The 70402-nt window shown below is 38.5% G+C and overlaps 6 protein-coding genes across 12 annotated transcripts in view; 4 read left to right on the top strand and 2 right to left on the bottom strand.

Moving 5' to 3' along the window:
* The window catches only part of LOC131781075 (uncharacterized), a 7316-nt gene extending 4605 nt beyond the window's left edge, over window positions 1–2711 (top strand). For all 4 annotated transcript variants that reach the window (XM_059097728.2, XM_066173753.1, XM_066173755.1 and 1 more), the window contains 2 exons: window positions 254–619; window positions 872–2711. In XM_059097728.2, coding sequence (XP_058953711.2) covers window positions 254–619; window positions 872–1455 — 950 coding nt within the window. In that variant the 3' untranslated portion in view covers window positions 1456–2711. The remainder of the gene's footprint in view (window positions 1–253; window positions 620–871) is intronic.
* A 5169-nt stretch (window positions 2712–7880) lies between these two features.
* LOC131781051 (myosin heavy chain, clone 203-like) lies at window positions 7881–21828 on the top strand. The gene is made up of 5 exons (XM_066173519.1): window positions 7881–7957; window positions 8120–8404; window positions 8961–9263; window positions 20689–21135; window positions 21374–21828. Exons 1-5 carry the CDS (start codon window positions 7930–7932, stop codon window positions 21826–21828), a joined length of 1518 nt encoding a protein of 505 aa, XP_066029616.1. The 5' UTR covers window positions 7881–7929.
* Window positions 21829–29936: 8108 nt separating this feature from the next.
* LOC131781064 (trichohyalin-like) lies at window positions 29937–37318 on the top strand. The gene is made up of 6 exons (XM_066173651.1): window positions 29937–30057; window positions 32888–32983; window positions 33188–33469; window positions 34024–34536; window positions 35277–35642; window positions 35893–37318. Exons 2-6 carry the CDS (start codon window positions 32959–32961, stop codon window positions 36480–36482), a joined length of 1776 nt encoding a protein of 591 aa, XP_066029748.1. The 5' UTR covers window positions 29937–30057; window positions 32888–32958; the 3' UTR covers window positions 36483–37318.
* A 453-nt stretch (window positions 37319–37771) lies between these two features.
* LOC131781063 (myosin heavy chain, clone 203-like) lies at window positions 37772–46867 on the bottom strand. 4 transcript variants are annotated; one of them, XM_059097708.2, is made up of 7 exons: window positions 46742–46854; window positions 46505–46656; window positions 45159–45259; window positions 44461–44742; window positions 43426–43983; window positions 42450–42956; window positions 37772–39896 (listed from the first exon to the last, which is right to left on the bottom strand). In XM_059097708.2, the coding sequence occupies exons 3-7, from the start codon at window positions 45184–45186 to the stop codon at window positions 39379–39381; spliced, it is 1893 nt and encodes a 630-aa protein (XP_058953691.1). In that variant the 5' UTR covers window positions 45187–45259; window positions 46505–46656; window positions 46742–46854; the 3' UTR covers window positions 37772–39378. The 4 variants fall into 4 exon arrangements, with proteins under 4 accessions (XP_058953691.1, XP_058953690.1, XP_058953692.1 ...); XM_059097707.2 differs by having other exon boundaries at window positions 46526–46656; XM_059097709.2 differs by having other exon boundaries at window positions 46536–46656.
* Window positions 46868–47571: 704 nt separating this feature from the next.
* Window positions 47572–70118, top strand: LOC131781066 (myosin-10). The gene is made up of 17 exons (XM_066173518.1): window positions 47572–47809; window positions 49070–49351; window positions 51076–51255; window positions 51467–51664; window positions 52293–52640; window positions 53282–53830; window positions 56629–56907; window positions 57687–58430; window positions 59093–59743; window positions 60145–60639; window positions 64863–64965; window positions 65487–65550; window positions 67118–67152; window positions 67958–68018; window positions 68420–68476; window positions 69308–69367; window positions 69753–70118. Exons 2-17 carry the CDS (start codon window positions 49087–49089, stop codon window positions 69810–69812), a joined length of 4149 nt encoding a protein of 1382 aa, XP_066029615.1. The 5' UTR covers window positions 47572–47809; window positions 49070–49086; the 3' UTR covers window positions 69813–70118.
* On the bottom strand, window positions 61238–63897 carry LOC131781065 (CDGSH iron-sulfur domain-containing protein 3, mitochondrial-like). The gene is made up of 3 exons (XM_059097710.2): window positions 63701–63897; window positions 62484–62594; window positions 61238–61576 (listed from the first exon to the last, which is right to left on the bottom strand). The coding sequence occupies exons 1-3, from the start codon at window positions 63863–63865 to the stop codon at window positions 61412–61414; spliced, it is 441 nt and encodes a 146-aa protein (XP_058953693.2). The 5' UTR covers window positions 63866–63897; the 3' UTR covers window positions 61238–61411.
* Window positions 70119–70402: the final 284 nt, after the last annotated feature.

Raw genomic sequence — 70402 nt, 5'->3', positions numbered from 1 at the left:
GATGTTGATCGAATACCGGCCTAATTTTCCTTGTTTCGAAAACATAACTGAATTTATCATCGTTAGAAGTGATGATTTATATGTCGTCATAGTGACTGAGCCTACTGGCATCGCGGTTTTACTCACGAAAGTTTTACCTTTTCATTTTTCAATTAATACCGAGGTCAAACTCAACTTTTGTTGGGAGAATGTTTTATGTTATGCAATCTCTGCAGCACGTTTGCTAAACGATTTCTTTGACTCAAATTTGTAGGATATGAAAAGGAACTCAACGATGTGGAAGGAGAAAGAGATTCACTGAAAACCAAATCTGGTCAACCAGACCAAACGAACAAAAGACAACTGGAGAAGAAAAGAAAGTTAAAAACAAATAATAAACAAGTTAAAGGGGAAAGAAACGAAGCCATTGAACCAAACAAAGCAATGGTGGAGCAGATTCAAAAGCTTGAAGCCGAGAAAAAGGAGCTCGAAATGACGTTAAATGGTCAAACCGATCTGAAGACTGAAAATAGAGAGCTGTTGACTCAAATAGAAAGGCTGGAAAAAAAAGCAAACAACTCTGAGTTTGAGTGCAAGCGGCTACAAGAGGAGCTCAAGACGTACATAAATTACCAAAGTCGTAAGTACACGAAAGAACTTTTTAAAAGATAGTATTGACTTTCCATCTTTGGCCAATCTGTTTTAGTATAAAGTGGTACAGCCTTGCGCTATCTCTATTTACGTATCTGTCATATTAGCTTAGTTTTTCTTTAACCCCTTCTTTTCGTTAAGCACATTTTTCGCTTATGTTGAATTATATACATATGGTAAGGGAAGACAAGGCATTTTTTTTTCTTTTAACGTTATTTATCTCACTTTCGTTTCCACTTAGGCGTTTTCTTACCAGCTGGAAAGGAATTTGCCGGCATATGCACTGGTGTCATCTGCTTCCTAAAACAAAGATTGAGAGATGCGCCCTGCGCTGAATTGATTGCTTCCAGATCTTCCGATGGCCCTGGAGATGGGGCTGACGTATTAAACCATAAGATGGGCACCGTCAGTGGGACAGAAGAAAAGAAAAATTCGTGGTGGTCTATTGATCTGGGCTCAAGCCATCGGCTTGTGATCACACACTACGCTTTAAGGCACGGCAAAAGAGAAAAAGAGTCACTGCTAACCCAGTGGCAACTGAAGGGATCAAATGATGGGAAGCACTGGGAAAACATTGAAACTATTCACGACAAGAAAGATCCACAGTTCAAAGACCCTACTCCATTTTGTACAGGCAAATGGTCTGTCAAAGGAGAAATAGGGCCTTTTCGTTTTTTTCGAATTTTCCAGACAGGTGTTAATTCCTCTGGCAAATATGGAATATACCTATCTGGAATTGAGTTGTACGGAGTACTTCTGAACATGTGTGAGCTAGGAGCTATGGAGGCTTTATCCTATAAAGTTTTCATCAAGCAGCCGAAATAAAAAGTAAACTCTCAGAAAGCAAGGTCTTTGTACGACCCCCCATTAAAAGTGTCTTTGAGGGGCCACATTACTTTTTCTCTTTTTTCTCTTATATTTTTATTCAGAGTGTGATGTTTCCTTCGTTTTGCTACATTCAGACTATTGCAATTCGCTGTTGGTTTTAAATGAAATGTAAGTTAAAAAAGTAAGAAGATTGATTATTTTTTCAAGGGTATGGCAAATCAATATTTTATAAGCAGTTACAAGAAATTGTAGACATTGAAAAGCAATATAATGATAATGAACATTGAAAAGTAAGATAATCAGTTAGTTGTTAATGATGCAAGAGTATTTTTGTAAATGATCTTCTAACACAACCTAAGCGACAGAGTGTTGATCTTAGCTTGCCCGAGTTTATAATGAAGAATTCGTTTAAATAGGAAGTTTCTAGTTTCTAGAATTCTTCAAAACCCCGTAATAGGGAAGAACTATCAACGTTTTTTTTAATAGTAATAAGGACTGTAGCCTTTAGAGTGCTTTGTAGATTGTCAGGTTTTTTTAAAATTATTTTCTACGAGATATTTTTGCCAGTAAGTAACTGGTTTAAACACGTCGCGTGAGTGTTTATACCAGAGTTATTCCCTAGTATAAACCTTACATTAAATACGATAAAAGTCGATAACTCTTTAGATAAAGACATTTGTTTGTTCATGAATTTGAGCAAGAGAACACCGAAAAGTGAACATTGCACGCAGTAAACGGTTAGCTGTTCGTAAAAATTTTGTGCCACGCGTTCCAAAAGTTTTTGAAGTGTACTAAAAACACAGGCCTCCATTTGGCGCGAAAATATGTACAGATAAGCATATGATCTGTTCCGAGAAGCAAACCCTTTCCAAGAGCTATAGCTTATTGCATTCTCCCAAGAATTATTAACGTTTTATATTGGCTATTAGGGGTGTAGTTTTTAAAAGTGCTGAGTAGATTGTGTACCAAATTTTCAGTAGCATTAGTATTAATTAAAAACAATTTCTTTCTTTCGAACATAAGAAACTAAAAAGTGTTGTGCGACTCAGGTTCTGATCAGTAGCCACCACATATAACTATAAATGGCGTTCTCTTACGGATACTGCAGTCTGATTGGCTATGCTCCTCACTATTCTGTTTTAGAATAAATCTGCTAGCGCTTTATCAAAACTGCTGCAATCTGATTGGTTACGCTTCAGCTGTTTAACCCTAACCTTTAGGAGAGTAGAGTGGATTACCATTGTGTGATTGAAACAAAATAAAATGAACACATAAACCTGTTTGTTGAAAAGTTTTGGACGACTGGTAGATTTGTACCAAAACAATTAGAACAAGAGCTTTAGATTTCTTTATGTCGGATAAGAGATTCGACTTCGCCCTCATCAACTACATCACGGGATAGAAATCTCGGGTTCCGTCACAATGTAGTTGTTAGATACACGTAGATGGTGAGTTGATTGGGTAGCACGTGGCGTGAACTATATATGTTATAATTAGACGAGATCATGAGCCTGTCCGCTTTTAAGTCCTAAACGACTAAGGATATGATAAAACGTCATCTATGTGCCTGTCCTCCAAAAATTATACGTATGAACCAATCAAACTGCCCTGATAGAGCCTCGTTTTTGCGGATTCGCGGGGAAAGTATTTCATTACTTGCACTCAGATTCATACCAGCTAAAACTAAGTCCTTTATACTGATAAAAAAAAAGTGATGGAAAGCGTAAATAATCAAGGTAAGTTTCAATTTTCAATCAATTTCTGAAGACATTTTTGATACAGTACGTTATCTCAAAGCTATTGGTGGGATCGTATTTGTATCAGTTATCTAATATGAAGTATCATCACAACATCTGAATAAGGTTGAAAGAAACTTTTTCCCTCAAAACATCATTGTTACATTCCCAGCCATCGTAATTGTTTGTAGACTAGAACAGATTAAACAACATTAAAGTAAGCGTCTATTTTATCAAATGTAAGTCTGAAGTGGTTTTTCTTTTCTTCACAAGTCGAAAAGACACGAAAAAGACGCGACTCGCGCTCTTTTCCTCGCTATACGCGTGTGTCTACTCGAGCTCTTTTCGCCTCGCGCGCGTTTTCTCAACCAACTGTTTGGCAAACGTGATAATGCCTCTTTTGTCTTGAAGGTTGGAATCCTTTTTAATTTTAGTTTGATATGAGAAAAAATGGCCCATAATCAATTCTCTATGCTAAACTGGATTGCTGCGAGCTCAAGCCCTGTTCACAAGGAATGTTTCAGACCATTAAAATAATCATTAGCACTGTGGGCTTCTTCTCCTGTGTGCATCGTCAAAGTCTTATCTTCTATAAGTCTCCCTAAGTTCTAATATTTACTTTCAACCGCATACGATCCTTTAAATTCCCTGATGAAAAGTTTGCTCCCTAAGCATGGATCTCAATATATTTTTAAAACCTGAAGATGCACTTTCCGCTCAGCCAATATTCAACACCAATAATGTAAAATCATGTAAATAATCAAAAGTGTGAATAATCTAAGGTAGACTGAAGAAATGGCCTGTGAGCGAGTTGAAAAGGCTAAATTGAAGGAGCTAAATTAATTCTTATTCTCCTAACAGCTGTTTCATGCGTCAGCTGTGCGTTTATGGGGATATGAAGCACGCTGGAAGTTAGAGTACCAAAGGCGCGCAAGAGTTTGTTGAGGCGTTGCCGAGTTTAATTCTAGCTTATTAGGTACCTCCTTTTTTCGATGAGCGCACAGCTGACTAATGAGTAAGTTATTTTATGACTTTTTCCGGGGTGTTAGCATAAAGATGTTCTATAAAGATCAGTTCATCGTCAGCGCATACACACGTCATCATTTTTGACAACAGGATTTTTATGATAAAGTAAATTATACACGCATTTTGATAGGTTCTTACTTATGATCTTTTGGAGGACAGACGCATAAAAATCGTCACCATTAACAATAATTTGGCTTTTTTTTTTAATCATAAGTAGATTCCATATTGACGCGGGTCTGTACAGTAAATTATATATATATATATAGATTAAAACATAGATCCATTTCTGCAACGAATATGTAATCCTAAACTATCAATGGGATCACATTGCAGTCACACACCTGGCCTGAAATTTAATCGAACATCTGAATAAGCTAATTGTTCAGATAATGCAAAATGGCCGCGGTAAACTTTCTACAGTGGGCGATATACATTTTCAACGCAGTTGATGAAACCCACATTTTCCAAGTTTCTAGATAATTTGAGCATGGGATCTTAGGGCTATGCGCCGACTCAGCTAAACAGTTATTGGATGAGGTTTTTGTGATATCCAGAATAATCGAGGTCGGGGTAGAGGCTACCGAGACCTTGATTATTCTGGATATCACAAAAACCGAATCTAATAATTGTTTTATTATACATTGGACGAAAAAACAATGGTCACTTCAGTAAGTGGAACTGATAATTTATTTCTAGGCGTGTAAAAGTATATAAATCAGCAGGCAACACAAAGCGCGCGAACTTGACATGATTACCCGTACAAATCATTCACCGCGGTCATACATGACATGATTACCGTGACCTTAAGTGTCTTTGACATGATTATTGTATAATCTGCAGCTAGATGACGTCCCGGGCGCTGATTTCGAAAACTCACTGCACGCTTTCGGCTAATCAGAAAAGAGATAGTGAGTCGAATGTATAACAATATCCAATAGCGGGCGGCCAATTTACGTTATCATCTCAGTTGATGATGCCAAATTACCCTGTTATACTCTCCCACCGACGCAGCTCCGCAGTTTCTTTAGAAACTTACCTCTCTTTGACATAATGTCATGTCGAGTTCAAAGTCTACGTCGTTTCTAAGCCCCCTCGTCCGAGTAATGCCTCCTTTTGCAGGTTGGTTAAGAAATGCATAACAAAACAATTATTCAATTCGATCGGCTTTCGCACGATAACATGAATCATCAAACCTTGTGTCTGTGTTATCTGCCGAAGCATCAGACCTCGGCATTGATAATTCATGATATCATGCTCGACCTCATCCAATAATTGCTTATTTTTCTCTTGAAGTTGAATGAACGTCAGTAAGAACTTTAACACACTTGTCAGTGATTGATGGGATAGTAAAAAGGCTGACTGTGTCAGTGTAATTACACACTTGAGGGGGAATGTTATCGAGTAGTCCCGAACATTTTTCACGAAAAAACGAAGCGAATTGTCTGAATTAACTGAGCAGTGAAGTAAGCAAGTCTTCGCTAGGATACGAACTTACGAACTAGTGTCTTTGTTTCAAAAACTACTCATTGAGTTCCATCCACTCGAAGGTGTGTGATAACAGGAAGATCGTAAATTTCGAGAACGAAGTTGCTCAATTGTAAAAATGCATATATTAAAATGCAAATTATCTCTTTAAATATACCAAAATCTGCCAGGGTTTAGAATAGGTCCTTGAATTCTGTCTTCTCGACTTCAGACCGGCTACAAGAGCATTCTGCGATGAGGGCATCATGTGAGTTTCATTATCTCTAAGAGTGGTGCCCTAAACGTTCTAAAAAAGTTACTTTGTGGTGTGCAATCAGTCAGGATCAATTTCAGCGGAAAGCCTTGCCTTAAGAATAGTCAGTATATGGTTTGAACCTAGGGATGACTGTCAATCATGTAGTCTGATCATCCGAGGGAGAGTAGTCTTGAAAAAAATTGTTGTCGATAATGTAAAAGTTACTGACGTTTGGACAACTTCAGGGAGGGGAAAAGTTATAGCGAGGTTAAGAGGGGCCTTAGAATTTCCAGGGTATCATTCTGTCATTTACAATCAGTATGAAGAGAACCTTATCATCCGTTTAAAACATCCGTGTCTCAAAACAGGGAAGTAGAGACTTAATTCAAGAAAATTTATGTGTTCGAGATCGGAGAGGACCCTAGACACCCTACGCACTTCGTGTCAACAAAAGTCAGTTCTTATTACACGATTTTATTTTCCAAACTAGAATTCAATTCTGTGGAAATACGCCAGCAATGGTATTCAACGCCAACTTACATAATACGACAGTGTGTTCAGCTATTAATTCTACTCGTGATGCTTCTTGACCCGGATTAAAGAATGTCAACAAACAGAATATCAGTGCACAGCAACTGTACACGTAATAGAGATACTGCGACTAATAGGCAAAGCTGAGCCAAGAGCTGCCTTTCGTTGCCGAATTTTCTTTGCTATACCTTATCAAATAATACTTTGAGAAATGTAACTTGATGCCAGGGGAAGACAAATGCTGCGATTTAATTGATTGGTCATGCAGACATAATTGGTAAAATAATAAAAAAAACCATAGCAACCACATTCAATAAACTTCGTCCCCAATTATCATCGCAGTTTTGATTCCTTCGTTTCAAGTAAGATGTAGGAAGGCGGGAATGTTTCATAGAATGAAAATTGCGAGAAAGTGAAAAATAAAATAATGGGGCTCTGGAATGTGGAAAAAATTGAAGCAATTTATTATTATCTGAAGATGATGCTTAACATCACACAATGCTCAGACACCATTAATCATTCGCAACCATCGAAGCAGGCAAATTTGAATGATTCGAAAACTTATGTAATATTTAGCCATAACTTGTGCATTTGAAGACAAAAAAAAACACAAAAACAGAACAACCAATCAGATTTTTCAGTTGTTTGAAGTAACCAATCTAATGAAAGGCAAAGAAGATCAAAGAGGCCATCGTGGGGGAAATTTTGCAACTCTTTACAAACAGCCTCAATGCTGGATCAATAAAGTATTTGTGCTGGAAAAAAAAAAAACCTGTATTTGGGCGATTGAACTTTTTGATTTCAAAATGGATGCACTAAGAGTGATAATTGAACTTCGTATCTTGAAACTTAAATCTGAAATTATACTTGTGATTTCAAATCGAACTCACTCTGCGTGTTTGTTCGACTTTGAAATCATGCGTATGATCTAAGACTTGATAATATACTTGAAAAACGTCCAGCATGCTTATTGACCGAGAACACGTCAATTAATCCCAAACAGTGCAGAAAGTTTCGGTGGCCCCAAAGAGGACACGCTACCTACTTTTAAATAAGATTTATCGCGCGATGAAATCAAAGTATTTCACGTTAAATGGAAATTATTTGCTTCAACCAGATAAACAATGCGTAAATCTCTGCTCTTTGCAGCAACACATATTAATTCATCTATACCAAAACGCTTCTTCGGGTTTCAAGGAAAAGACCATTGAACTGGGAGCTAATCATATATAGTACTTTCTTCATAACGGGATGGATGTTAAAGCTATTGCTATAGCAAGTTAATTCACCTTTCCAGCCTGTTAGCCCTTAGTAATAGAATTGGAATAAAAACCTGGTTGGCCTTACTTAAACAGGATCTGTCCTTCGGTCATGCACTCTTTCTTCTATAAAGTTTTTTGTTTTCTTCAGTTTATTTAGCCGAGTCGGGAGGTGGAAATAACCGATTCTCTTGGACGGATGGGGGATTCGGACGACAGCAATAAAGGTTCTTAATTAAATTAATTTTCCTAAAACGGTATTAGGTTTACTCATTATCCCTTCCAAGTCGTTACTTGTTACTGATAAACAGGATATCCAGAGTTTGCTGTCTGTTCATAATTTTCGAGTCAAAATTTTTGTTCAAATAGGATGTTTACTTATTTTTCAGCCACCTCTAGTGGTCTACAGTTTGAGCAGGTTCTTATCAATGCAAAGCAGAAGGAGTTAATATGTGAGGAAGTAGGTAAACACTGGAAAAAACTGGGTTCAGCCTTAGGGCTCTCATCAGCTTTTCTGAATAATACTGAGACTGATCACAACGGTGATTGCTGTGAAAGGGTACAAAAAGTGCTTGAAAAGTGGCAACAAGAAAACGGAAGTGGAGCAACAATGGAAGTTCTTAAAAATGCTCTGGTTAAGATAGGGAGGACAGATGTTGCCGAAAAACTGCTTGGTATGTAATCTCATTTTGTAAAGGAAACTCGGTCTATACCAAGTCTATCTACTTTCATAACGAAAAAAATCAATACCTTAGTAGAAAAAGACCTTGAAGCGAAAGACTTCATGGTATGTTAAGGAAGTTTCTTTCTAAATAGAGCTCGCGCAGTGAGCAGCTTCGACTATATCGTTGTTACACAAAGAGAGAGGTAATCAGTTATACGTAAGCCTCACTAAAAGAAAACCAAGATTTAAATGAATATATAAGTTTTGCTGACGGGAAGCAATAGCTTGTGAGGTCCACAGGCGTATCAACGCACAGTTTTTGCGAGGTTGAAGCATCACCGCGAAGGCCGCTTAGCAACACTTTAAACTCGAGTCAGATCTCCTCAAAATAATTGAAAACATTGAACTATTTCGCCACTGCAATTGCAATAGCCAGCATTTGAATAGGTAGTGGTGGGGGAATCTTACTGGAATCTAGCGCAATGTTAACAGCTTGAGAGCATTATGAAGAGCCCGCAACCTTACTACCCTGTACATACGTAAATTTTTTTCCTCTTTGTGCTTAGAAATAAGAAAAGTGGAGACAAGTTCACGTTACGATCAGGCACTATTTCAGACGTTACAAAGTGCAGTGGAACAGTTGGGGAAGGACCTAAAGGAAAGAATCCAACGCATGGAGGAAAAATTTTCAGAGCTACAAAAGTGCCTCTCAATTAGAAATGTAAATCAGAAAAATCTGGTGCAGGAAATGATTCCCGTTGGAGAAGATGATGATTCTCGTCAGCCAGCCGGGCTGGCTGACAGCACCCAGAAAGGAAATGGACAGAGATATAAGGATAGGCAAACATGCGAGGGTTCAACTATGGATGGTAAGTTGATACTGCATGAAATTGTGTGAGCCACTATCCGCCATAGAAGGGACCGCGGTAGGGGAGAGGCCTGAGGGCCCTCAGCCCCATTAAAAAAGTAATAAAAATTCATAAAGGGGTAAGTTTCTAAAGAAACTGTGGTGCTGCGTCGGTGGGAGAGTATAGCAGGTAATTTAGTGTTAACAACTGGGTTGAAAACGTAAATTAGCCACCGTAAAGAGTAAAAAAGCTGACGTTTCGAGCGTTAGCCCTTCGTCAGAGCGATTAGAGGAATTGTGGGTTGTGTGTGGATTTATATGTAGAAGGTGGAGCTACGCCATTGGTGGGAATATTGTGACGAGAAAACAGGAATAAATTAGTTGAATGAAAAGCGCTCGTTGATTCCGTGGGGATTAAGGGTGCCGATTTGAAATATAAATTTTTGTTCTAGTGTTTTACGGCTTTCCGAACTGCCTAGATGTAAGGAAAGGCCGCAAACTGCCATATGCTGTTTAGAATGATAAGGAAGATTAAAGTGTCTAGCGACTGGCTTGGATGCGTCCTTGTCATTTATTTCCACATCGCGAAGATGTTCTCGGAATCGGTCACCCAGTCGTCTTCCTGTCTCGCCGATGTATAACTTATTGCAATAAGTGCAAGTCATGCAATAAATAACATTGGCGGAGGTACACGTAAAGTGATCAATGATCTTAATGGATCTTTTGGGTCCCGATATTTTCTCTACGTTATGAATGAAAGGACAAGTTTTGCATCGTGAGCGAGCGCATTTAAAAGTTCCAGATTGGTCATTGGTTAGAAATGAACTCCTGACTAAAAAGTTGCCTATGTTTTTGTCACGTTTGAATGAAATAAGTGGGGGTTGCGAAAAGATAGTGCCAGTCTCTGAATCGTTTTGGAGTAATTTAAAATTTTTAAGAATGATAGATTTAACTGCGTGGTTGTGAGGGTGAAATGTAAGAGTAAATGGAATGCGATCCGTGTTCTCCTTCTCGGCCGTTTGTAGTGCTGCCTGTCGATCGATTTGTTGGGCACGGTGGTAGCCCGCTTGAACGACAGAAACAGGATAGCCGCGTTTATCGAAAAACTGGCACATTGCCTCTGATTTTTCGGAAAAATCAGAGTCGTCACTACATAAACGACGAAGTCTGAGAAACTGTGAAAAAGGTATGGAGTTCTTGACGTGTGATGGATGTGAGGATGAATACAACAAGTAACTATGTGAATCTGTAGGTTTGTAGTAAACACTAGTACATAAGCCGTTGCCTTCAATTGAAATTTTGATGTCTAGAAAAGCCAAAGAATTGTCGGAAATTTCCCAGGTATATTTAAGAGCCGGATGAAAGGAATTAACGGCGGTTATAAATTGAGTGAGCTCCTCTTTGGTAGAGGAGGTAGCGCCGATGCAATCGTCAATATAGCGGCCGTAGAGTTGAGGTTTTGGGCCGTGGTATTGGCTAAAAAATTGATGTTCGATAAAACCTACAAAAAGATTGACGTAGCTGGGTCCCGTTTCAGTACCCATGGCCACGCCATTAGTTTGTTGGTAGTAGTTACCACCGAATGAAAAGCAATTGAGTGGCAGTTTGCGGCCTTTCCTTACATCTAGGCAGTTCGGAAAGCCGTAAAACACTAGAACAAAAATTTATATTTCAAATCGGCACCCTTAATCCCCACGGAATCAACGAGCGCTTTTCATTCAACTAATTTATTCCTGTTTTCTCGTCACAATATTCCCACCAATGGCGTAGCTCCACCTTCTACATATAAATCCACACACAACCCACAATTCCTCTCTGACGAAGAGCTAACGCTCGAAACGTCAGCTTTTTTACTCTTTACGGTGGCTAATTTACGTTTTCAACCCAGTTGTTAACACTAAATTACCTAATAAAAATTCAAATTGGCAAAACATCATACATTTTTCAGAAATACTTCTTTTGTTAGTGCGCGTAACGGAGAAAAGCTGCAATCGAAATTGACAAGGTAAACGTGTGTTAAACTGACAGTCAAAAACTTCACAAATGCCCGTCCTTTAACTAGCTTTTACGGTGAACGGACCACCTAGAAAAACAGGCAACCTTTTTCTAAAGGTGCAATAAATTTTTGCCTCGAGTTATCAACATAGTTTAAACTGGCGCTGTACCCGTGTCCCTGTGACCGTGGGCTAAAATGATCTGGCTAGTATTTTTCTTCTTTTCACTACATCCTTGATCAAAATACACTGGTGTATATCATTTGAACGAAAAGGAATTGTGTGGAAGAATACCCAATTAGAATAGCTTCCAAGTCTTAAAATCGACGAAGACAACAGTCGATATGGACCGTACTTTAAAATCATCAAGGTACACATTTGTAGACCTCGAAAACGAAGAGCAAACGTGTAGAAGAAACTTGAATTGAAATAAACTGGCTTCAAAGACTAAAAATCGAAGATGAAAACAGGCCCAGCGATATACATGGACAAAAATGTTTTATAGCGCCGCGTGAGCGATGAAACATTTCCATATCTACCGCTGGGACAGATGCCAGTTTGAACTATGTTGATAACTCCAGGCAAATATTTCTTTTGTATCGCCACCCAGATGTTTGAGCATGTGACAATAGGATGATTTGGGATAGGGGCAAACCTAGAGGGGGAAGCTCATGATTTTCATTCCCAGTTTTCTGCGTCTTGGAACTTGGAACATCTGGGAAGAAGATGCAGATTTTGGCGACCAAAGAGAAAAACGAACGGCTTGCGGGAGCTCCAGTAATTATTGGGCGTGTAAAAAAATGTTTGCGTCTTTTTCTGAGTGGTCCACTCACCGTAAAAGCTTGTGAAAGGACGGACATTTATGAAATTCTTATCTTCAATTTGATTTTCGCGTTTCGATTTGGCTACCACATGGCTATACGTTACACCTATTTGGCAGCTGGTTTACCATGTTTTAGGGTTTTTAAGATTTGATATAATTTGACCCTTGAAAGCGATTTTATTCTTTTTGCAAGTTGATTGTGCGTATCTGTTGAAGCTACACATATTTGGCACCTTATCTACCATGTTTTGAGGTTTTTACAGATTTAATTTGATTTGGCCTTTCTTTCTGTCACCCAGTCAACTTGCGAGCCATATCGCTTCTGGGGCGTGAATCTTAAGTCAGAATTCTAACGCGCAGTTAAATTTTAGTTCTTGCTTAAGCACAGAAAATCATTTTCCGAAACCTTTTGTTACTGTTCGGCCCTAAATTTAAATTACTCTTAAATAAAGAACTTGAACATGTTGAAAGCTCATTTTGTTTTTGTTGTTATTACACATATGGTTTTTTACTTTTAGCTCCAAATTTTAGTGCTCTGGCGAACGCTCTTAAGATTTAAAATTAACTGGTCATTTAAGAGTACATCACGCGCTCTTGGAAGAAGATTGCAAAGATTTAATGTTCTCACCACTTTATTGAATAATGAAAACATACTTCTGAGCGATCGTATCAATCTGGAAATTACTGTGAAAGAGTTTTAAGTAGTATTACTACAGCCTACATTATAATTGTTGGTTTCAACTATACATGGTGTGCATTTGAGTAACCTGCGTGGCAGAGATTTTTTGGTTGCTTATTTTTCATTCTCTGTTAGGCATCCCTCACAAAAGGAGAGGCTAGGATTTCGTGAACCGATTACGTGGCTCGTGCGAAAATCGACTCAGTATTATGAATTGCAACCTTCTTTCATCAAACAGCGCACTAAAACTTATAATAACACATTCGCCATGATGGCAAAATCATGTTCGAATCGAACCCAAGATGCATAACGCATCTAGCATGCATGACGTAATAACAAATCCTAAACAACTCCCCCTTGCGGTTTCGCAACTTGCTCAGGCGCTACCCAACAAAACCGTCAGCCATGCACACTAGTCACTACGACCTCGTATGTAAAATATCTTATTTATCACAAAAAAAATTCCCAAGGAAGGTCGAGTTAACACCTCAACAGCGTCTGCTTTAATTTGAAACACATGTTAAATCTTGTTCTCTAATTATGTGAAAGGTTTGTCTTTTGTTTCGTTTTGGTGTGGTCTAAGAAGGGTGAATATAGAGCGAAAAGTCTATGTCAATTTTCGTAGGACAACCTCACAAAGGTGGAGTTTATGGAATTATTTGCCGCCGGCGTTTTAAGTTGGAAATTTTGAAAGTTCTGCTGGAAGAAGATATTTTCAAAGCTTTTCCGACATCATAATTCAAATCAAACAGCTACTTAACCTAGAGAGGGAAATGATATTGCACGTCAATATTTCGCTTTGCGAGCTTACTTTGATAATAACATAAATGAAAAAAATTCTCAGTTCTGATTGGCTCTGGAGAGAAGAGGTGAGTGGTAAGAAAGCGGGTTCTGGTACACTTTAAAATCAACCTTGAATTCAACTCATGAATTTAATCTTGAAATCAAGGTTGACTCGAAATCAACCTTGATTTAAAAAAAAACCAGGTTTTGCACATTTTGAAATCAACCCCTTGATTTTATAAAGCAACTTGAATTATGCACACGTGAATAATTTCACGCCCTCTTTAGAGTTTTCACAATTTCTCACTCGTGAGTGACGTTGAGACGGTGTTAATCGTTGTTGTGAATATTTTCAAACATCAATGTTAGATCTTCTCGCAAGGAAGTCGTGGTGTGCCTTGAATTGTTCTTCCGTCAAAATTGTGCCTCTGTAAATGAGAAGTTATCTCATTAATAAGTCGCGCTTCCAAGCTCACGATTGTCGATGTTAAGCTGATCATCTGAGAGGATTAAGATGTAACATTTATCATTCCCTGAGCCTGACGCTTTCCTATTATTTGCGAGCTGAGCTCCTCCTTCGTATTCAACAATCTCCATCACTTCCATGAAGATCATCTCTCTACTACTTTTGAGGTCGATGAATAGACCGAATCTGTCTCTGGCATAAAAGTCTGTTGCATTCATCGCGCTGTTTTCCTTACTAAATCTTCTGAAGACCTCCTCCCACATATCTCTTGTCTTCATTCCTTGACTGTAAACCTTCTTCGCGACTCCACTGACTATCACCTTCACCTCAGTGATGTCAGGACTAAATGTCTTCTCACTGTCTCTAACACCAGCGACATGTGGCTCTTCAAGAAGAAGAGGAAGTCCCTGCATTGACCTCCTTGAAACATTGATTCTCTCATTGGTGGTCGTGTCTGATACCTTAGCTATTGAGATTGTCTTGAGATGAGTCACATGCTCGTACATGAATCTCTTCCCATTTTTGTAGCTGGAAAAAGGCCTCATCAGCAAGTTCTTGATTGTGAATGACCTCATACTCAAGCTGAATGGTAGTTAATTCATCAGCGAATTGACAGGTGCAAGCTTGAGCTCGAAAAGAAGCTCATCACAAAGAGCTCTTGGGAAGAAGGCTCCATGATCCTTCAGAATCTCATAATCCAATGGAATCCAAAATTTGTTGTCGTAAACATAATTGAGCTTATCCTCCTTGTCCACTCCTGATTTCCTCTTATCTTCAGCATTGCATCTGCTCTTGGAAAGATACACAGACTGAATACAATAACTTTCTCTGAACATGCTTGCTCTCTCATTGCCAGTCAAGAAGAAGTCGAAAGAAAAGCTTGAATAGATCTAACCATCAATGTTCAGCACGAATTTTCCTTCGAATCTCACACAGTCAACCTGTCAACAACAGCTCTTGCGACATTGTTCACGATATAATTGTTTGCGTGATCCCTGACTGTCAAGTCAAAGATGAGTGAAAGGGATCCTGGGACAAGGAAAACTCCGAAGAAGGCATTTCTCTAAGAAAGAGAGTGAGAAAAATCTTCAGGAAGTATGGATTCACAGTCTCAGCTGTTGTCCTGGCAGTTGGAACAACGATTGGAGTGATTGTGAGCGCATTGGAAAATGACCTGAAGTCTGTTGTCAAAGGAGTTGGAAATGGTTTTAAGACTCTTGGAAAAAGATGGCGGGAACTCTCCTAAGTCTCACCGGTTCAATAGTCGGCTTCATTTTCAAGGGTGCTGGATCAGTGATCATCTTCCTCGGTCGAAATACGCTGTTACTGATAATGGGAGTCGTCATATTCATGGTCAAGCGCCTTCAGAAGGACAAGTGATGAATCAAGAAGGCCGAGACCAGACCTGCAGAAATCAACCCGACCTTTGCGTTATCATGACTAGTCTTGCTGTCGCTTCGCGTATCATCTCACCTTGGTAGTGTCTTCACCTGAACTTCAGTTGAAGCCGTATTAATTTTATGTGAGGGGTTAGAGGTCAGTCTGTTGATTTTTAGTGAGCTCCCATTCATATGCCGTACTTCGACTAATTTTATCTCCAAATTCACTGATTTCTTGACTCCCAGTTTCATGTAAGAACTTGCCTCCTTCTGAGTGTTCAGAAAAAGATTTTAGGGCATGAGCCAAGTGCCTGGTGAGACTGCAAGATCAGGCCTGACTTTTGAAGGCTGAAACCTCTGAATGCTCTTCGAAATGTCAGGCTTTCTGATCGCATTCTAAACCAATAGAAGGAACTCATGCTGAGCTTCCTTAGCGCTTTCTGATAAACCCAATACTGATGATCTGACACTGACTTGAGAACCAATAATGCAGTAAACGAATGCCTCAATTGACTGATTCAGTCTCGCCATCCCAGCTTGTGTCAGACCTTCTCATTTTTCTGCCGTGAAGAAGTCAAACTGATTTTCAACTTTCGCTTTGTCATTTCTTGTGAAGAAGATCAGTTAGCCTACGATGGCTTTTCCACCCTCATCGCTGAACTTGTTATAGCCAGGATAAGAGTTTGAGGTTGCTGATGGTCCAAGATTTGTGACATAAATGAAAATAGATCCGAGACAGTGGTTATCACCTTGTTTGAAGCGAAAGTCTGTACCTGATGAAATTTCAAATTCTGCACATATTCGTTTGAACAATGACGTGTCATAATTATTCATCTGATTGAATTTTGGGTCACCTGGAAGAGCCGATCCACTCTGAATTAAACCCATCTCAAAGAGAATTCTTCTGACGGTGAAGTAGATGTGAAACATCAGAAACGACTTGATCTGTTCTGGAACCCTATCAAAAATTTCACGAGATATTCCACAGCCTGTTGTTGTGCATCATACTGCGAAGTTGAGCTGTTGAGGCTAGTAGCTCATATTCGGCCCCGCAAGCCATCTCTTTGATTCTGCGCTTAAAGAGTGCTAATTTTTTCTCTTGTGAATATTCCTCTGAATTTTGCACTTAAGTATTGGGATGGGGTAACAAAGATCTTAATCTCTTCATTGAGGTGGCTGACAGGATTCTCGTTAAATGGAACTGCTGGCACCTCCTTCTTTCCTCTTCGGTTAAGAGTGAGCTCAAGGGGAAAACCTCCAATTCCAAGTGCTTTCCTTATGTCATCATTCTAATATCTTCTGTCTGATCTTGAGACACTCGACTGAACCCGATAGTACAGTGGACAAGCTAGTTGATGAATGATTTAAACATTCTGATTAAGTTGATGGTTTGCAAACGTCGTTTAATTCCGAGAAGATCAACCAGATCATTGTCAAGAAGGATATGCTTCTTTTGAGGATTGTGGATTTCCAAAACTCTTCCGGAGTATTCATTTTAACCTTCACTCCTTCACTCCTTCCTTCAAGACACATTGAAGGGGTGGCACTCTTCAATGTGTCTTCAAAAGCTTGACCAAGGCTTTTGAGTGAATAATAACCTTCTGGAATTCTCTTTACAGTTGTAGTGCCCTGGGAATCGAATACAGACATTTCTCCAGTTCGCTTCAATTTAAACCAAGTGCTGTAAAGGGAAAAACTCACGAGCCTGATATGTTGCTATTTTTCGCTGCTGAGAGGTTATTTGAAGTGAATCGTGTGATCATTTGAATCTGCAATAATTTTCAACACAACCACTGTTATTAGTTTTTATTAGACAGATTTTGTTTAAAAAACGTTTTATTAAAAATGGAAGATATTTTTTCATTAGCAAAAGTATTCCATGGACGCCAAGCCGCGGAGCTGAAGGACCAGGAGTCGGAGTGGCAGGTCCCGAAAAGATTGATTTGAAGACAAAGAAATCATTCGAATGGCGCTTCATTGCAGCACAAAAAGGTCTTCGCAGATGGCGAAAAAAGCAGCACTACTGCCTGATAAAGAACATGAGCAAGCTGCTATCTAGTCAAACCTCCAAGGATAACAAAGGGAAAGAATATTTCCTCAGGTGACTGAACCACTTCTCAAGCAAAGAAAAGCTTACACCCCGTGAAGAGTATTGCTCATAAAATGAGGCAGTCCGGATCGAGATGCCAGATAGGGGAAGTGTGCTTAAATTCAAGAATCATAGCCGCTCAATGAGAGTACCTTTTGTGGTTGGTGCCGACTTTTAGACTTGTACTAAACCCATAAGTGATTGTGAGCCAGACAATGATAAGAGTTTCACTAGGATAAACCATGTGGGTTTATCACATCGTCTGCTTCGATGATAAGCTTTATTCGCAAGAGCCAGTCATCTATAGGGCATAGAGTGAGTATGACAATGTTTCTCAAATCTTCTGCTCGAGGACAACATCAAGAGTATTCATAGGGAATTCAACTTCAAAAAGAAGACGATCTTAAGCGATGAAGACAGGCGTGATTTCAAACAAGCAACACACTACTGGCTCTGCAAGGGTTTACTTAATGATGAAAAAGTGAGAGACCGCTGGCATTTTACAAGGAAGTATCGTGGAGCAGCTCACTTTATGTGCAGTCTACAATCCCAGAAGCCGAAGCTCACTCCTGTCATATTTCACACCTTGGCTGGTTACGACTCTCATCTATTCGTTAAGAATCTCGGTAAGGCTGAAGGAAGAATCAAATGCATTCCCTATAATGAGGAAAATTACATAAGCTTCAGCGAAGATGTTGATGTTGGAGCTCTTATCAACAAAGATGGTAAAGAAGTTGACATCGAGAATGAGCTTCGCTTTATTGACGGTTTCAAGTTCATGGCTTCTTCTATCGAAAAATTGGTCAATAATTTGAGTCTTGCTAAGCTGAAGGAAACTGAGAAGGTATTCAAGGACAAAATCGAGTTGGTCTCAATAAAGGGTGTGTACCTATATGATTACATGGATTGTATCACCAAGTTCGATGAAAGAGAACTACCGTTAAAAGGTAAGTTCCACTCTAAGCTGAATGACTGTGATACATCTGATGAAGGTTATAAACACGCAAAGAATGTCTGGAATGAGTTCAGAAAACTATGACCATTATCTAAATTAAGACGCTCTCCTGCTTGCAGATGTGTTTGAAGGGTTCAGACTGTCTTGAGAATTATGAGCTCGACCCTGCCTGGTATTTGATCGCTCCTGGATTGGCCTGGGATGCTGCATTGAAGGTGATAAACGTTGAGCTTGAGTTATTGAAAGATCCAGAAATGCTGATGATTGAAAAAGGAATTCGGGGAGGAATCTCAATGATCTCAAATCGCTTTGCACGGGCAAATGAAACAAAGCCAACGAAATACATCATTGAGCTAAACACGACGCTGCCCGCGAATGCAAAGAATGAATTTCAAGCTGATGAACAACTCCTTTTTTCGGAAATACTATGGAAAACATCAGGAATAGAGTAGATGTGAGATTAGTCAATAACCGAAAGAAAACACCGAAACTTTCACCCGAAGGCAACTTCAAGCAATTTACCATATTCGATGAAAATCTCATTGCCATCCACATGAAGCGAACTAAGCTGGTGTTTCATAAACCGGTGCATTGTAGAATGAGCATCCTCGATATCAGCAGGGCACTGATGTATGAATTCCACTATAACTACATCAAGAAGAAGTATGGAGATCGTGCAAAGCTTCTATTCACAGACACTGACAGTCTTGCTTATGAGATTGCAACTGAAAACTTCAACAAGGATATGAGAGAAGATGTTGGAGATAAGTTCGTCACAAGTAGGTAGTAACCTGAAGATCACGTGTCAGGGATCTCATGGAAATCTGAAGAGTGTGAAATTATTCACCTGTGAATAATTCAAATTGCCTTTTAAAGACAAGGTTGATTTCAAAATGTGCAAAAACTTTTTTTTTTAAATTAAGGTTGATTTTAAGCCTACCTTGATTTCAAGGTTAAATTCATGAGTTGCCTTTGAAATCAAGGTTGATCTGAAAATGTGCTACAAACCGCTTTTTTAAATATTGGGTGACTTTATCGACGTTACGTGGCAACATAAGAAGCGCTTTCGTTGGTTTGCTCAGTCCAGCGAAGGTGCCACTGGTTGCTAATAAAGAGAAGGTTTATACAAGCTAAACTGGGTTAGTACTAACTAATTTTCCGTCTGTGCATGAGGTTTGTCGTATACAGTCGACTCTCGCCCTACGGACACCTCGCTATTATGGACACCCCGCCATTGCAGACGAGAGCCAGGCGTCTGAATTAAACTCCCGCAATTACGGAAATGCGGGCACTTTCATGCACTCATGCACTCATGCACACCCCCCCCCCCAAACCCGGCGCGACATTTTACTATTTTGCATTATTTTTCTTTTTCTTGTTATAGCGGACAGTTAAGCACTTCGTCCAAAATCTTGACTCACATAATATAAAGCGAAATATGATAAATTTCCATTGGATCTTCTTCCGGTTTGTGAGGCCACGTTAGAAACTCATTGTTTTCGTAGTTACATCTTCATGTTTAGAGACAAAACATTTTTTTCCCTCGTACCCGCTTTTAGTATACGGACTCTCGCTATAACGGACACTAAATCTTTCCCCGAGGGCGTCGACTATATTCTAGTTTTAGTCTGTTTTGATACGTTCCGAGGTCAATTTGGCCGTCAGTCTACTTACGCAGAATTTTAACCAATTAAATAACAATCAATCACGTTAACAAAATAATAAACAGCTAAACACACAGACAATTATTCAACAAACCTCGCACATAGACGGTAAATCTGTGGATAATTATCCAATAACTTGTATTGAGCTTCTCTTTGTTAGCTATTGATGAAGTCCCTGTAAATACAAGCCACGCGAAGTGCTTCGATATTGCTGCGTGACGCCATACTGGCAGAGATCATTCGACGCCGGCTTACAATAGAAAACAGTGGAAAAATAAATTTTGATATCTTCAAATATATTGATAGACAGTTAATACCAGCCATTTCCTCGGTCGCCTTTATTAGTACCATACTTTTAGTTGTTGTCTTCGCTGTCATCTAAGGCAGCTTGGCTGCGTGTTTTTTTTTCATATTCGGATGAAAGTTGGGCTGAAAATTAGCGCATTCTTTTTCAAAAATCGTCTCATGCCATCTCCTTGATTCGACAAATATTTTTGGTCGGGTTGTCGGAGAAATACGAATATTTCAAGTTTTTGTGGCCAGATCCTTATTGGTATCATAATGATTTTAACTGAGTAACCTTAAAGAAACTAATATGGAAATTATTTTATACAGAATGCCAGATATGTTCGCGTTTGGAAAAGGAACTAAATGATATAAAAACAGAGCATGAAGAAGATAAGAAGAAATGGGAAGAAAAGAAGCAAGGAAGAAAAACGGAAATCATGCAACTCAAGAATGAAAAAGATGCCTTGCAGGAATCCTACAATGGACAACTAACGAAGAAAAAAGAATTAGAAAAAGTAATAACTCTGATCACGACAACGAAGACACAAGCTGAAGCAAACTTGGAGGAGCAGATCAAAATTCTAAAAGCCGAGACAGAAAAATTAATGAAACTCATAGAAGATCAAACCGCTCCAGAAGAGCCCAGGAAGTTAAAGGCTAAAATTTATGAGCTGTCGACTCAAAAAGAAAAGTTACGCAAAAGAGTAGAAAACAGTGAGATGGAGTGCAACAGGCTACAAGAGGAGCTTGAGAAGTACATCAACTCCAGAAGACGTAAGTATAAAGGCACAAAGATAATAGTACCTTGACATCCGTTGCTAATTTGTTTTTTATAAGGATGTTTAGTTAGCTTAAACGACGATACTTGAAAAAAAAAAACAATACTTGATAAAACGGTGGTCATTACTTCTTTATCTATAATTTATTCAAGTTTGGGAAACTGACGGGTGGAGGGGGTAGGTAGGGATGTTCCCTTTTCAATTGTGTTCTGAGGTACCGTCCGTCCGTTTAGGTGTTTTCTCGCCAACGGGAAAGCAATTTGGTAGAAACTGCCGTGGTGTCATATGCTTCTTGAAGAGAGAACCCTCGGCTAAGCTGGTGGCTAATAGATCCACCGATCTACTGGGAAACGTGAATGATATATTTAACCATGAGACGGGCAACATCAGTGGAACAGACGATAAGGAAAATTCATGGTGGTCCATTGATCTAGGCTTACGCTATCGGCTTATAATCACAAACTGCTCCTTGAGGGACGGTAATGTGTATGGAAGTTATGCACCTATAAATTGGAAACTAGAGGGATCTAATGATGGAAAGAAATGGGATAGTCTTGAAACTATTGACATGAAGGATCCACAGTGTATGTGCAGAGACACATCTATACATCAGACGAGAATTTGGTCTGTTGTGGGGGAAATAGCGCCTTTTCGTTTTTTTCGATGGATTATATCTATCTGGAATTGAGCTGTATGGAATACTTCTAAACATTTGAGAGCTGACAACTAGGGAGGCTTTTAACCTTTAAAGTTTTCATCAAGCGTCTGAGATAAAAAAAAGTAACCCCTCAAATCAAGGTCTGTGTGTGAGTTACCTTTAAAAGTGCCTGTGAGGGGTCACATAACTTTTTCTTTGTAATCTCTTATATCTTCACTTAGAGTGTGATTTTTCTTTCGTTTTACCACAATTAGAACATTGCAATTTGCTGTTTGATTTTAAGTGAATGCAAGACAATAAAAAAATTAAGATGCCATATTCTTTGATCATTTTTTCAAGGGTATGGCAAATCAATATTCTATAGGCAGTTACATGAAATTGTAGATATTGAAAATTAGGAGAACGGATTAATTTTTTAGTTGTCTATGCTGCAAAAATATCGTTGTAAATGATCATCTAACACAACCTAAGCGATAGAGTGTTGATCTTAGTTTGCCCGAGTTTGTAATGAAGAATTCGTTTATTTAGGAAATTGCTAGGTTATTGAAATCTTCAAAACCAAGTAGTAGGGAAGAATTATCAGCGTTTTCAAAATAGTGATGACTGTAGCTTTTAGAGTGAGTTGTAGATTGTCAGCTTTTTCTTTATTATCATCCACCAAATATTTGTGCTGGAAAATGGTAACACATGAAAACCGGGTATAAAAGTTGCTCTAAAGGGGAAACGTTGCTCATAGGGTCGTAAGCAGCCAAACTTGTAACTTTCGAACATAAGAAACTAAAAATGTTGTGCGACTCAGGTTCTGATCAGTAGCCACCACATATAACTATAACTGGCGTTCTCTCGCTGAAGTCACTGAAGTCTGATTGGCTATGCTCCTCGCTATTCCGTTTTAGAATAAATCAACTAGCGCTCTATCAAAACTACTGCAATCTGATTGGCTACACCAGTAGCTCTTTATTCCGTGATAGATAGTGAGTAAAGTGAGTGGATTATCGATGTGATTGGAAACAAAATAAAATGAAAACATGAGCGTGTCTTGTTGAAAACTTTTGGACGACTGGAAGATTGGTACCAAAACAGTTAGAATAGGAGCTTTAGATTTCTTCACATAGGATAAGATATTCGTCCTCATCAACTGCATCACGGATTAGGAATCTCGAGCTCCACCACATTCTAATTTTCAGATATATGTAAATAGTGAGTTGAGTGGGTAGCACGTGGAGTGACGTCTTTTTATCATTATTCAACAAAAACATGGACCTGTCTGCTTTTAAGTCTTAAACGACCAATGATATGATAAAAAAACAATCGAACTGCCCTAATTGAGCCTCGTTTTTCTGGATTCCCGGGGAAAGTATTTCGTTACTTGCAATCAGATTCACACTAACTGTAACTAAGTCCACCATACTGATAAAAAAATGATGGAGAGCGTAAACAATCAAGGTAAGTTTCAAGAAACTTAATCGATTTCTGAAGAAATCTTTATATTTCTGCACAGTACAAGTTATCTCAAGCTTTTATTGGTGGGATCGTATTGGAGTCAGTTATCCAATATGAAGTATCATCAAAATATCTGAATAAGGTTGAGAGAGGTTGTTCCCCTCAAAATATCATTGTTAAATTCCCAGCTACTGTAATTGTAGGTGGAGCAGCACAGATTAAAAACATTAAAGTAAGAGTCTATTTATCAAATGCAAGTCTTCGTGGTTTTTTTTTTCTTCACAAGTAGAAAAGACACGAAAAAGACGCGAGACACGCTCTTTTCCGCGCTTTACGCGTGTGTCTACTCGAGCTCTTTTCGTCTCGCGCGCGTTGTGATAGTCCCAGCAACCAACTGTTTGGCAAACGTAATAATGCCTCTTGTCTTGTATTTATTGTTTTTCCGTCCATTTGTAAGCCAAAAGAGTGTGATAATAGCTGTTTTTTCAACATCAGAAGGTTTCGATTCTTTTTAATTTTAGTTTGATATGAGAAAAATGGCCTTTGTTTACTCTCCATACTAAACTGGATTGCTGCGAGCTTAAGCCCTGTCCAGAAGGCATGTTGCAAACCACAAAAATAATCCTCAGCGATGTGGGCTTCTTTTCCCGCGTGCATCGTCTCCTTAAATTCTTATATTTACAATCAACCGCATACGATCCTTAAAATTCTCTGACAAAAATTTTGCTCTTCAAGCATGGATCGCAATATATTTAAAAACGTGAAGTTGCGCTTTCCGCTTAGCCAATATTCAATACCAATTGAAATGCATATGTAAATAATTAAAGGTGTGAATAATCCAAGGTAGACCGGAGAAATGGCCAGTGAGCGGGTTAAAAAGGCTAAGTTGAAGAAGCTAAATTAATTCTTATTCTCCTAGCAGTTTTTTCATGCGTCAACTGTGCATTCATGGGGATATGAAGCACGCGGGAAGTTGAAGCACCAAAGGCGTGTAAAAGTTTGTTGAGGCGTAGCCGAGAGTAAATTTAGCTTCTTAGGCACTTCTTTTTCTGATGAGCGCTCAACTGACTCAGGAATCAGTTATTTTATGACATTTCCGGGTGTTAGCATAAAGACGTACTATAAAGAGTAGTTAATCGTCCGCGCACACACACGTCATCATTTTTCACAATTTGAATTTTTATGATGAAGTAAATTATACAGGCATTTTGACAGGTTCTTACCTATAATCTTTTGGAGGACAGACGCATAGAACTAGTCACCATTAACAATAATTTGGCTTTTTTTTAATCATGAAATAAATAGGTTCCGTGTTGCCGCGGGTCTGTACAGTAAATATATAGATTAAGACATGGATCAATGTCTGCAACATGTCATCTCAAGCTATCAAACTACATCAGGCCCGAAATGCAAGCCGAACATCTGAATAGGCTAATTGTTCAGATATATAACGTAAATTGACCACCGTAAACTTTCTTACGGTGGGCGATACACATTACCAACGCAGTTGATAAAACCAAATTTTCCTTGTTTCTACATAGTTTGTGCATGGGGTCTTGGGGCTATGCACCGACTCAGCTCGATCTTGTGAATGACACAGGACATTCAGTATACTGAGCGTGGGTGGGAGGGTATCCTTTCTCTCACTTTCAAGGGTTTATAATCACAGGTAAGACTCAATCGCACAACTTTATCATTCTTAAGTGTCTTCTCGCTGTTAGGTCACGTGATAATTCTTGTTATTATACAGAAGACTTACCATAAAAACTCCGATTGGTCGAGAGCATTCAGTCAATAAACAATTATTGGATGAGGTTTTTGTGATATCCAGAACAATCAAGGCCGAGGTAGAGATATCAGCCAAAGCCAAAGGCTGAGGCTGATAACCCTAACCTTGTTTATTCTGGATATCAGAAAAAACGAATTTAATAATTGTTTTATTATACATTGAAAGAGAAATAAAAGGTCACTACAGCAAGTGGAACTGATAATTTATTTGTAAACGTGTAAAAGTATACAAATCAGTAAGCAACATAAAGCGCGCAAAGTTGACATGATTACCCGTAGAGATCATACACTGCAATCTTACATGACATTATTACCCGTGACCTCGAGTGTCCTTGACTTGATTACTGTATAATCTGCAGCTAGATGACGTTCCAGGCGCTGATTTCGGAAATTCGGCCAATCACTGGTTTCAGCCAATCGCTGATTTCGAAATTTCGGCCAATCAGAAAATAGATAGTGAGTTAAGCGCGCGGCCAGAACGATCATGCTACATAGCTGAGTTGTAGAAAACTGTGAAGAAACGTCGCAATCTATGGTGGGGTATTGCGTGGCCGGAGCGCCAAATGATGTTTGCTACAAGAGTAATACACATATACCGGGTATTTCTATACACTACTTTCCGAAGGATGTAGCTGCATGGCAAAATGGACGCGTTTCGATCGTCGACTTCGAGGAGAGTTTACTCTTCAATGTCGTCAGCCTTATGCCCCGTACCGGCTTCGAAGACGCCTGTAACGAACACATAGCACTTGTCAAATCAGGGGAAGATGACCAGTGAAGAATGCTGATTAAGGAGCCTGTTTTCACACCGTACACGATTGTTCAACATTCTTTTCGAGAACCCCTTATTGTTGTTTATTTCACGCGCTTGAGATGTACTGATACTCCCTGTTTTTCCACATGACTACATTTGCACTTTTCTTGTCGGATGAAAACCCTACCAATTGTAGTTTCCATCGTATTTAACTGACAGAAATACATCATTTGTAATAAAGTTAAAGCCCTTTCCTGATATCAATGATGTAATCTCACTCGTTTTCCGTTCGGTTTGACCGGCTCGACGATCGCGACGATGGCCTCTTCCTTTGCAATCTCTGAGGAAAGAAGCAACTTGCAGTGAAACTATTCGATGACTTCTGATTAAAAAATCCTCGTGCCTCGTGACACAGCTGATTCTTTCGCCAAAAGTTTGCTTTTGGTTTAGAAAGGGAATTTCTCTACAGCAGCAAAACTCTAGAGCACTGACCGATAGGAACCTTCGCCGCACATAGTGCGAAGAAATAAAATGTCATGGCAACAGAAACGAACACAGCTATTCATTCTCTGGATAGATTTCGCCATAGAAAACAAAACACAAACGCAACAAGCTAAACATTCGGTAACAGGAACTTTTTGTTTTAATCTTGACCTCAGTGAACACCGCAGGGGAGAAATCGTCTTTGTCAGTGTTCGTTGAAATCTTCGTTTGAGGCACGCGGTTCTCCTTCATAGGGCTGAACCGTACTCGCAACTTTCATTTCTTATCTACTGCTTGAGTACGATATATTACAACTCTCGGTAGAGCTTACTGAAGGTAGGCATACATCGCTATCAGACATTATTTCAGGAGTATTTCAACGCTGACTGATACAAAATTACAAGAGTTGTGAGAGATTTGTAAGTGTCAACTGAGAGTTTTCACAGTTTTCTACGTCATCGCCCGCTAATTTGTTACTAGTCCACGGGACGCTCAAAAGACAAAATAAGAGCACTTTAGGGCCCGAAAAAACCGAGTTTTAAGTTTTTTGAATTTTTTTTTCAGTCGGAGTTGGTTTTTTACATATGATAAGCTAGATGTTGACGCAAAAAAAAAAAAAATTTGTGTCATGCGTATCAAGAAAAGTGGGTCGACATAGATAACAATAGGCTTTGTTATAATGACCCCATATGGCCATTTTTGGACAATGGCACAACAGCTTCAGATCACATGAGGGATTTTTCGAAGTTTCCGATTAGCATACGAACGGGAAATTTAAACGCTCGGAAAGGCTGAAGGAAAGACAGCCAAAAGAAAATTTGAGGGGAGAAAATAGCAGCGAGAAAGTCGGAGGAGGAAACCTTCACTTTCTCGCTCTACGGACTATCGAATAACGACTTCGCCGCTCCCAGAGTAATCTTTCATAATATGAGAGCAGTTCAAATCTCGCGCGGGCTACGCAAGTCAGACTTAATTCTTTGTGTGCACAATAAGTATTATAATAAAGTTCGGGTATAGCGCGCGCTGTCATTGGTTGAAAGAACGTGCTCTATGAGAGTATAGAGGAAAAGCTGAAAAGAGGTATAGAGCTGAAGCTGTCACGCCATCTGCCGAATTGTACTGTTAGACCTTTTCCGGGACTTCTTTTTAGCTTTTTTTTCGATGATTGAAAGTGAAATTTTGGAACAAGCGAGCCGTGGGTTATTGAATTTTCCAAACCCGGGGAGAAGGGGAGAATTATCAAACTGTTAATAATCGTGATAAGGGGCGTAGTTTTCTAAAGTGTTATTTGGATTGTCAGCCTATTTTTCAAAAACATCCGTATTAGTATTTCTGACGAGCTTTCAGTGGACAGACTTGAAATGGGGGAAAAAAGATCACTTGATTGAGTGAAGCGTTTTGTGTTCATCTGTTAATTGACGCACGCAAAAAATGACGAGGTAGTAGGACACCGAAGTCGACTCAGAGAGAAAGACTTTTGACAATGTGCTAAACACAATTAGAGACTGAAGCATTTTTTCTCTAATTCGAGTTCTGAGGAAGGATAACTCATGAGGACCAGGTATAAAAGTAACTATAAAGAGGAAAAGTTGATATTAGAGTCATATAGCCAAACGTTGTCGAATATTAGAATGTAAATGGGGTTGTGCAGCTCATGTTTTATCAAAACGCAGCAATCTGATTGGCCACGCTACTCGCTCTCTATTCGGCGTTAATTAAGTAGTGAGTAACCTACCAGTGTGCGTTTGGAAACAAAATGAAATAAAAGTATTAGCCTGTTTTGTTAAATTTGGACGACTAGTAGATTTAATATAAAAAGATAAGATTATTTGCTCTCGATTTCCAAACGTGACAGGTGATTCACGCTTCGCACTCATCAAACTTTCCCACTAGAGGAATCTCAAGCTCATGATCCAACTATTAACCCTTTCATTCGTCCTTACTTGAGGGAAGGGAGAAGGGAGTTTGAACCTCACCCGGGTGATGGTGAGGAATTTTAACCGGAAGTATCAAGTCTTTCAGAGGGATGCAAATGTTATATCTTTGAATATAAAAGTTTCAAAGGTAAGTAGTTTATTTTCGCGAGCGGATGGCTCAGAAGAGAGAGTCTACAATATCTAAGTTCTAAGGCTCGGTCCTGAGATGTAGAATTTTTCTTTTTACCGGAAAAACTGGGCGGGAATTTGAACAAACCAGTCTTTTGCCCGGAGGTTTGCCTAGGGGAGGATGCTAAAGCTTCGACTCGATCGACGTATTAACTCCAACTTAGACTCCAATGTCTAAAAAATTGAGTCTTGAGTGCCAAAATATTCCAAGGTGTGAATAATTCAAGGAGAACCGGAGAAATGGCCCGTGAGCGGGTTAAAAAGGCCCATTTGAAAAGAAGTTTTATTGATTCTTATACTCCTAACAGTTTTTCATGTGTCAGCTGTGCCTTCATCGGGATATGAAGCAACCGGGAAGTTTGAAGAGCACCAAAGGTGCGTAAGAGTTTGTTGAGGCGTAACCAAGGTAATTCTAGCTTCTTGAGTACTTCTTTTTCTGATGAGCGCACACCTGACTCATGAATCAGTTATATTACCGGTTGTTAGCATAAAGATGTACTATAAAGAGTAGTTTATCGTCAGCGCACACACACCCGTCAACCACCCCCTTAGTACAGATTTCTCTATCTCTCCAGCCTTCCGCTGCCATTACAATCAAGGATGGCGGCCGTAATTTTCGTTAACAAAATACTGAGCACTTGCTCGCCAAAATTACTCCTTCTCTGTAGGCAAGCAATAATTTGTCTTTTTTTAATCATATAAAACAAATGGATTCCATGTTGCCATGGGTCTGTACAGTAAATACATAGATTCAGTAAGACATAGATCAATTTCTGCACCGAACATGTCATTCCAAACAACTATCAATAGGATCACATTACTGTCACACACTTAGCCTGAAATGTAATCCGAACATTTGAATAAGCTAATTGTTCAGATAATGCAAATTGACCACCGAAAACTTTTTACGGTTGGCGATATACATTACCAACGCAGTTGATAAAGCCAAATTTTCTTAGTGTCTAGATAGTTTGTGCATGAGACCTTGGGGCTATGCCTAGTTTCTAATCCCCTTCGTCCGAGTAGTGTTTCCAAACTTTGGCAACTCAGAGAGTAATATTTCCTTATGCAGATTGTTTAAATGATGTATAATAAAACAATTATTGAATTCGGGTTTTGCGTGATATCTGAAAAAGCCAAACTCATACCTCGGCTTTGATAATTCATGATATCATGCTCAACCTCATCCAATAATTGTTTATTATTCTCTGGAAGTTGAATGAACGCCAGTAAGAACTTGAACACACTTGTCTGTGTTTGATGGTATGGTAAAAAGGCTGACTGTGTCAGTGTAATTACACACTTAAGAGAGAATGTTATTAAGTAGTCCTGAATATTTTGCATAAAAAAGTGAAGCGAGTTGTCTGCATTTTTAACTCAGCAGAGAAGTAGGCAAGTCTTCACCAGGATATGAACTTATAGACTAGTTTCTTTGTCAAAATTTCTCATTTCGAGAACGATGTTGCTGAATCACAGAAATGTACTGATTCAAATGCAAATTATCTTTTAAATATACCAAAATCTGCCAATTGGTCCTTGAGTTCCTTCTTCTCGACTCCAGACCGGCTACAACAGTATTCTGTGGCAAGGGCATCATGTGAGTTTCATTATCTCGAAAAGCAGTGCCGTAAGCGTTCTCGAAAAGTTTCTTTTGTGGAGCGCAATTAGTCAGGTTCAATTTCAACGGTAAGCCTTACTTTAAGAATAGAAAGTATATGGTTTGAACCTAGGAATAACTGTCGATCGTGTAGTCCGATCGTTTGAGAGAGAGTAGTCTTGAAAAGGACCGTTGTTGATAACTTAAAAGTCATTGACGTTTGGACAACCTCAGGCAGGAGAAAAAGTCATAAGAAGCAAGTTATAGCGAGCTTAAGAGGGGCCTCGACATTTTGTCATTTACAATCAGCATGAAGAGAACCTTATCAATCGTTTAAAACATCCATGTCTCAAGACAGGAAAGTAGAGACTTCATCCAAGAAAATTTATATGTTAGAGATCGGAGGGAGCCCCAAACGACCTATCAAATTCATGTTTACAGAAGTCGGTCCTTGTTACAAGATTTTATTTTTCAAACTAGTAATTAATTCTGTGGAAATGCGCCAGCAATGCATTCAACCACAACATCAGTTAAATGATACGACAGTGCGTTTCATTCCCTTCGTCATGCTTTGTGGCCCGAATTAACGAGTGTCAACAAATAAAAGATTAGTGCATAGCGACTGCAACCAACGGGCGAAGCTAAGCCAAGAGCTGCTTTTCGTTGCCGAATTTTCTTCCTCATCAAATAATACTTTGAGAAGGGTAACTTGACACTAAAAGAAGATAAATGCTACGATTTAATTGATTGTTCATGTAGACGTAATTAGTAAAATATGCGGAAATCTTTAATAATGAAAAGAAACCATAGCAACCATGTTAATGAACGTGGTTCTCAATTATCATGGCAGGTTTGATTCCTTTATTTTAGGTGGGATGTAGGGAGGCGAGAATGTTTTATGGAATGAGATATTGCGAGAAACTGAGAAATTAAAAATAATGGGGTTCTGGAATGTTGAAGAAATTGAGGCAATTTATATTATCTAGAGATGATACTTGACATCGCTCAGAGAGCCCAGACATCTTAATCATTCGCAACCATCGAGGCAGGCAAATTTGAATGATTCGTTAACTTGTATAATATTTAGCCATAACTTGTGCATTTGAAGAATTCCAAACTTTGGACTGAATAGGCAGGTGAAATTGAAAGAAATCCACACAAAAACAAAAGAACCAATCAGATTTTTTAGCTGTTTAAAGAAACCAATCAAATGAAAGGCAAAGTAGGTCAAAGAAGTCATCGTGTGGTAATTGAACTTTGTATTGTGAAATTTTTATCTGAAATCATACTTTTGATTTCAAATCGAACTCACTCTGCGTGTTCGTTGGACTTTGAAATCACACATATGTAATTTCAGACCTAATAATATACTTGCAAAACTTTCAGAATGCTCATTGGCCGAGAACTTGTCAATTAACCCCAAACATTTCAGAAAGTCGAAATTGAGTGAAGAAAGTTAATGTTGGGTGCAGAAAGATGAATTTGAAATGACTGAGGATGAGTTGCGATAGCACAACAAAAAAAAATGGCCGACAGGTTAGGAGAAAATGAACATTGTTTCAATTCAGAGTGTGAGGGAGAATTCTAAAAGCAAAAACACCCAATAAAGGAAAACAACTCGCCTAAAGTCTGACTTCCAAAAGCAGATATCAAATTATGAACGGGAGGTCCTGAATAAAATTCCTGAGAAGTTTTACGCAACAGTTCGTACCGAGAAAGACGGGGAAGATTATGAGCGTAATAATTTTCGTGGGATGTTAACTGTTATCGACCGATACCTATCAGAGAAAGACTAAAAACTCCCAACTATTCTCTCGAGAGATTTTAAAAGTTTAAAGCAAATTCTTGAGGAAAAAAGCCTGACTACTTCGGCAATAAGGCAAAGGCAAGCGGCCAAACTGGTAAGCCCGGACACAATATATAAACAGTACGGCTTGAGCAAACAAGGTTAGCAAGTAGATTATCATATAGCGCTCGGAGTGAACGTTTTTTTTTTTCAAATTTGCCGATTTTCGAGAACAAAAAGACACGGCTTATCCGTGGAAGTGGCTTATACGAAAAAGTTTTAAAGAATCGTTTTCTAATTAATGTTATTTATTGGTTTTATCATGGAAAATAAAGACTGTCTAAAATAAATTAAAAATGAAAAGAATTTGAATGTAAATATTTTAAGCATGGATTTGACTACTGAAGGTATTTAGGAGCCAAGATTTATTTCCTCTTCACTTATTGATGCTGAAACCATAGCAACCATTACACTCCATTTGGGGGCAGGTTTAATTTCTGATACAGTTTAGTCAATGTAAAAGAATGGCTGTTTGATCTTTTGGACAACTAGGTGATTTTTGAAAGAAATCAATTCATGAATCGATATGTAGGCCTTATCACTCTTACCCTATAAAAAAATACTTTCAGATACATTCATCCTGCCCATGGAAAAGTAGTTACTTCAGAAACAATTACCGAAACGTCAGGGAATGAAATCAGCGTCATTGTGAATCAAACATTTTCATTGTTCTACTTTAACCAGATAAAAAATGCGTAAAACTGTGCTCCTCACAGCAACACATATTCATACAGTTTCATTAGTGCTTTTTTCGGGTTTCAAAGACACGGCTATTGAACTGAGAGCTAGTCATGGTACTTTTTTTCGTAATGAGATGGACATCAGAGCTATTGCTGTGGCCCATGGCTATTTATTTCGCCTTACTTGCCTATTAGCCTTTAGAGATAGAACGGAATAAAAGCCTGATTGCTCTTTCCTTAAACGGGATCTATCTTGCGATCAGGCGTTCTTTTTTTTTGCTATATTGCTTGACCACCTGCTCTATAACTGCCACACCATCGCACGCCTCAGAAAAAAAAGAACGCTTGATTGCAGGTGACTGATTTTATATTGGTGACTTTTGTCTTCTTTAGCTACTTCAGCCAAGACAAGATCTGGAAATTGCCTCAGTTTGACAAAATTCTCGACCGACTTACATGAAGAGATGGCAAATTCAACCAGAAATGAAGGTTCTTAAAGTTCTAATTTCATAACTTAAACGCTGTCAGTTAAACTGACTATCCCCTCCAAGTCGTTACCTGTAATCGATATAGTATTATGTGGAATCCTGAGAAGTCATTTCCACGGCTCCTAGCGAGCTTTTGTCGCTATCTGTCTTTTAAACCTCTTATGTGACAATTTTGTTTTCAATGAGATAGATGCTTATTTTGCAGACACCTCCAATATCACACAATGGCGACAGGTTCGTGTCACTGAAAACCACATATTGTTAATATGCGATGACGTGGGTAGATTCTGGATAGACCTAGGAACTATCTTGATGCTGCCACCAGCTGAGGTTGTTAATATTGAGGACGAATTCAGATATAACCGTGACAGGGCGTGGAAAGTGATGAAAAGGTGGCTACAAATGAAGGGAAGAGAAGCAACTATGGGAATTCTCGCAGATGCTCTTGAGCAGATGAGGATGAGAAATGCCGTCGAAAAGCTGATTGGTATGCGATTTCTTATTTGAAGAGAGTACACTCAGTACCGAGTCTATTTATTTCCTTAAAAAAATACCTGAAACCCATGTGGGAAAAGATTTTCAAATGACCAACTTCTCAGTCATACCAGGGGGATTATATTTTCTAACGCAGTTCGCGACGAAGGCAAGTTTTGTTACATTTACAATAGTTACACCAAGGAAGGAGAACCTAATTATACTCAAGCCCTACTTTATATAACAAAGATATCAACAACTGGACCATTAGCCGATGTAAAGCAATAGTTTAGCCAGTCAGCGTTTCACTGCACAGTTTTTGCGAAGTTGAAGTACTACAGCGGGCCGGGCCTTGAGGCCTGAATGTAGAGAAAACACTAGGACAAATTGAACTACTTTTACCAATGCAATTGCATACACGTAGAAGAAACTCGTCCAGAAATCTTATCTTAGCCTTGTGTTAAGTTACAATTGTGAAAACCTTTTATTTTATCATTTAAGGCAGAGCCTATTGTGACCTCTTTACCTTTGGTTAACTTGTGCAAATTCTTTTCACTGTCTAACTAGAAAAAGTAAAAGTGGAGGCTGGATTGAAGTCCGTTCGAGCTGCAAGCGGGAAGTTACGAAAGGACGTTGAACGTTTTAGAGAAGAAATACAGAACGGGCAACGGATGCGTGACGAAACACGGAAAGAATGCGAAGAATTAAATTGCGAAATGCAAACAGCAACGGGAGAGGAAGGCCGAAAAAACATGGAAACTAGGATGCAACGCCTCGAGACAACAATTGAAAGGCTGGAAAGGCAAGATCCACTACAAAAATTGACTCGATTGCTAGAAATTTGCGGCAGGATTGACGAGGGTGTATGGGATGTACAGGAGAGCGTCAGAAAAGTCTCTGAAAATCAAAACGCGGCGGTTGGAAGGTCATCATTCGAAGCCGATAGGAATACATCAGATGAACCTATTGAGAGGCAACAAGAGGAAACTACATCGGAAGATCCCATTCAGAGAGACACAATACGGAGGGATTCGCAGAACCAAAGAGAAAGTGGTCCCATCATAAAACCTTTGCTTGACGGTAAGCTTATATTGCACAATTCTTTGTCAGCCAAATTTGTAATGTTCTGTCCGAGAGACGTCGATGGAGTCAGAGAAACTAAAACAAGTTAATTTAAAATTAAAAAAATTCGTTTTAATCTTAAAATATATCTCTCAAAATTACTATGCACATGTTCAGTGTGCACGAAATACCGAAATACAACATTTTCTGAACACCCTTCCTAAGAGTTCAACTGAAATTTGACGATAAATGAATCACTTGGCGATACTATGGTTCGATAATCCTTTTTTTAGTTCATTTAAAATTTTAGCTCGACGTTCAATGGAATATATGCCAAGTATTTATGCAATCATTGATTGGGTTTAAAAACGTCGTCATTGTCGTCTTCATCTTTGGGTATCAAGTTATCCTTCTTTATTTTTTTTTCCAGACTGTTCAACAAGTATACTTGTGAATGTTATTTTCTTACAGATATTGATCGAATACCGGCAAAATTTCTCTTGTTTCCACCACGCAACTAAATTTATTCACCGCGCTATTAAAATGTCCTCTACATCACATACATTACAAGTGAGGATTTCTGTGTCGTCATGGTAACTGGGCCTACTGGCGTCGTGGTTTTACTTTCCACGAAAGTTTAATCTCTTAATTTTGAAATCAATACCGATGTCGAACTCATCTTTTTCAGGAGAATTTTTTATGTTCAGCAATCCCTGCAATAGGTTTTCTAGACGATTTTCTTTGATTCAAATTTGTAGGATATGAAATAGAACTCAATGATGTGGAAAAAGAAAGAGATTCACTGAAAACCAAATCTGGTCAACCAGACCAAACGAACAAAAGTCAACTGGAGCGGAAAAGAAAGTTAAAAACAAATAATAAACAAGTTAAAGTGGAGAGAAACGAAGCCATTGAACCAAATAAAGTAATGGTGGAACAGATTCAAAAGCTTGAAGCGGAGAAGAAGGAGCTCGAAATGACGTTAAATGGTCAAACCGATCTTATGGCTGAAAATGAAAAGCTGTCGACTCAAATAGAAAGGCTGACAAAAAAAGCAAACAACTCTGAGTTTGAGTGCAAGCGGCTACAAGAGGAGCTCAAGACGTACATAAATTACCAAAGTCGTAAGTACACGAAAGAACTTTTTAAAGATAATATTGACTTTCTGTCTTTAGCTAATCCGTCTCAGTCTAAAGTGGTACAGCCTTGCGCTATCTCTATCTACGTATCTGCCATATTAGTTTAGTTTTTCCTTAACCCCTTCTTTTATGTTAAGCACATTCTTCGCTGATGTTGAATTATATACATATGGGGAGGGAAGACAAGGCATTTTTTTCTTTTAATGTCATCTATCTTACTTTCGTTTCCACTTAGACGTTTTCTTACCAGCTGGAAAGGAATTTGCCGGCATATGCACTGGTGTCATCTGCTTCCTAAAACAAAGATTAAAAGATGCACCTTGCGCTGAATTGATTGCTTCCAGATCTTCCGATGGCCTTGGAGATGGGGCTGACGTATTAAACCATAAGACAGGCACCGTCAGTGGGACAGAAGAAAAGAAAAATTCGTGGTGGTCTATTGATCTGGGCTCAAGCCATCGGCTTGTGATCACACACTACGCTTTGAGGCACGGCAAAAGAGAAAAAGAGTCACTGCTAACCCAATGGCAGCTAAAGGGATCCAATGATGGGAAGCAATGGGAAAACATTGAAACTATTCGCGACAAGAAGGATCCACAGTTCAAAGATCCTCCTCTATTTTGTACAGGCAAATGGTCTGTCAAAGGGGAAATAGGGCCTTTTCGTTATTTTCGAATTTTCCAGACAGGTGTTAATTCCTCTGGCAAATATGGAATATACCTATCTGGGATTGAGCTGTATGGAGTACTTCTAAACATGTGTGAACTAACAGAAACAGAGGCTTTATCATATAAAGTTTTCATCAAGCAGCCGAATGAAAAGTGAACTCTCAACCCCCCATTAAAAGTGTCTTTGAGGGGCCACATAACTTTTTCTTTGTAATCTCTTATATTTTCATGTAGAGTGTGATGTTTCCTTAGTTTTGCAACGTTTAGAATATTGAAGTTCGCTGTTGGTTTTAGATGAAATGCAAGTTAAAAAAAATTAAAATGCCATCTTTGATGATTTTTTCAAGAGTATGGCAAATCAATATTTTATGAGCAGTTACATGAAATTGTAGACATTGAAAAGTAAGAGAGTGGAAGAATCTGTTACTTGTCTATATGCTGCAGGAGTATCTTTGTAAATGATCATCTAACACAACCTAAGCGATACAGTGTTGATCTTAGTTTGCCGAGTTTGTAACGAATAATTCTTCGTTTATATATATTATATATACTGAATTCTTCAAAACTGGGTAGTAAGAGAGAATCATCAGCGTTTTCAAAGAAGTGATAATAACTGTAGCTTTTAGAGTGCTTTTTAGATTGCCAGCTTTTTTTATTATTATCCATCAAATGTTTTTTTCTCGTGGGTGACTGGTTTAAACACGTCGCGTGATTGTTACACCAGGGTTATAACTGGGGAATATCTACTGATATTCCCTAAGAAATATTCCCTAATAAAAACCTTACGTTAAAAGTCGATAATTTCAATTCAAGATGAGAGAGCATTTTGCTGTCGTTCTAGAAGAAAAAACCTAGTTGTTTGTTCGTAAATTAGAACAAGAGAACACCGAAGGGTGAACAGTGTACGCAGTAAATGGTTAGCTGTTCGTAAACATTGTAGTGTCGTGTGACACTAGCGTCACATTGTGTCATGCATGTGATTTAAGCAAGGGAATTCCAGGATTAAAGAGAGAGTAAACCATTTGCTCGTCGTGGCCGTTTACTATTAATTGCTTTCGTGTTCGCTCTCCACATTACAAACACTTTGTTCCATGCGTGGCACCATTCGCCCCCACAATCTAATTTTCAGATATATGTAGATAGTGAATTAAGTGGGTTGCACGTGGCGTGACCTATTTATATTATTATAGAACAAAAACATGTTCCAATTAGCAATTAATTTTTTTAACTACTAGTGATTTGATAAAACGTTATTTATGCGCCTGTCTTCCAAAATCCCAATAATGAACCAATCAAACTGTCCTAATTGAGCCTCGTTTTCCGGATTCGCAGGGAAAGTATTCCGTGACTTGCACTCAAATTCACTCAAAATGAAACTAAGTCCGCTAAACTGATAAAAAGATGATGGAAAGCGTAAACAGTCCAGGTAAGTTTCGAGACGCTGAATCAATTTCTGAAGACAACTTTAATTTCTACACGTACAAGTTATCTCAAGCTGTTAGTGGGATCGCATTGGTGTCAATTATCTAACATGAAATATCTTCAAAACATCTGAATAAGTTTAAAAGAAACTTGTTCCCCTCAAAATATCATCATTACATTCCTAACTATCGTTATTGCTGGCTGAGTAGGAGATAAAAAACATTAAAGTAAGAGTCTATTTTATTAGATGTGAGTTGAAAAGACACGAAATAGACGCGACACGCACTCTTTTCCTCGTTTTACGCTTGTGTTTACACGAACTCTTTTCGTCTCGCGCTCGTTTTCATATTCTCATCGACCAGCTGTTTGGAAAACGAAATAAGGCGTCTCTCACCTTGTGTTTATTGCTTTTGCGATCATTTGAAACCCCAAAAATTGTGAGAAATGTTGTTTTTTCAAGATCAGAAGGTTACGATCCTTCTTAATTTAGATTGATATGAGAAACAATGGCCTATAATTTACTCTCCATGGTAAACTGGACGGCTGCGAGCTCAAGCCCTGTCTAAAAGGCATGTTTCACGCCATTGAAATAATCCTTAGCGTTGTGGGCTTCTTTGCCCGTGTGCATCGTCAAAGCCTTATCTTATATAAGTCTCCTTAAATTATATTTACTTTTAACCGCACACGATCCTTTAAATTATGTGATAAGACGTTTGTTCTACAAGCATGGATCTTAATATATTTAAAAACCTTAAGAGGCGCTTTCCGCTCAGCTAATATTCAAATCCGATTGAAATGCATATATTATGTATAGTTTTATCACATTTTTTTCTGCAATTAACTGATCGTCTTTGGTATCCCACATATGTCTATCGCTTGGATTGAATATTAGCATAAAATTAAAATGACGAAATATTTTAGTGGGGAGGAATTTCTAACCGATAAGTTGACACTTCGGCTTGAGATTGGGATTGTTAAGATTTGTTTGTACTGTAGAGGCAGATCCATGACAACATCGGAAACACAGGAAATTTTGGCGCTCAACATGATGGTGCTGAGGGTCAATAGTGGTATTGTATTATTGTAAAAACAAAATCAATTTGAACAGGAATTACAAACCAAGAATTTTTGGCCGAGTGAAATGCGCCTCACCCTTAGCTTTTCCTTTAATCCCCTGACATTAAACCGGAAGTGAGTATGACATCCATGACATCCATACGTAGGAGCCCATCACTATTAAGTAACGGGATCCTGCCATATCGGCGTTATCCAGCAAACAGGTAATGAGAATATTTAAACTTATCTGGTAGAAGATGTTATCTTGATATAACACCAAATTAAAAAGAAATGTGTATCAGTTAGAGGGGAGAAGAATTACCTATCAGATCTTGGGAGTTAAAGGGCTAATTTTAAGCTGATTATTGCACGAAGAAAACTAAAACTGTTGTCTCATAGATATAAAAGGAATTAAGGATAAAATTACTTTGAGACCTTTATACAATGTTTCTACATGGAAGGGATGTGTGACCCTCTAAATCCGATCTTACTGCTTTTAAAATTTTTGGGAGGTAGTCCAATATGTTGCTATTTGAGAGTTGAGCGAGAGTCTCGAAGGCTTCTTCTGCAAGCTTCTAGATGTTTAGAAGTACCCCGAACAGTTCAATTCCGGACAAGTAGATTCCATATTTGTGAGAGGAATTTCTGCCTGTTTGGAAAATTCGAAAAAATCGGAAAGCTCCCATTTTTCCTTCAACTGACCAGGTGCCTGTATAATATGGATGAGGATCTCTGAAGCGTGGAGGATCTGCCCTTTTATAATTAGTTTCAAGTTTTTTCCAATTCATTCCGTCATTGGATCCCTCCAGTTGCCAATGGGTAAGAACTGACTCTCCATCTCTTTTTCCGTGTCTTAAAGAGTAATGTGTGATTACAAGCCGATGGCTTGAGCCTAGATCAATGGACCACCATGAATCTTTCCTCTCCTCTGTTCCACTGGTAGTTCCTTTCTGATGGTCAAATATGTCACTTGCTTTTCCTGGCCCATCGGAAGATCTAGAAGCATGCAGTTTTGATGTAACATCTCTCTTCAAATTGCAAATAACACCAGGGCAGTTTGTGGCAAATTCCTTTCCAGTTGGTAAGAAAACACCTAAAAGGAAGAAGAAAAGCGTCAAACTAACAAAAACCATCAAACTAATGCAGTCACCAATATTAAACAGTCGCTTAACCAGTATAAATGATAATCGAAAGCAATGTAACCAAAACTTTGTATCCATTCCTTCATTCTACATCCCTTCATTCCTTCATTCCTTCATTCCATTATTCCTTCATTCCTTCATTCCTTCACTCCTACATTCCTACATTCCTACATCCCTTCATTCCTTCATTCCTTTATTCCTACATCCCTTCATTCCTTCATTCCTTCATTCCTTCATTCCATTATTCCTACATCCCTTCATTCCTTCATTCCTTTATTCCTACATCCCTTCATTCCTTCATTCCATTATTCCTTCATTCCTTCATTCCTTCATTCCTTTATTCCTACATCCCTTCATTCCTTCATTCCTTTATTCCTACATTCCTTCATTCCATTATTCCTTCATTCCTTCATTCCTTCATTCCATTATTCCTTCATTCCTTCATTCCTTCACTCCTACATTCCTACATTCCTACATTCCTACATCCCTTCATTCCTTTATTCCTACATCCCTTCATTCCTTTATTCCTACATTCCTTCATTCCTTCATTCCATTATTCCTTCATTCCTTCATTCCTTCATTCCATTATTCCTTCATTCCTTCATTCCTTCACTCCTACATTCCTACATTCCTACATTCCTACATCCCTTCATTCCTTCATTCCATTATTCCTTCATTCCTTCATTCCTTCACTCCTACATTCCTACATTCCTACATTCCTACATCCCTTCATTCCTTCATTCCATTATTCCTTCATTCCTTCATTCCCTCACTCCTACATCCCTTCATTCCTTCATTCCATTATTCCTACATCCCTTCATTCCTTCATTCCTTTATTCCTACATCCCTTCATTCCATTATTCCTTCATTCCTTCATTCCTTTATTCCTACATCCCTTCATTCCTTCATTCCTTTATTCCTACATCCCTTCAATCCATTATTCCTTCATTCCTTCATTCCTTCATTCCTTCATTCCATTATTCCTACATCCCTTCATTCCTTCATTCCTTTATTCCTACATCCCTTCATTCCTTCATTCCATTATTCCTTCATTCCTTCATTCCTTTATTCCTACATCCCTTCATTCCTTCATTCCATTATTCCTTCATTCCTTCATTCCTTTATTCCTACATCCCTTCATTCCTTCATTCCTTTATTCCTACATCCCTTCACTCCTGCATTCCTACATCCCTTCATTCCTTCATTCCTTTATTCCTACATCCCTTCATTCCTTCATTCCATTATTCCTTCATTCCTTTATTCCTACATCCCTTCATTCTTTCATTCCATTATTCCTTCATTCCTTCACTCCTGCATTCCTACATCCCTTCATTCCATTATTCCTTCAGTCCTACATTCTTTCATTCCCTCATTCCCTCATTCCTTCATTCCTTCATTACTACATCCCTTCATTCCTTCATTCCATTATTCCTTCAGTCCTACATTCTTTCATTCCCTCATTCCCTCATTCCTTCATTCCTTCATTACTACATCCCTTCATTCCTTCATTCCATTATTCCTTCATTCCATTATTCCTTCATTCCATTATTCCTTCATTCCATTATTCCTTCACTCCTACATTCCTTCATTCCTTCAATCCTTCATTCTTTCATTCCCTCATTCCCTCATCCCTACATTCCTTCATTACTACATCCCTTCATTCCTTCATTCCTTCATTCCATTATTCCATCATGCCATTATTTCTTCATTCTTTCACTCCTACATTTCTTCATTCCTTCATTCCTACATCCCTTCATTCCATTATTCCTTCATTCCTTCATTCCTTCACCCTACATTCCTTCATTCCTTCATTCCTACATCCCTTCATTCCATTATTCCTTCATTCCTTCATTCCTTCACCCTACATTTCTTCATTCCTTCATTCCTACATCCCTTCATTCCATTATTCCTTCATTCCTTCATTCCTTCACCCTACATTCCTTCATTCCTTCATTCCTTCACCCTACATTCCTTCATTCCTACATCCCTTCATTCCTTCATTCCATTATTCCTTCATTCCTTCACTCCTACATTCCTTCATTTTTACATTCCTTCATTCCTACATCTCTGCATTCCTTCATTCCTTCATTCCTTCATTCCTTCATTCCTACATCCCCTCATTTATTCATTCCTACATCTCTTCATTCCTATATTCCTTCATTCCTTTATTCTTACATTCCTTGATTCTTACATCCCTTCATTCCTTTATTCCTTCATTTCTACATCTCTACATCCCTTCATTCTTTCGTTCCTTTATCATCCTGATGATGACTTCCGCTCAGGTTGTCGAAACGTTAGTCACCACTACCGACAACTTTCCTTCCCAGGAATCGACTTACCTGGACGATCAATCTACATTATTACATATTTTATGCCGTGGCATAAGTGATCACATAGGACTCAACCTCCTTAACATGAAACAGACGAACAATCGAGGCGAAGGTATAGTTATCATATTGAATATTTCTTCCTCTATCACAACTAACTCTCACATATGTACTTACGACTTTCGAAGTTGATGTACTTTTTAAGCTCCTCGTGAAGCCTCTTGCACTCTAGCTCGCTGTTGTTCACCCTTTTGGAAAGCTGTTCAATTCTAGTCAACAGCATACCATTTTCAGCCTTGAGCCGTTCCTGTTCTTTTGCACCGGTTTGAACAAGTAGCGCCTTTTCCAGCTCCTCCTTCTCGGCCAATAACTTTTCAATCCGAGCCATGATTTTCTTGTTTTCTTCCATGACTTCAGTTTTCTTTTTCTCCATTTCAGCTTTCTTTTTGGAGAGTCTTTCTTTCTGCCTCTGCTGTTTTTCGTTGGTTTTCTTTAAGTTGCCAATTTCAAGCTCGTTTTCTTTTATTTTCTTATCTTTTTCTTTTTTATCCTCGTCCCACTTCTTCTTATCTTCTTTGTGCTTGAGCTCGAGTTGGCTGATTTTGTTTTTAATTGTTTCTCTTTTTGTCTTAATGTCGTTAAGCTCCTTTTCCAAATCAGGACATCGCAAGCATGCTTGGCTTCCTATAAAAACACCAACACCCAGTGAAGATCAACGAGATATTAATGAGTCCTCGATTACATAAGTCTTGTTTACAGTAACGTGTGATCTGACCAGCTTCATCCAGATCGCTGGATGGTTGTATCTCCCCCTGTTTTCATTTATAGCCAGCTTGTGGGTTATGACCTATTTCAGCATCCATTTTAGCCAATCAAATTCTCTAACTCGACTATTTTCCAGACCTTTTGTGACACTGCCATTCGATAGAAAAGTATATTTACCGAAGACATGTATTAACACGGGGTCAAACATTGAACAGTCTGCTCAAAGAAGCCACTGAAGTTAAAGTATGTGCAATTTTATCTCTTGAAGACTATGATAACAGTCACAAAACAAATGAAGACGAACCGTTTCTGATCCATTATCCTATATTGAAAACTAAAACAAAAATATCAAGCTTGTAGTGAAGGAAGCTGCGCAGTTCAAACTTACCTTCATACAAAAGTTGTATGGTCGCTCCTTCGTTCTTCTGCCTTTCCCCATATCTTTGTCCGGCGTCTTTCTGGCTTCGGTCAGCCATTCCACCCTTCTGTCTTGCACTTGAACGCCTCTCACTTGTTTCCTCCCATGCACTATTTTCGGGCTGTAATGATTTACCCGTGATTTCCTTCTGGTTTTCAGAGATCATTTTGATGTTTTCTTGCACAACCCGTAGACCCTCTTCCATCTGGTCGCAGATTTTTCCCAAGCGGCTCGTTTCTTGCATCAGAACCTCCTTATCGGCGGTTTTTTCAGTCGAAAGGTATGTTTCCAGCCTTTTAATTGTGGTTTCTAAGCCCTGGACCCTTGTTTCTATATGTTGTCGCTCATCCTCACCCTTTTCTGTTAGCATTTCTTGTAGGCTTTTGGTAAATTCTCTGAGTTCTTTAACTGTTGTGTCGTGTTTCTGTTTCTCGTTCTGTAGGCCCGTCCTCAAAAGGTCAACTTCCCTTCGCAATTTCGAACTTTGTACTCGCGCACAGTGTAACCCAGCCTCCACTTTCTCTGTCTCTATAAATATCAAGGTAAAAAGGTTGCATTTGATTAAACCCCCATAATAAATGTATAGGCACCTTCTCAACAAATTTATCGCTAGTATTAAAATGTTAAAGGTTTTTTGGGAAATAATTTTTTGTGAGGGCTCTGGACTAGAGAGGCTCTAATCGTAAACACGAACTGCAATGCTTTCGCCCCCCAGAAATTTTACATTGGCAAGCAGATGGACTGTAGAAGCGTTTGCTTTCAGTCAAAGCCAACCTTTATTGTATTCTTTTTAACCTAAAGTTTCTTGTATACTCAGATTATCCTTTCTTAACGAAACAAAATATGTTCAAAACTGCCTGAAATGCAAGCTGCAGTAGGATATGAAACCTCATGGTATCGCTAAAAGGCTATCTGTTAGACTCTCCCTTCCAACTCAAGTTTTCATGAAGAACATGAATAGACATGTCAATGAATGAGTTCCCATGAAAACAGGAAATTACATACCAACGAGCCTTTGAGCGGCATTTCTCTTCCCTATTTTCTCCAGAGCATCTGTAAGATTTCCCAAAGTTGCTCCAGTCCCGTTTCTTTGTTTCCATCTGTCTAGCACTTGCCACGCCCTTTCTCGACATAAGGTGTAATCATTTTCAACATTACGAACCACAGCTGATGGGAGCCTCAACTGAGTACCCAGATCTCTCCAAGAAGCGCCCACGTCATCACATATTAACATCATGTGGCTTGAAGTGACAGTTGCATGTCCATACTGTATACCACTAGAAGTGTCTGTGAAAATAAGTATCCAATTGAAATAAAAAAATATATATATGTATGCTACCAGAAAAGGATAAAATGGATGAAACTATGGAACCAAAGAAAGGTGCAGGTTTGGAAAAAACTGCCTAACGGACCAGTCATTAGTTATCGCTCTGGGTGGAGAGGGGGTGGGGTAGGGTGGGGTAAGGAGGGGTTTTAAGGGAGGGATTGTATATATATTTTTTATTGTCATAAGAATATTGCGGAGCCTTATGGGGTATCAGGTAAATTTTATCGCAACACGAGCAAAATCCTCCAAACCCTCCTCCCCCCAGAGCATAAATAATGACCAGTCCCTTAGTTGTCATAACTACGTCAACAATTTTCGACATAGAGGGAACAGGTGCTGCATTTTTAGAATTACATGAAATAAAAGGTTAGAGAACCTTCACTACTTGTAACTGATGTCTCCATCTTCCCAACAAGATCGCCTTTGAATTTAGCCAAGCTGCGATAATGTCCAAGCCTCTAACTTGCTTATAATTACCTAAAGCAAGCGAAAAAAATAAGGTAAACAACACATCCGACTTTACAGCTTACAGGGCATTAACAAAAAGTGTATGTAATTACCACGGCGTGAACTCTGAGGTTGTTCAAGATAAATTGTCAGCAGGATCATTTTGAATGATCGTGGAGAAACTTTAAAACTTCATGTTAATGAAACATAACAACGAAAACATAACATATATGATAAAAAAAACCCTTAAAAACAATGGGGAAGTAGGAGGGATAATGGCGTAAGTCGGCTGAGGACATAAGGTTGTTACCGTCATGCCAACGAGGTCAGTTCCAAGGAAGCACGTGATTTTAGTGGATATCTCCATAAGAATATTAACGATGGTCAGTAAAAGAAAGGATGCGGATGAAGACCTATATATGTGTATACTGGCTGTTACTAATTTTATGAATTTTGGTTACAACTGAGAAATGGATAATCAGCGGAGTAGTTTAGCACGTCGGTAATGAAATGCGCTTAGCTTTAATGAAATTATAACGAACGAAAAGCACACTTCATCTACACACAGACAAGAAAAAATTCGATTAGAATTTTATCACAGTATGACTTCTCATAGGCGATTCAGTGTGCATCTTGCCTCGTTACATTTATAGTAAAGTAAGTGGTCGATTTACATGCTAAGAATAAGAGGACATAAAAAGCACTAGCTAATGGAAACTTTGTATTTCAAATGCAGTTTCTGTGGTTTCCAAATTCCGTATGTAATTGGTCACTTGAAATTAAATTCCTTCGCATAGGCTAGGCGATCATGCTCATGAAATTGCTTCAGAGGCAATATTTGCAATCTAGCTTGTTCCAATCAATAAAGGACCTTTGGTTGCAACTGACAGCATTACTTGGATTAGGTCTTTCTTATAGCCACATATTTCGTCAAAGGTTACTATACAGTTGCTATGTTTTAGCGTCTGTTTGTTAGTTTTTATTTTAATCGGGTTAACGACGCACGTCAGAGAGAAATGGCAATAAAACAAACATTCACTTCATTCATTCTATATTTTAAAGCGTTGGCCGGCGTCAATTCGTAGAACTGGATAGCCGAGAAACAAAATAGATGAAAATCGTGAATAATATTTCCCCAGGCCTCAAAAACTCATTTGATAGGAGTTTGGTGTTATTGTTTAATCTCAAGCGCCTATACGTTCCTGTCTTGTAACTCAAATGTTCTCAAGAGATAGCTATCAGCTTCTAAAATAAAATGGGAGATGTTGCGTAAACCTTAGTAGCTGAAGCTTTTACCAGCACTGACCGTCGACCAATTATCTTTGTAGCTTTGAAGAGCAGAGGTATTCGTTTTTATTCCCCATTATTTTGCTTTGATCGATTCAGGACACTACATCGACTGTCTCCGCACCATAACAACCGGTGGTCTATAAAAAACGCAACGAATCTAAGCTTTCTATCAGTAGAGTTTCCTTTTAAAAAACTTGTTCTCTTATAGAGTTTGTCTCTCACCTCATATGGTACACTTCGAGCCCGTTATTCCATCTTAAAGTTGCGCTTTTTACCGCTGCCATTGGGAGTGCTGACAAAACTTACTTTTACGACAACAAGGAAAATATTCGCTCTCTTAGCCATCTGATCTGCCTCATGCCCTCAGGTCACTACTCCGATCACTTTACACCTTTATCCGGCGACTAAATGGATGAGTGAGCCCTAAAATTCCTAACCTTTTAAAGAGCCTCATGCATTTCTTTATTCTTTTTAAAGAGTCACGAATGACAGTCGACAGAATAGGTAAAGCTAATCATCGATAGAAAATCACTGTCGTGTATCACTGAGAATCATATGTTGCCTTTCTAACTCCTTCTTGAAGGACAGATCAGGATAAATTCCTTCCTTTGGCAACAAATGTTCTTTGTCAAGGAGACAGTTCACAAGACCACTAAAGTAACTGAGTAATCCCCTCGGGATATAACCTGATGTAGTACGAATTTCTCCCAGTAACTCACAAAAGAGTGTACGGAGTCCGTTGAGAAGAATATAGACATGAAAGGATTAAAGAAATTGAGTGGCATTTTGAAGAGTCAAAAATACTTGAGGGAAGACAGTCAGCTAATCTTTTTACGCGTACGCTCAATGTACTGCTTGATCAAAGTTCAAAATTCCACGGCAAGTTGGGGGCAACTTTTGGCAGTGTGGTAAGTCCCAAATCAGCACCTCAATAAAGTTAATATATCTGCAACCAAAACAACAGGTCAAAGGGGTATTCTAGTATTTAATTGGCTGGGAAAATGGCTGATAAGGACGCTGTAATTACACACCTGAGAGTTAACGTTAGATAATGAGGTGACCGTCTTATATGAAGATTTATGGCTTATTTTCGGCCTTTTTCCAACGAACATAGTGCTATTGTTCCACTGATGAACGGAAGGTCTTATCAGTGATACGAAGTTTAATTCAAAGCTAGGTTGTTGCGAACAAATTGTTCCGATTGCGCATTTCAGGAAGAATATTGACACGCGTCGGGTCTGATGCGAAGACGAAACTCCCTACACTTCATGCTGAAAGAACAAGTGCAAGGTAGGTTGTAAACTCGTCCATCTTAAACGTGAATGACACTTTCAGTTTGTTAGGCCTTTGATACAAGGTCTGACGTTGTTCATCGTAAAATCTTGTGCAATGATACCGTTGACCTTTCAGAGGTGCCGCGAAATTCTTTTTGTATGAGACACGTCTCTTGTCATATGACTGAAAATGTTGTTTCATCCAGCTTATTCACGTTACCCTAAAATTTAATCTCATTAAGGAAAATTTCAACAACTTTCTTTAAACTTAATTTAGGTGAACGATATGCAATTACTCTTCTCAGAGACAATTATTCGAACGATATTCTGAACTCTTCCTCGTTAGCAGTGAATGACAATGAATGACAATTGTTGGGGCAGAAATTCAGATGGGGGGGTGGTGGGGGGGACTGCTTTGCACGTTTCACGGGTTTAAAAAAATGATCATGAGGGAATCACGGCAATTAACATTAAATTTTTACGGTTCGTATAAAATAACATGATTTTAAGGACGTCACTGAATGTTCCGTATTATAGGTTACTAGGCCTTTGGCTCCCTATCGACGGTTATTTCCAATCCTTTAATTTGGAAGTAATTTAGCTGAAAAAAATGAATGTTAAAACACTCAAGTGGTTTCTTTCACTGGCTTCACTTGTGGTTTCAATTTGTTCAATTGAAAGTTTTCTTGCGTTACCTGTTACTTCCTACTCCTTTTCTTCGTCAATTCTTTCATCAAAAATATTTTTCATCGAGCTTTTCTTCCATTACATTGGGTAATCTATAATGTTGAGACCTCAAGAACACGAGAGATACTGAAGTTCAGCCAATTTGGGGTTGCTAGACACGAGATTTACGAATCGATCTCTTTTGCTGTAAGAATTCAAAATTGTGATAACGAGACAGTAACTTAAGTTGAGGATCTCTACAGAAAATTATTGTTCGTTGACAAGGCTGCCCTAACAAAACCCCTTTTTAAAGCTCATATACAAACTCTGCAAACTCAATCTCAAAATGGACCAGCTTTAGTTAGCTAGGGACAAATGTCTGCTTCCCCTAATTAAATACCGTGACTGAAAGGAATGACGTCGAGACATTTTGGATAACTTTTTATGACGTTAAGACGGAATGGACCATTTATCATGATGCACAAATCATTGCGTAACTCCTTTAAAAGCGTGCGGTAGAAAATCCATCTAAATTTCTTGGAAAACTTAATCGTAAGAGTAAAAAAAAAAGAAGAAACATTTACCGAAGTATATAACATATTATTTTCAGAGAGAATCTGAAAGAAGATGAATGACAGGCATCGGAAAATTTTGCACCAGTGTTGGTCGGAGTTCAGAAAAGACCTGGAACCAAAGAATCTATTACCTGAATTAACTTCTGTAGTGAACGTCACAGACGCACGAGAGGTGCTTGAAAAGGGCGCAAGAATTGAGAGGGTAGACAAGCTTGTAACAGAAATACTTCCACGTAGAGGAAATAATGCTTTTAATGTTTTTGTGGAAGGACTGAAGAAGACACAGCCACACCTAGCTGTTACTTTGAAAAATGCAGGTAAATATGTTAAGGCAATTCTTGATTCAACAGCCTTTTTTTCGATTTTCTTTGCGATTGTAAATAGCAGTCTAATTCATTTTTTCTAATATTAATCAACATCGGGCAACATGGAGGCCAAAGGAGTACACTGCAGCAGCACATTAAATCTGTTAGGTTGCGCCTTAAAAGTCCTTTTCAACTATTTTCTTTGATATCGTAAAATAGGTTTTGATTGGTCATAGTCTGTGGTAAATAACTCTTTCAAAAAGAAAAGTAATCATTCGTCTCACGATGTGGTCACTTCGGCTGTGGATCACCACGTTTCGACTGATACTGTTAGTCATCTTCAGGCGAAGTACAGTACAATGCATCAACTTATGAAAAGACCGAAGGCGCAGCTAAGGAGAGTCCGGTTTCCGCTGTTATTGTTAACCTCTACATGAAGAGTTTTATAGAACAAGCAGTAACTTAATCAGTCATTTCATCAGTCACTTAGTCCGTGAGAGCATAGAATGCTTCCTACAGCATTTAAACCACCAATAGCCTTTCATTCGCTTCACAATGGAGACGGAGAGCGGTCGTTTCATGCCCAATTCACTTGATTCGTACCCAGTTTGATTTGGTTCGTACCCAAACCGCTGATCGATTCTTTCCCATCCTAACATACATTTATATTAAGTATATCACGCGCGAGCGCGGGAACAGACGTCAAGTGTTATGTACGACAAGTAAGTAGAGTCAAGCGAATAAGATACAAGAAAATTTTGTTTTGTATACTTGTGACTTCATAACAGACACAATTAAGTTATTGCCTAGGGTAAGACAGGTGTGAAATTTTTAGTACAATAGCCTGGTTGTTAATTTCTCGACAATAACATCTAGTGCAAGTGTGTTTTTTTTCCGTCCCTTTGCTATCAGGGGTACTAACTTCGGAATTCTCATAGAAAACCTGGGGGAGAGCTGACTGTTGCAGGGCCGGAAAAAGCCGTTCGACTCTAGTGCACTTATACGGTTTTGTTGCAAAAAGAAAAAAAACATTGTTCGCTTTTGTTGTAAAAATGAGTGACTGCAGTAAACACAAATGAGAAAACATGTGACGTTTTTCGATGAATTCTGAGTTTCGTCCTTGTGTATATTTATTGAAGAATCAATTTTCGGTTTTCCCGCGCTTGCCAGTCTGTGGCATTAATTAAAACAAGCTGCGCTTTGTCCGAACATCATCAAATATTTTCACATCCGGCCCTCCCACTCAGTCAATAAGTACCTAAATATGCATCTAGTGGAAATATTGCTTGCGTCTGTCCAACGACTTTCCGTTCCAGGCTCGGCGGTCGCGCTTCAGAAATGGACGTTACGTTAGCATAAGTTAATTATTGCAGGTAATATTGCTATTCACAATAGGAAACCGACCTTACTTTTATCATACTTAACATGGAAAACATACTTTATCAGTTTGGGTACGAAACGGCTCAACTGACTGGGTACGAAACGACTTAGCTGTATACAAAAAGACTGGGTACCAGACGACCGGTAATCGTCACCTTTGCCGATTACCAGAAAAAAGTTGCTATTATTCTGTTGATAAGTAGGTAAAGCCTCCAAAAGCGAAGTCGGAAGGTCTAGGGAATAGATATATTTCTTAGTCTCCTTTAAATGGTTCCATCTTCCCTTATAAGACACGTAATTATGAGCATGAGTTGACTGCAGTAATTATTAACCTGTGTTATTTATCTCATTTCCAGAAATAAAAATGATGGAGGAAGAGCTTAAGAATGAAAGAGCAAGTAGTGCGATGAGAAGTAACCAAGTTGATGAAGCAACAGAAGCTTTGGAAAAAGAGAAAAAAGAGCATGAGGAAACACAAAGGAGACTCGAAGAAATAACTCGTCAAAACGAAGCTCTGATCGAGAATTACAGAAAAGGTGTGGCGTTTAAGACTGAAATTGAAAGTTGAAAGAAGAGCTATCATACCAACACCTGTTAACGGAAAACACTTTTGGTAGTTCAAAGGAAACATGTTTTTCTTAGTCCACGCTCGTAAGAAAGTTAATATCTTTCCTTAGAAAAACCATATTGTCAGGAATGGGTAATTTGATTCATGTCTAAGAGGTGTACAGTTTGTTTCTCTTGCAGAAAGAGAAGTTATAGAGAAAGAGCTGATCAACGAAAAAGAAGGATGCGTGAAGTTAAAGAAACAAGTTCTTGAAATGAAGGAAGCTTTTGAGAAAAAGCAGCAAGAGAATAAAGAAAAGCAGAAAGTAATCGAAGAACTTGGGAGACAACAAGAGAAACTAGATGCTGAAAGCAAAGCAGAAATTAAGAAGCTGTCAGGTAAAGAAGACACTTTTTCTAATACTGGATGTGTACCCTGAATAGAAGTTTTAGTTTATCGAATCGAAAAGAGATTGCAATCGCTGCATTTTATTTCAAATTATCAACGAAACTTGTGATATAGAGAAGCTAAATATTACAGAAAAATGGGCATAACATTTGACTCGGTCTCTCAAAGCCTGAAAGAGGCTCTCATCACCCCCGAGCACATGCAGGTAACTATACGAACAGTCAGGAAGGAATGATTTTCGTAAGTTATTTGCTGCAATCCGATTGCAGAAAAGACTGAAGTTATTTCTTCAATTTCAGCTTGCCTGTGAGGATCATTTTAACCGCAACTTAGGTCACTGTATGATTTATGTGATGAGATTCCTCTGCGGGAACGCGGAATTCACTGAAAGATGCCTAGCTTCCAACATGTGGCTTCGTTGCTCAGTTGGTAGTTGCGCCCAACCAGAATCCGGGAGGAGGCGTGGGTTCGAATCCTATTAAGGCTTAAATTTGTCAGGCCTCTATTATGTAATTACTTAAATTGCAGTTAGCCTGCGACAATCGTTCAGATTTACTTCGAGAGATCTCGTTTTTCCTCCGTTTCGTCCACCAATTATGAATTTGCTTGTTTTTAAAGAGAAGAATAACTCGTACCAGGAAAAAATTAAAGGCTTGAACTCTACGCTCAAAAATCTTAAAAAGGAATCAGATAAGATGGAGAAAGAAAAAAAGGAACAGAAGTCAAAGCTTAATGCGAAAGAGCAAGAATTAGCCAAGCTGAAAGACCAGTTAAAGAAAGAAGAATCGGAAAATAAAAAAGTTTCTGAAGAAGTTGAAAAACTTAAAGAAGATAATGACCAGTTAAGGAAAGATTTGGATGCCGAAAAGAAGAAGCTAGAAGAAACAGAGGAGGAACTGCAGGCAGAGACTAAAGCTAAGGGAGATGCCTTGAATGAACTGGAGAAATTGAGAGAAGGGTGCGGACGTAAGTAACCTGTTTTTAGTAAGCGCACGTTCATTGAACGGCTACGGATCTTCGCAAACACTGTGTCTAAATTTAATCTATTTTTTTAGGGACCTCTTCATTAGCATTTTAAATCCAAGAATTAATAAATATCTAACTTTTCCTTATAATATCAATGGATTATCCCGCAAATATTGATGGTCGAAATTTTTAGAGTTAGGCTATTCTAAAGAGTTTCAAGTCGCCTAAGACCGCGAAATCGAAGGGTGTGAGGTTCGAATTCCAGTCCAGAGTGGGACTAAGATAGTTGTTTCTTTGTTCCAAGCTCGTGAAAAATGTAAAAGATTTTTCTTCAGGTTCTTCATCATTTAACTTTTATTTTTTCTACAATGTCATTACTTCCATCACTGGGTGACTAACCTACTTCTTTGACCATAGGAGCAGCAAAAAAATGGATGGATTTCTTGCTCCGCGTATCTGAAGTATTTGAAGAATAATCTATCGGTTGATTGATTGATCTGTCAATGCTATCGGCTTGAGAAGCCATGGCAAGCGTAGAATGCTTTTACCTCAGAACAACCTGACAACAAAGGAGTTTATCTTACTTTCTGGTGTCCACTCGGGGAACATTTTTTCACCTAATTTTGTTTTTATTTATGCAGGTGTTTTTAACTATAAAAAAGATTTTGACCGATGTGGAGTTATTTATGCGATGGGAATGAATTTCGGAGCTAATCGGCGTTGGGTAAATCCCAGCAAGAGTGGTGTATCCACAAGAGTAAGTGCCTCAAGATCATCTGACGAAGTAGGCTCGGCAACTGATCTGCTTGAACGTTGTCATAAACAGGGGAAGATAAGCGGTACCAAAAACGTGAAGGAATCATGGTGGTGTGTTGCCTTGAGCGAGAAGTACTCATTGTATCTCACACATTATACTCTAAGACACGGTCTGGGCAACGGTGGTTCATTCCTCCGTAATTGGCAGCTCGAAGGGTCGTTTGACGGGTCTACCTGGGAAGTGTTAAAGAAACACCATAATGATAGCAAGCTATGTGAACCCTCTTCGTATACCGCTACCTGGCCAATTGAAGGAGAAGTTGGAGCTTATAGGTTTTTTCGAGTTTTTCAGAAAGGAAAGAATTCCTCGAACGAATATGGTATTTACCTATCTGGGATTGAACTGTACGGTGTACTTATGGAAGGTTACAATAGTTAACAAGTATGCCAGTAATTCAAGAAGGTTGAAGACCCTAAGGATTCGGAAAGCTTTGGGCATTTTCAATTTTTTGATATTACTTTTTTCATTGGAAAGTCACCTCCATTCAAGGAACATCTTAGTCTCGTTTAAAAAAGTTTAGACGTTGTTTAACAAAACCGTGTCCTAAAAAATCCTCGATTTAACGGAACCTTTTATCCGTACATTTATTTTTGTGAACAGCGTCAAGAGGGCCGAAAAAGGGCATTTAATCAGTTAATTAACACTCCTCTAGAGAGAGCCTGAGGCCCACTGATTGCGTAAAAGTGTGATTTAGGTTAGACCTCGGTCCCCTTAAAAACGAACTTAAACTTGGAATAAGTAATTTGCAAACTTACGCGGCAAGAGACAAAGGGATTCTGTCACAAAAGCTGATTCCTGTCAGTTTATACAAGAATCTGTATTTCTCCCCTAGATTTCCGGGGAAACGCAGGTGCCTACCTGCCTATGTGCTCGCTGTGCTCTTGTCCATTCTACGCGACATAAAAAATCGAAGCAAATTGCAGCATAATAGTCTACCAAGATTAGAAATTTTAGGGTTCACTCAACTATTTAGTTGCCAGATAAAGGTGGAAAGTGATAGGGGCATGAGGATGATCATGTGGATAAGAAAGGGAATATTTTCTCTATTAATGTAAAAGTAAGTTACGTTTTCATAACTCCTTATGGTGAGGGAAAAGGTGGGTCTCTAAGGTAAAATAACTAATTCAAGGCGACTTAATGGACGAGTGGGCCCTAAATTTCTTAACCTTTGAAGAATATGATGTATTTTTGATGTCAGTCAAAAGAGTACTAAGAACTGTCATCTAGAGAAAATCATGGTCGTCTTGAGAATCAGAAGTTGTCTTCTTCGTTCGTTCTTGAAGGACTGATGGAGACTTCTTGTCTCTTTTACAACAAATTTTCCTTGTCCAAGAGACATTTCACGAGACTGGTAAAGTAACCGAACAATCCACTCGGGATATAGCCTATTATAACATGAAATTCCATAACATGAAAATGTAAGCAATTTGGTAAGAGATTAGTGGCATTAAGAAGAAAGAATAATTTTTAACGCTTCAGCACAATTCGTCGCCTAATTCCGAGGCAAGTTGCGGGAAACTTTTTATCTTGTGACAACATCTTAATCAGTATGCCGATAAGAAAATTGCAGCCATAGCAACAGGTTGCTAAGGCAATCAAGTGTTTGATTGGTCGGTAAAATCGGCAGATTACGTCACTGCAATCAAACACACTTGAAGGTAACGCTGTATAAAAACTATTTCTGAATATCTCTGATGGAGAATCGTGGTGAGTCATTTGCCATGTTCTGATGAAATTGAGTATTACTATTTCACTGATTGACAGAAGGTCCTCAACTTAACTTAAAGTTATGTTGCTTTAAAAATATTACGGAACGTGAAAAAAGTGTCACAGATTCCAGCACTGATAATACAGCTGACTGCGCATCTGAGGTAGAAAAGTTTGCACTCGTCTGACTTGCTTTGTGGTGGAATATTCTTCGACTTTTGGCTGAAGGAATCAGTACGAGGTAGGTTTTCAACCGATCCATCTTGAACTCGAGTGCTTTTTTCACTTTGTTGAACCTCTGACAATAAATCCAACGTAAACGTTATGCTCAACTTCTACGAGAAGAACATATTTCTTCTAAGCCTTGTGTTATAGTATCATTAAGTTTGACCTCTTGCACAGCTACAAGATGCGTTTTGTACAGATTCCATCTCCTAACATTTGACCAAAAGTGCCATTTCATCCCGCTAATTCACGCCAGTTAAATATTTAATCACTTCATGGCGAGTTTTAACAACCTTGTTTACACTTATCAAAGATATACAATATACAATAACTCTTGTCAGTGGGACTATTTGGACGATATTCGCTAATATAAACACTGCATATTTAGTAAATGGTTCACTTAGCATCGTACTAACACACAACACGTGCAAAGTACTTTAGTGAAGAGCTTGAAGTAAAATTAACAACGCCTTAGTAAAATAGTATCTAAATTTGCACCATAACAACGTTCTTCTGAGCGCAACTAACAATTTGAGAGTGTTCAGAAAGATTAGCGGATATCACTGTTGCGTAGAATAACACTCTTTATCTCACAAAACCGAGAGGCTTGTTATTCTTTATGGCCTGAAGACTGTCTCAGAAGAAAGGTGACATTTTATTTACCAAAACTTGCCGACTTCTAAAACCGAGAGTACAAGTATTAATTAATGAGCTGAATAATCTTTTCTTTACACTAAGGTGTACTGGAGTTAACAATACCTCTTTGAATGTGACCACCTGAACAGAACATCTATTGTTAAGATATTCAATTGAGACGCAAGAAAAGTTATTCATTTGCAAATTTTAGTCATCTTTATGCAGAGTCCCTTCCGGCCATAGAAACTTGCAGAATAGTTGAAAAGTCAAAGCTTCTTTGAAGTGATAATCGAGTAAAAACTGCTTGATCGCCATATATTTCTACTAGTTTTTGCGAATCCATGTCAAAAAAATTTGATACGAAGATCCTATGTTTTAATGACATGGCTTATGTTATCTACAGTGGCATGTCATAGCACATGAAAGCGGAAGAAATTCGTGTGAGAGAAGGACAACGAAAACCAAACCTAATGGGTCTATTATCAATTGTTGAAAGTTAAAATGCATTTAAACCCGCAGGTTTCTCTTGGCAAGGCTAGTGTTGTTGGCAAGTTGCACTTTGCAGAAAAATTTAACGACGCTTCTGAGATAGAGACTGGTGTTGAACCCAAGACAACATGAATGAAAGGCATCGAGACATCTTGCGTCGCCACTGGTCGGCGCTCAGGAGAGACTTGGAACCAGTTAAGCTTCTACCTTATCTGGTAAACGTATTGGACGTCACAGACGAACAGGAAGTAAAGGTGAAGGCCACACGAGAGGACAGAACAGACAAACTGTTAGAGATCCTACCCAGGAGAGGACCAGCTGCTTTTGATGAGTTTGTGACAGCATTACAAGAAATCCAGCCATTTTTAGCAACTCCTTTGGTCAAAGAAGCTGGTAAGTCACCCAGTAATGGAAGTAATGACATTGTAGAAGAAATACTTGGGGAGGAAAGGGGCGGGGGTTGATGTAGACGGGTGAAGGAGTGGTGGGTGAGCCTCGAAAGGTCATGATAAGTTTACGTTAAAAAAAAAACTTTTTTAATCTATATCGACAATAGGCATGCGGATTTTATTTGTGGAACCGGAATTTCCAAGTGACGTTTTTCTCGATCGATCCTCATACTTATTCCTTAAAAACAGGAATGGGAAATGAATCGAAAAATAAAGACATAAATATGTAAAGTTTTCCCGGTTGGAAACACGCAGTGATTTTTTAGGCATTACTTGTGTGGAATCATTCTTATCTATAATCGCTTAACTCTTTAATCATTCATAGCAAGGCCCAGCAAAGTCCTACAGGATTAATTAACAAACAAGCAAAATACATAACAAATTCTATTTATAAGATGAGGCTATTTTAGCGCGGCTGAAGTGATGTATCATCCGGTACCTGAGGTTAATTGCTGACATGATACTCCCCACTGATTACCAAAATAGAGCATGACAGTTGAATAGAGCTGGGCAACAAATGCTTGAACAACTTGAGCCCATCGTCCGAATATAAAAATATTCAGTGGAACTCAGACCCAGATCACTCCAAATTTTTTTTGCACCAATGAACGTTAAGAAATGGAGGAGAACCGTTATAATTGAACAAAAAAAAAATAGAATGATTACAAAATAAAAACACTGAAGGGTACCAAAAATGTTCCTAAATGGCTTTCTCTTTTCTAGAAATGGAGGAAATAAAGACAGAGCTTAACCGCGCAAGAACGCACAGTGCAAGGTTATGTGAAGAAGTTCGTCTGATAAGGACAGGTTTAGAAAACGAGCAACAAAATCACAGGAAAACGCAGAAAGAACTCAAGGAGCTAAAGAGCATACACGAAACGCTCATGGTGAGAAGTAACGACGACCAGAGAATTTTGCAAGCACAAGTTAAAGAATTAGAGAATAAAATCAAAACCACGGAGGAGGAATTGTCCGCTAAAGAAGTTTTCGTTGAGGAAACAGATCGTTTAAGAAAAATGTGTGATAAGCTGGACGATGATTTGAGAAACCTTAGGGAAAACTTTGAAAAGACCTCCGAGGAAAATAAAGAACTTGCGAAAAAACTGTCAGGCTACCAAAATAATACTTTAAATCAAAGCAACTCTCCTGATATGACCAGTCTGATGTCCATGCAAGTGGGGCTTAAAATCTACAACGGGTACGAGCCAAACTTTCATCTTATTGGAAATGCAGACGAGGAGATGAAGCTCGCATTTCGCAAAAACAGCGCCATCTCAACAGAACTGCTAGATGAGGCAAGGAAAGACTTGGCTAATGTAACAAAAGAACGCGAAGATTTGAAACAAAAATATGAAGAGCTTGAGAGACAACTCGAGGACACCCTCGAAAGTTTGGAAAGGAAAAGAAGTGCCAGTTTTCACGACCGAGCGACGTCTCCCAGAGAAATGAAGCAGGATGACTCTGAAGGTAAGTTAGTAAAGTATATCTGTCATTGCGGATTATATTTTATTTTAATAATTGTGAACAAACGCAGCAGGTTTTTTACGCCAGCTTTTTTTTTTAACCTTTTTGAGTCTTTCGAGTCGTCGTAATCACCATATTCAGTCTTTTGCGCTTCGTGCTCGTTACGAATCGCTCGTAGCTTGTGCTCGTCACGGGTCGCTCGTTGTTCTTCCTCGTCACGGGTCGCTCGTCGTTCGTGCTCGTCACAGGTCGCTCGTCGTTCGTGCTCGTCACAGGTCGCTCGTCGTTCGTGCCCGTCACGAGTCGCTCGTAGTTCGTGCTCGTCTTTTAGGGTTTACGAAACCGCTTGAGGGGAGGAAAGGGGAATATGAATTTACTGGTATTTGATTCACAATAAGTTTTAAACAGAACTGGCGTCTTTGGGTGTTTCCCTTACTACAGAGGTTTATATCTACTCGTTTTGCACAAGTGCTTATAATCTACTTCTTTCCGAATGGCTTTGGAGGAGGACTATGCATCATCACCACTAACGAGACTGTCTGGCATAAGTATCATAGCTGTGTAGATTGGATCGGAATATACAGAGTCCAGTCAAGCAGGGTAGAGACCATCAATTATTATTTTCGGTTTGCTCATTTATTTTTACTTGTTTTCTTTTTGCGTAGAGGATAATCAATGTTCGCGTTGTGATGCGTTAGAAGAAGAATGTACCTTATTACGAACTGAGAGAGACTTCATCAAAGGAAAGAAAGTCAAGTTTGGAGAAGAAATTAAGACATTAAACAAAGATATTGAAGATCTTCGCTCTGAGCATACAAAGGAGAAAAAGACTCTACAAAGGGAAATACAAGTTATGAGAGAAGAACATGAAAACTTGACGAGGGACTTTGAGAAAGAGTTACAAAAGATGTTGTGTGAAGTGAACGAACAACAAATTGCTGAGATGAAAATTTTGCAAGGGAAAAATGAAGAACTAAACGAGCTTTTGAAAAAACAAAAATCAGAGGTTCAAAAGATCTCCGCCCAACTGAAAAAAGAAAAATCAAATTTTGAAAAAGCCGAAGATGAGTTCGTCAAGGTGAAGAAAAACTTAGCTCGCGAGAAAAAGAAGCTTAAAGAGGCCAAGGAAGGCATGGCGGCTGAGGCTAAAGGAAAGACAGATGCCCTGAGAGAACTGGCGAAATTGAAGGTTGAACTTGGTGAGAAAGAAAAACAAAAGGAAGAAGACTTTGCGCGACTTCGTAAGGACTTCTTGGATCGTTGTCATTGTGAAGCGTTGAGGGAAGAAATCGCAAGACTAAGGAGCATGCCAGGACGTAAGTATGGTAACTGCATTTTATTAGTGTGCTCTGTGATTGGTCTAGAAACTCACGCCAGCCCATCGACCAATCAAATTAAACAAAATCCAATCGCAGCTTGGTCACTCGCGTTTTTCCGCGCTTAAAGCCCTTGGAAGAGCTTGGTCACTCGCGTTTTCCCGCGCTTAAAGCCCTTGGAAGAGCTTGGTCACTCGCGTTTTCCCGCGTTTAAAGCCGTGGGAAGAGCAATCCTCAGAGCGGCAAAATATACCGCTCTAGAACAAGAATAATCTGACTGATTACCGATCGATTGATGTACCAATAAACAAATCCCGATGAATTAGAATCTCTTCTGTCTTGTAGAGTTTTACGAGAAGAATATTCACATTCATGATATTTTCTGTCCTTTTTTAACCTAGGTGTTTTGAACTACAGGAAGGATTTTGATAGACATGGAGTCATCTATGCGCTAGGAACAAATTTTGGTACCTCATCATGGGTGAATCCTAGTAGCTCAAACGCTTTTCCGACGAGAATAATCGCCACACGATCTTCTGACGAACAAGGCTCGGCAAGTGATCTGCTAGATATTCGGAGAGGCGGATCATTAAGCGGCACCAAAGACGAGGAAAAATCGTGGTGGTGTGTTGACTTGAGCGAGAAATATGCTCTTTATCTCACCCATTACACTCTCAGACATGGGCGAGACAACGGTATGTCAATCATTCGTAATTGGCGGCTTGAAGGATCGTTGGACGGACGTACTTGGAAACTGTTAAAGAAACACGAGAATGATCGCGGGCTTAAGGAGCCTTACCCATATTACACCGCAACCTGGTGTGTCGATGGGGAGTTCGGAGCTTTTCGGTATTTCAGGATTTTTCAGACGAGCAAGAACTCTTCAGGGAGACATAGTATTTATTTATCTGGTATTGAGCTGTATGGAGTCCTTATTGAACGACTCGACAGTTAATGAATTTATAAATAGAACGAAAAAATCGATAAATTAACTAAGGGCACTAAAGGATTTTTCAATTTCCTTTCGCTTCTTAGTGTATTTCATGTAGAGTCACACATAGAAAAGTCATTAAAAAAGGAAGACTAACTAAGAAAAAAAAAACAAATTTTTAACTAACATTAAATCACCTTGAACTCAAGTTGTGGACTTGTGGTTTCCCCTTGCAAGCAAATGCTAATCTAAAATGCTAAAAAATTGGTCAAGCCTTAAGGCACAACGTTTTACCATTTGAGAATTATTCGATAGGGCCTGGGAAATCAAGGCCCGTCGGGATCTTTCGAAGTAAAGTATTCCAGTCAAACCTCATTCAAGCACATAATTCAGACCAATTCTAACCGCTTATCAACCTGTCATTGTTTTTGGAGAATGAAAGCGTGTAACATTGAACTCGTGACGCGAAAGTTAGCGAGTTCAAGATTCTGAGGAGAAAAGAAAGGGCATTACCCTTTCTTGAATTTGCATTTCTGCACGGAAAAATTACTCACATCACCAACTGCTCGTATGACACTTTATTTGTTGTTAAAACATTCTAACGTCATCTTTGATCTGCGACGGAACAGACCCGCGGGACAATTGAAATTAATTGTTTGTTCTCCCTTATTTTTTCAAAGTTTGACCGCAAGTGACTACGTGTCTCCATAAAAAGTAACTGTTTAAAACAGATTTTGTCATAAATTTGCACACTGGACTTTTTCTGTGGCATGAGTTCCGTCGCAAAATGGTGGCGAACCTGTCTGCTTGCATCCGCACAGGAAGATCTCAGAGCTGGTTACTTCTGCCACAAACCGGACTGGCTTGATTTGGGTCACTTTATGCCTTCCATCACAGAATGGCTGCAAGGAATACGAGAACTTGAAAAAAAGCTTTCTTTTTTTTTCATTTTTTCTTTTTAATAAATGGCCAAGCAGATTTTCAACCGGCTCTGAAGTCCTCTCCTCCCTGCATATTTCACTACCATTTGGTGATAAATGTACATTGGCGACTCATTTAAACCATTTTAACTTTTCCCTTGGACGAAAGCTTTCCACAATCTTTTAATAATTTTTATAAGATCTTTTGCAACAATTATTTAGTCTTGTCTTGCAATAGCCCCTCCTCCAAAAATTGCTTCATCCATCTGTTCGAACTGCTCTGTTACAGAAAAGGTCTGAAAGGCTTTCCACCCTCAAACAATAACTTAGAGTATTTCTTTGGGTTTCCCTTCATAATGCACCCTTTAAAGTCACAAGCAAAAGTGAGATACCTCTTTGAGAATACCCCAAATTCAATATGTAGGGTTATTACAATACACCCCAGAAGACGACATAGGTGTTACTTTTGGTAATTCTACACAGAAATTCTTTGATCATGTAGTGCCATTGTCCAGTCATGACTCACAATCTTATTTTGATGAAACCTTCCCCTGAGGCTGTCAAATTGTCAGCCACAGTAAGTAACTCTTTTCATGTCAATCCTTAGTTAGAAAATCACTTCCCAATATCAACAAAACAGTGTTTCTTTCAGGTTATAATAATCTACTGTGAGCTCAAATGAATAAAGGGGGTAAGTTTCCAAAGACACTCAGTGTGGTGCTGTGTCAGTAGGAGGGTAAAAAAGGGTTGTTAAGTATTATCAACTGAGTTGATAACGTAAATTGGCCACCATAAATAGTTTTAAAGGTGCAGTTTCGAGCGTCAGCTTTAAAATTCTTTACACTGGCCAATTTACTGTGAGCTCATCCTTATAAGCATATGAAGTTACCTGTTTTTTACTTAGTCCACACTTGCACCAAGAATACTTCTTCCCTTCAACAAGTTCCACTTGGAATGGCTCCTTAGCAGCTATCACTGTTGCATCACAGTAGTGAAAAACCTTCATTGGAAAATAAAGGATTAACTTTTTTTTAAATCACATTTTCAGTAATTTTTGTGATTAAATTTTATTTTTCTGAAATCATTCAGAGTGGAGGAGTCGTATTGGCAGGACAACTTTATCTAATGGATTCATATAAATTTATGCAATCACATCATGCCTGGTCAAATCCAACCTGTAACAATGGTTGGAAAGTGAAGCCACTGTCAGTGATGTGCCTGTTATAACTGTATGCACTTAAATGATTCCATCATAAAATGTTAACAGACCAGTGATGCAGTTGCATGTATTTACAATGAATCAGTAAGATCAAGTTGTACACCAGCCATGTTGCTAATTCAAGAGAAAGAAAGTCACATGATTAACTCCTCTTCTGGCTGTATCCTTTTGACATTGGGAAGGACACTGAGCCATTCACAATCACAGCCATTCTTAGATTTCATTTCTTCCCTCTAAAAAGTTTTTTTTAAATGGGGGGGTAAGGGTGGGGAGGGGGAGATTGTGTGACAAACTTCAGGACACGATGAATTACTGTGACAACATGCATCCGATACATGGGGGTGTATGTACACTTGAAAAAGAAAAGCCACCTAGCTCACAGTGAGCTAGAATTAGCCCATTTTTTAAATAGTCAAAGGTGATATCAATGCCTGTGGCCTGCTAAGGAAAAAAATAAAGTTGTGTTTGAATTAACACTTGATCTGATCATAAAGCAAGATCATGCAGTCATTATCTGGTATTTCAAAAACTATCGAGATTACTTCTAATAAAACCTAAATTTGACAGATTTGCTAAAAATCCTGAGAATCCGATAAGGTAAATCTCCCACCCATGTCCAAAAAAATCTGAAAGGTAAATAAGGTCACCTTAGGGGAGGAGGGTATCAAGGAGCTAAATTGTAAGATTTAATAAGTTTCGAACAACTCATATCACTTTCGAGAACCTTTTTACTGACAGGTCTTGGGAGCTAAAATCAGAGAGACCGATGGAACAGCTGCATTTTCAGTGCAGTTGTCATTTCCACTGGCCTAACTGTGTATTACGTAAGAAAAGTATACCTGTACAGTACAACTTACAATCATGGCTCCTTCAATTCAGTGTCTCACCTGCTGCAACTGTAGACAGAAACGCTGGTTCGTAAGGAGTCTGGGGTTCCGCAAGAACAAGGCCATAATTAGGACAAAATAATCCAAACTGCCTTCCAGCTGAGACGATTTGTAAGCATGGTCCGGTACTTCAAATAAGCCCATCCATGTCCATTCATTCAACATGGTCAGCGGAATAAACCAATTGTTACTCGAGTTCTGAAAGTCTCTGCAAGGAAATCAAAACACTGCGTTTTCTGCGGAGAAAAAAATATATATGTAGCTGGTATTCTGAAGAGTTGAAGAGGGAACATAATTATGGAGTTGAGCAGCGTAGCAATCGAAGGGCTCAATCTTTGTGGAGATTCGTCTCGTGTGGGCGATCGGAGTTTTCGAAATCTGGTTCAAATTACCTTGGATATTTTAGTAACGAAAAAGAACGAAGATGCCCTCAAAAGTAAGTTTAACGATCAGTTCAAGTAAGTTTTACAAAGTCAGTCACTACCTTGTTTTATTTTCCTAATCGTAAAGTTCAGCCTAGAGATGGTCTTGTGATCGTGACAGCAAGGCAGTTGATAGATTGCCAGCAGGGGGCGGGTTGGGGATTATGAAGTTCGGTGTATTTTAAAGATATTATTCACAGCTGTTGATATACCTCGTTTTGAATTAATGACTTGTTGAAAATGGAGTAAAATCTTCAGATTTACTGACATAGTCCATTTTTCTGTTGGGTTTTTTTCCTAACTCTGAGAAGCACTCTGTCAGAAATGATGTTGAAATCTCAAATTCTAATGAGGGTGGGGAAATGTTGGTCAGTGCCCCACCTACCCCATACTGATTTGCATTTTGGAAAGAGAAATCAAATGAAAATCTTAATTTCAATACTTACCCTAAAAAGACTGAAACAGTTTGGCATATCACTTTGCTCTAACAGAGGGCTAACATTCGAAATGTCAACTTTGAAACTCTTTATGGTGGCCAATTTATGTTATCAACTCAATTGATAATACTAAATTACCCTGTTGTACTCTCCCACCAACACAGCACCACAGTTTCTTTAGAAACTTACCCCCTTTATTCATATCACAAGGTTGTATTGGTATCGGTGACTGTTGTAATGAGGCTTATCTACCTGTGTGTAATAACAACAAGGGATCTTGTTTTCTTTCTGCAGGTGATGAAGACATTTCCACTGTTGATTCAGCAACTCTTAAGCAAGCATATGCTGGCCTAGTGACAATGATATTGGAGGCTATCAAGATGGATTGTGATTCATCCTCTATAAGGTTAACATGAACTTTTTCAAACATAATTACCCATCATGTAATTAGATGAAAGGCTATGCATAGAGAGAAGGGAGTGTTAGCCCCTCATCATTGGCTCCAAAAAAGTGATAATGCTCAAAATATCAGCTTCAGAAACTTTTAATGGAGGCCAATTCTCAATATCAACTCAGTTGATAAAACCAAATTATACCCTACTAAGCAAGCACTGCAGTTTCTTTTGAAACATACCCACTTTATTGGAGAAGAGGGGTGGATGGTTAACAATTTTCAAATTTTTCCCTCACTAAAATAAATTTTATATGTAAATGAGGGATAATCTGGTACAATTAGTTAGTACTCTGAAGATTTTTTAATCTTCGTACTAAGATTATCAATTATTGTATTTATGATGGGTGAATAACTGAAATTGCATGAGGAGATTTAAAAACTCAATTAAAAGAGTTCTTTTATTTTCTGACATCAATATTTTGTTTAAAAGGTCAAAATGATATTACTTAAAAAGCTACTTGTTTTTGTTGCAGCTCTGTGTTGGAGGACTGCAAATGGGGCACTGAAAGAATAGAGTATTTTACAAAAAACTTTATGGTATGTAACAAAATAGAAAAACCAGAACCATGCTTCACTTTAACAATAATTTATTAGTGGAGATTACAAATAAATGATTTGTACAAGACTTAAAGCTTTTGGTTAACTGCCTTCTTCCTTACTGTAGATAAAAAAAAATATGCTGAAAATGAGAAATTTCAGGCAAGGATGATGGGTTTTTTTAGTCTTGGCTTATTCCTTTTGGACCTTTTGGTGTTTGTTGTTTGTGAGGTTTCTTGTTTCTAGGCATCAGATCTTGCAGCCTTTTCAAATAGTCCAGTTAGTGGGATAATTTGATGAAAAGTTAAAATAGATAATATATTTAAAACGACTTAAAAACCTGTAAAATTGGTAGAAATTATTCAAGACTCTTTTTCTTGTAATCTTTCTCTTAATCTTGAGGCTCAGCTTTACTTACAAAGGCATATCATTCTTGACTGAAATCGTATTTTTTAGCAAAAATCATTTATGATTAAACCCATTGGAGGTCACTGACAGCTTTTAGGTTTACTTATGTGTAATCCTGGATTTTGCCCCTGTTTAAGTTTGTTCAACTATTAACCCTTAAACTCCCAGAAGTGATCAACATGAAACTTCTCCCTATAACATATTTACATTATCTAGCAAACAGGGAATGAGAATACTGAAACTTATGAAGTAGAAGTTGTTAACTTGACCTAACACCAAATTCTCTTTACTAATTTACAAGTAAATGCGTAGCAGATAGAGGGGAGAATTAAGGACCAGATTTTGGGAGTATAAGGGTTAATTTTATGCACCAACTCAAATTGCTAAGAATGTACATGCAGGCTACCATTCAATTTAAGAAGAAACAATATAGAAAACCACTTCTGAGATGCATAACTGCAGTAGTTGTTCTCTGAAAAAATTAAAGAACCATACTGAAATTTTTTCATCACCTGGGAAAAACAGTGAATGTGAAAAAACAGTGAATTTTAGGCTCAGTGGTCAAAAACTTTAAATACATGTAGCCCTTTACACCCTAAAATTGGTATGCATATTCTCCTTACTATTCTGTAAATATTTTTTATGATGCTGACAAGGAGAAATTATTGAACAAGCAAGAGCTTCTTTAGTTGGTGATCATTTCCTTTATTCTCATGACATTTACATTTGATTCAGAGGTGATATTGTAAGGAGAAACTAGATGCTAGTCACCTCTTGGGTGTTGAAGCATTTAAACCCTTTAATCCCCAAAAATGATTAACATCTAACTTCTTCCTGTAATATCTATACACTTTTCTGCAAACAGGTAATGAGAATATTCAAACCTATCAGATAGAATTTGTTTCCTTGATGTAATACCAAATTCTCATTACATATTTACAAGGAAATGTGTTGCAGCTGGAGGGGAGAATTAACAATTAGATCTTGGGAGATAAAGGGTTAATATACATGGGTATAGGTTACCTTACAAAGTACAATACAGCTTCATAGCAGTTGAATCGTATCAAGTGTAGACACATCTGTTGATCGTATTGAGGAGAAAATTGTCATCCTGTAACTTACTGTTACTTTTTCTCTCGTCTTTATTTGAACTTTGTAGGATTATAAACCTAATTTGGAAGCACTGCTTGCCAGGTAATTGATTTCCTTCATTCACTCATAATATCTTGTTTGTAATTCTCATGAGTGTCTGCTATACAGTTCTTATGATGTTAGTTTGGAGAATTTTGTAGTGGATCCACTAATAGTCCCCTCATGGTTATTTTTTCTTTATTCTCATTCTTTGTCTGCTAGATATTGTAAGGAGAAATTCTGTCTTGGTCCCCCATTGGAATTAATGTGTTAAATAAATTTCATGCTACTAATTAACAAGTGATCTAAGCCTGGAGCATAATTAAGAATTTGTCTGTGCTTAGTGTGCGTATATCGAGTTATGGATGCATGCAGGAAGTTTGGAGAGCATGAAAAATGCGTAAGAGTAGCTTGAGGTGCAGCCAAGAGTAACTTCAGCTTTTTGAGTGCTCTCCAAACTTCCCAAGTGCATCCATGACTCAATATATGCACAGCTAAAAGCATGAGCAAATTCTTTCATAACAGAGTGACAACAAGGATCTGCACCAAGAAGCCTTTTATTGTGATAGAGTGTGAAATTCTCATTGCACAAAAAAAAAAGTAAAGAAACGTCCCTATTGGCTGGTCAAAAATACGCCACATTTTATACTTTGGTTTGAGTGAGAACATTTGATCCAGTTATCCGATAACTGTGAATGAAAAGCTTTTGTTCATAGTAGCTCATTATAGGACTTATATAGGGCAAGAACACGTGCTATGTTACAAAAAAAAAGAATTTTCAATGGATTGTAGACTTTCAAGTTACTAGATTCTTCATGATTGATTGTTGGTTGATTGAGAGGATTTTCTGCTGTGCTTCTAATTTTAGAACAGGAGGTTCATTTCCTCATGTTGTGGATGTGGATTGGAGACTAGATTATTACATTAAGGTAAACTGGTTTGGTTTTATCACCCACTGAATAGAATTTCTAAAGCTGTAGTTCTAAGCATTAGCCCTTCTTCATTCCATCTGTTGAAGGGCTATTGCTTGAAATGTCAGCTTTGAAATTCACTGCAATAACCACTTTGCATTTATTATCAATTCAGTTGATGAAACCAAATAATTTCTGTAATATCCTCCACTTATGTAGCATAACAGTCTCTCTAGGAACTTACCCACTTTGATTTAAAAACTCAGCTCCTTTGGTACAAAAAGTTGAATAAATGCAGAGAAGTTCAGAAAAAGTTTCATAGTACAATTTGGATGCCCTGCATTGTGTCACTACGTGGACAACAAACATCTAATTTTTCTTGAAATTATTTCTTTACTTGTATTTCTGTCTTTTATCAGAATAATCAGATGGAGAAAGTAAACAAACCCACATATCTCATCACACTTAAAACTGAGGTACAGTACAAGTACAGTTTGTTGAATTTCTTCATTTCAATTCTAGTTTCTATGTTCAGTCACTTAAACTTCTACAATCCCTGGTAGTCATTATTTGGTTTCTATATGTACTGGTATGTCAGATTCTTGCTTTAATTACCCGCTATGATGTCTAATTCTTGAGATTTACTGTGAAACTCAGATAACTCTGAACAAGCTTGTTTGATTCTGCCAGGTCAGTTGTTTTCTGACCAATCTCAATAAACTTTAGAATACATGGACCAACCTCCAAAACAGCTAGTCATTTGCTCAAGAATGAAATATCATTTTCATATCAAAGGCTTCACTCTTACATAAAGAAGTGACTTTTGGGCCACATTGTAAAATGGCAGAGTGTTATGTAAGGTTAAAGGTAAAGTCTGTGGTCAAGCCTAGTGCCCACTCAGCTGGAGCATACCATGGTTTCTTTAGCATGAAGTGACTAGAAGTATCACCACTTCCCCCCTCTTGGATGGGATACCTCCCAGCATTTCATCAAGCTTCTCAGACAATTTGCCAGTACCAATTTATACTATTGGGTCAGGGAGAGAGGGATTGTGAATGAAAAGGGATTTGCCCAAGAACACAACACAATGACCTGGCCAGGTCTAGAACCCAGACCCCTCAACCCAGAGTCCAGTGCGTTAACCATTACGTGACCGTGTCTCCCTGGGTTTTACCCCAAATTTATTTTGCTATTGACACATCATTGTCATAATAGTGTCCTCTTAAATTATTATTTTATCTCGCAATCATTCCTGGAAATGCCCTTATATCATAATGAGAAGTTAATTCTTCTCTTTCTCGTCGCAGGAAGCTGGGAAGACCAAGGGAGAAGATGTACAATTTTCGTGTACAATGGAGCAATTACAGGTTGACGAATGTTCAGTTATTTAAAGTTTTATAAGCAAACCTTGAATCCGATCACTGCAGAATGTGTGTAGATGCATAAAAATCTCTTCTTCACATCATTTGGTTTTATTAACTGAGTTGATAATGTACAGAGTTCTTAAAGCTAAGGTTTGGAGCTTTTACCTTTTATCATTCGCTCTGACGAAGGGCTAATGCTCGAAACCTCTGCTTCAGAAACTCTTTACGGTGGCCAATTTACACTATCAACTCAGTTTATAAAACCAAATTATATTATGATACCCGCCGCCGATGTAACACCACAGTTTATTTTAAAGTCTACCCCCTTTCGTCTTTAGATACCCTTGTATGTGATTATGACTTTTAAATTTTATTTTTGTCCTGGTAGGATCTGGTTGGAAAATTGAAAGATGCTTGTAAAAGTGTAGAGAAGGCTGCCAATAACTGATGTTCAGTCCTAAACCCTGTGAAGACATAGTAAACAAAGACATTATTTTTATGATTATATTAGATGTTTCTACGTCAATTGCGTATTTGTTAAGGAAAGTTTACACGTCTAGCGCTGCTTTTTTAAGGAGTGCAACTGAAGAGATTTCGCTACACGTTTTAGCCACAGTGACTGATGAAAAATATGATGTTTCGAATAAATAGACCCTAATTTTTTGCCGGGTCATTTTTTTTACCGCTGAACCTAATAGAGAACATTTCTTTTTTGTAGTTTTCGTCAGAGAAAAATAAAATTAAGGTGAACAGACAGTTGTGTCCTTCAATCTTAATAGACCATGTTTGCGTCTTTGGTTTGTTCGTCTAAGAGGTAGTGTCAAGATAAATCATTTTGCGTTAATCGGCGAAAGAATGGTAGAAACAAACTTTATGTAACACCATTTTTGTCGACTGTAATCAAAGCACAGTCAAACATCGATTATCCAGACCTCGATTATCCGGATTTTCGATTGTCCGGACTTGCTTTTCTGGTCCAGTAATGAAAATCCAGCTGAAACTAAATTTTAATCCGCTTTCTAAAGCTGTAGAATGTTT

The sequence above is a fragment of the Pocillopora verrucosa genome, chromosome 10 (genome assembly GCF_036669915.1).
Source record: "Pocillopora verrucosa isolate sample1 chromosome 10, ASM3666991v2, whole genome shotgun sequence".
In the NCBI taxonomy this organism is placed as follows: Eukaryota; Metazoa; Cnidaria; class Anthozoa; order Scleractinia; family Pocilloporidae; genus Pocillopora; species Pocillopora verrucosa.
The sequence above is the reverse complement of the archived record's forward strand: the minus strand, read 5'-3'. Positions and strand labels throughout refer to the sequence as shown.

Bases quoted from the DNA above. Each gene is read 5' to 3' on its own strand.
- LOC131781051 (XM_066173519.1), top strand. From the start codon at position 7,930: ATGGGGGATTCGGACGACAGCAATAAAG. The intron at 7,958-8,119 runs GTTCTTAATTAA...CTTATTTTTCAG, and splicing joins TTCGGACGACAGCAATAAAG to CCACCTCTAGTGGTCTACAG. The intron at 21,136-21,373 runs GTAAGTATAAAG...CCGTCCGTTTAG, and splicing joins GTACATCAACTCCAGAAGAC to GTGTTTTCTCGCCAACGGGA.
- LOC131781066 (XM_066173518.1), top strand. From the start codon at position 49,087: ATGAATGACAGGCATCGGAAAATTTTGCACCAGTGTTGGTCGGAGTTC. The intron at 53,831-56,628 runs GTTAACAAGTAT...GAGACTGGTGTT, and splicing joins ACTTATGGAAGGTTACAATA to GAACCCAAGACAACATGAAT. The intron at 58,431-59,092 runs GTAAGTTAGTAA...CTTTTTGCGTAG, and splicing joins GAAGCAGGATGACTCTGAAG to AGGATAATCAATGTTCGCGT.
- LOC131781063 (XM_059097706.2), bottom strand. From the start codon at position 45,186: ATGGAGACATCAGTTACAAGTAGTGAAG. The intron at 44,743-45,158 runs GTTCTCTAACCT...TTATTTTCACAG, and splicing joins ATCAGTTACAAGTAGTGAAG to ACACTTCTAGTGGTATACAG. The intron at 43,984-44,460 runs GTATGTAATTTC...TGATATTTATAG, and splicing joins TGCCGCTCAAAGGCTCGTTG to AGACAGAGAAAGTGGAGGCT.
- LOC131781065 (XM_059097710.2), bottom strand. From the start codon at position 63,865: ATGTTGAATGAATGGACATGGATGGGCTTATTTGAAGTACCGGACCAT. The intron at 62,595-63,700 runs GTGAGACACTGA...TTTCCAATGAAG, and splicing joins TCTGTCTACAGTTGCAGCAG to GTTTTTCACTACTGTGATGC. The intron at 61,577-62,483 runs GTAACTTCATAT...TATTCCTTGCAG, and splicing joins GTGGACTAAGTAAAAAACAG to CCATTCTGTGATGGAAGGCA.
- LOC131781064 (XM_066173651.1), top strand. From the start codon at position 32,959: ATGGCAAATTCAACCAGAAATGAAG. The intron at 33,470-34,023 runs GTATGCGATTTC...CTGTCTAACTAG, and splicing joins TGCCGTCGAAAAGCTGATTG to AAAAAGTAAAAGTGGAGGCT. The intron at 35,643-35,892 runs GTAAGTACACGA...GTTTCCACTTAG, and splicing joins GTACATAAATTACCAAAGTC to ACGTTTTCTTACCAGCTGGA.